Below are 72,089 nucleotides of genomic sequence, written 5' to 3' on the forward strand. Positions count from 1 at the left end.
TGTGATGCGAGCGCGAAGCGCAAGCTGATATTTTATTATCATTTTGACCTAGGATCGGGAGATTCTAGGCCAAAGGACATTTTGTCATCATATAGAAATGATGACTTACTTCATATTCCTCTTTTTAAGCGCGATATGAAACTTTCGATATCCCTTTCTGAAAAGGAAACAATTTAGTGTTTAAGAATTCCTAAAAATGTCGTTATCGTAATTTTATTAATCTAATGATAAGCCTAAATAATAATAATTAGCCCAAATGGAATTTGTTGCCATTGAGGCCTGAAAACTAGATTTTTAAGCACTTTGTAATCCTGAATAAGATTTAATAATGCGAGACCAAATCGCGAGCCGATTTTTTTTTTGTAAACTGTCATAAATGCGGGATTTTAATTAGTTTGTTATAGAATTAATAACTCACCAATCTAAATGAGAGCGCACAGGCTCATAAGCCTTCATTTTTTACAATCAGACACCTGGAAATTGAGAATCTTATGGAATACACAAAGACAATAGGTAGGCCTACTTGGCAAATTGAATAATGCAAGCGCACAGCGCAAGCTGCAAAATGTTGATATTCACACCTTAAAACAAACATTTTACAGAGCACTTTAAAAAATCAATTGGTAAATCAAACAAAATAATGAAAGCTTGATGTCCGAGCTGAAATATGTTTTGTATACTAACTTCAAAACTTAACATTTTAAGCTTTATACAAGCCTTTGAGAAAGTATTATGTATCTCATCAACCGGACAATATACGAGCGCGAAGCGCGAGTGAAAATTTCAAAATATAGTGACATGAAATATTTTAAAAATTTGTTTTATATACCTAGGTTTTAACCTGACTGCAAAGAAAAAAAAACGAATGCCTGTGAGCAAGCAACCAGGGGACCAACGGCTTAAGGTCATGTTCGAGGGACCTGGTAATGAGGATAAATGCCTTACCAAAGGGCACTGGCGCATAGTCTTGGGAATCGCACCTGGGTCACCGTAATCCGAAACCCCCGCTCTACCGACTGAGCTATCGCGCCTCCAACTCTTCCCCCGGTGGGGTCACTAACCCGCAGAGGGGGACGCGTATGACCGTTACCACAAATGCAAGTAACCCCCTATTGCAGTCAATTTCAAGGACATTTTGTGAAATTTACCCCCCTATTTTTACTTAAAACAAGGACAAAATTGCGGTAAAATGGTACCTTGAAACACCCCTAATTATAAGATTGTAAGGACACTTTTGCCCATTTCGCAAACTTACCCCTATTTACCATATTTCAAGGACAGGGCATTTATACCCTTTCCTCATTAGAGGAAACTGCAACACAGGCACGAGAGTGCTCAGTCCTTAAAGATGACCAATTCATACTGATACAATAATCCAAAAGAACTTTTAACTTTCTTGAAAATGAAGAAAAGTAGAATTTCTTTGTAAAAATAAGTTGTCCACATAAAGATACAGAGCATGATCAGTTAGAAGGAGCATTTTGTCAGACCATGATTTTACTTCGGACTTCCCGTGATCGTGTTTCTTCCCCTTTTCCTGACCCCTATTTCCATCAGATCGAGGACGGTGAGCACCCCTATTTTCACTACTTCGAGGAGTGGTCTGTCCGCGGACGTTCCATGAAATTGACCCCTTTTTCCGCGATTTTGGTAACGGTCATGCGGTCCCCAAGTCATATTGAGTGACCCCACCGGGCTCTCCCCTGACCTAGTCACTCGTCTCACTCTCATTCCTCTTAGGTTTTCTCTTTTTTCCTCCTTTCTTTCCTCTTCTTATTTCCTTTCTCCCTTTTTTCCCCATTTTTTTGCTCCGCCAATATGGGGGGGGGGGGGGAGGGACCCTTCGGGCCCCCTGGATCCGCATATGCAGATGACAACACTTTAAATTCAGTAGAAATGCGATTATTCCTGTAGAAATAACCAGTAATCATTATTTCAGTAAAAACAGTTTAGTATTTCGTTCCAATAATAATTAGTATTAACATATTGATCCCCAAAATTAGTCTTTCGCCCCCAAAAATGATGAAGGAAAAAATAGATGTGTTTATTTATTCCTTTTTTTTAATTATCACGACTCGATAAAAGGAGAAAGGTTATGAAACGTTATAGTCTGCATGAACCTAAATTTGCGTCGACAGATTTATATGAACAATTCAAATATTCTTAAGCCATAGGTTTATCCAATTCAATCGTGTGCACGTGTAACAGAATTCACAAACCTCCAAATAATTTTTATTTTAGGGGCAAGTGTCCCTTTAATGCCCCCCCCCCGGCCTCCATACAGGGGAGCGTTTTCAAACATTTCCATCCGACAAGGTGTCAGATCTGACATCTTTCCCTGATTTTTAATAGACTGAGGGGCATTGTTTGTATGGTAACTGTCTGTTAAAATGAGATTTGTCGGATAAAATGTCCGACAGGTCCTTTCATGAAACCTCCCCCCTCCCCCCTCCTCCCTTCCTTTGGGACTCTGTTCCAGGTGCATGCACACGATCCGCATTCAATGCAACTACACAGCTTGCATGCTCAGGGGATGGCCTTATTCATCGCCGAGCAACGCATTCTCTTACATCACCAGTAACCAATCAGAGACGAGGAGTGTGAGACAACAGACCAATCAGATTACTTCCGCGTGTTTTCAAGCTCGCTGCTCGATAAATAACCTCGACAATAATATTGCACGTATTGCATGCATCTCGCGAGTTCATTCATTCTGAAACAGAAAGCTGAAGCTGAAAATAACTTGGACAGCACCTTCTCTAGACGTTTATACTATAGCCATTGACTATTCCGAAGAATTTGGCAGTTGAACTTGCAGTTGAATCTACTGAATGATGGCTCATACCGCAAGAAATTCAAATGTAAGTTTTCAATGCCTGCAAAGTGCAAGTGCGAGTGCTACTGTCTGTACGGTACGGTACCGGTACTGAGTCTGAGACAGAGAGTGAGACGTGCATGCAAAAAAATAGGGCATTGCTTTTGGCTTTGGCAAGCAAGGCCATGCAATTATGCCATTGAATGTGTGCAGTGCGATACATGAATCAGTTTATCATGCTCATAAAATGAATGTGTTTCATGTTCAACTGGGCGTTGCGTTGTGGCGTGCGCCTGTAATCCATGTGTGGGGAAGTTACAAATTGATGCAGAGGTTCGAAGTTCGAGCCCAAGCCGGGCCCAGGGTTGGTATTAATCTGAGATCCATTTTATGGCAAGACTTCCATATGTCCCCTCCACTAAAATTGAAAAATAAAATATGGAGAAGGTTTAAGAATTATCTAACATAGGCCTAGGCCTATAAGAGATTTAAGAAGGAAAAGTCGGATACATACCAAAATATGGCTTTATTATTATCTGTCAAACATTCGACTCGAGTGTGTCACTATGTGTAATGTGTGTAATTCCCAAGGCATCGGTTTATTTAGTCAGAAAAATAAATACCCAGTAGACTAGTCGTAATATGGGTTGATAACCGTTACGAAACCCATGCCATGGCTTTCAACAATTCCTGCTAAGTGCTAGCTCAGTAAAGGCGACAGACTGGAGATGCTTTGTTCTGCAGCAATGGAGGCGCACAGCCAATATTGGAGACTGTCTCCAATGTGGGAGATTATCTCCAAAAAAGAGTCCAATATCAGAGACTTTTGTAAAGAATTTGGGTATCCAATTTCAGAGACAGTCTCCAGTTTGGGAGACCAATTTCCTTTGTATACATTTGCTGCAAAAGGATTACCTTGGCAGCAAATAAAAATGTGATAAGCAGATTCCTCATAAAAAATTACCCCTTTTCACCGTCTACTTTAAAGAATTCACCGTCTACTTTTGTTTTGATAAGGATTTTTGTTGTCAATCACACACAAAACAAATGGGCTTCTGTCTTCTGACCTCAGTGAGACAAAATTTTGGGTGGAAAAAATCATGCTTTTGTTTCTTTTGCAAAGCAAGTCTCCAATGTGGGAGATTGTCTCCCCTATTGGAGAGAGTCTCCCATATTGGCCTTGCGCCTCTACTGTGCAGCGAGAGGTTCGAATCCAATTTCCCACCGGAAGTAAGAAAAAAAAGAAGAAAGAAAAAGACAGAAGGGGGTTTTGGAGACGTATTTTTAAAATTTAGTGGAGGGGACATACAAAGGGACATACAAAGGGACATACAAAGTCTTTCCCCATTTTATCTTAGAGACTCGGATGAAATAACATTTTATCTCTTAAATTCAGTGAGATAAAACTTGTAAAATAACCTTAAAATCTCTCTGAATTGGTATGATGGTGGGCCCTAAGTCTGCGCACCTAACAATTTGACTTAAAGGGGAATCCAGCCTTGGCCATAAAATGTTGTGTTGGGAAGGCGAAAAATAAATTAAATAGAATGGCGAAAGTTTGAAAGAAATCGGACAAGCAATAAGAAAGTTATAGCTGCTTTAAAATTGAGATCACTAATAGAATGTAGATTTCAAATTGGCAACTGGGTAAGTAAATTATGACAAGGGGCAAGGACAACTTTCCCATAGGCCATGTACTTTATTATCAGGGATTTGTGGTTTTCTCCTAAGTACCCATTCCCCTGGGGCAGAAATCTAAATATAATCCAGGCAGTATATTGTTTTATGTCCTCATTAACGAAAAATACAATTTAAAATAAAACTTTTTGGAAAAATGACATTTTAGCCATAATATGTATTGGAGTACATGGAAGAGTAGTCCTTGCCTTACATCACTATGACATCCCATATGCGGCCAATTTGAAGTCTCCATGGGTATAGTGATTACCAATATTTACAACATTTAAAAATTCATAACTTTTTTGTTGTTTGTCCAATATAGATCAAACTTTCACCTATCGACTTGTCTGATTTTTCTTTTTCTTATAAAAGCAAGTTTTTATTTGGGTTGGATTCCCCTTTAAGATTTAACATGAATTTCTTATTTCACAAAATCTTTCAGTTGATAATGTTCCTGATATTAAGGGAAAGTGCACCAAATTTCTCATTAAACAATGAAAGAAAATATAGGATTTTCTTGAAAAAACTCTGGGCAGCCATTTTCAGATTGAAAAAAAATGGTACCCCATGTCTGCTCACTCATTCACTTTGCACACAAATCATGGATCTTGATGAGAAAGGCTGTATTTTGAGGCCGTCACATGAAATACCCTATATTCATTATGTTTCCACTATTTTGAGTCAGATTTTTTTATGAATACCGGTCTATGTATTGCATGTGTAAAGTTCCTGCTTGTTGCGTATCTTTTACTAGAATCATGCAGATACGCATGTGCGCAGACAAGGGGGACTGCGCAGACTTGGGAACTTGCCATATGGTATTCTGAGAACACTTTTAATTTCATTTTATCTCTGTAACTAGACACACCTATTTTTTTATCAATATCCAATTAGAAACGCAATAGCTCTCTCATACTAGTCATATCACTCAACCAATGGAAATCCATTCGGCTAGGTGTGGCGAAGGAGTGAGATTGCGTCAATTTATTGACTTTTACTATGTTTATAGAGATTTCTTTTTAACAAATTTTCAATCTTTTTTTCGAAGTCTATATCGCATCTTTTCAAGCATTATTTCAAAGACAATGTTAATCAAGAAAAGTCTTATGAAATGCTTCCTGATTGTACAGAAATAACTTTAAGGTGTTCTCAAATCTCAATGAATATATAATTTTTCTTAGTTTTCATGCCAACATTTGGAGTTAATTCACCTGGAATTGACAAAATCAATGTCGTGGAGATAAAATAGCCCCTAGCCTACCCCCTTTTAAGTTTATCATTTTTAAACAGCCATTTGGAAAAGTTAACAAGCAAAGACAAAAGTTACAAATTTTAATGTTTAAAGAACAAAATAGAAGATTACAGCTATTGAAATCATATTTGTTATGTAGACCTAATCCAAAGACAAAATGGCTTCAAAATGTTAGTGACTGAAAAAATGTGATTTTGCTATTTAAATTTTAAAATATTGACCGTGCTTAGTTTGTGTGCTTTTTATTTGCAGACTAAAAGTAAACCAAATTCTACAGAGTTATTCAACAGTTTATAACAATTCTCTTTTTTCCTTGCTTTTTGACAGATGAATACTCTTGGTTTTAAAAAGCTGCAGAATCTTGACAATGAGAACGCTGGTGCAAGGCTTGGTGCAAAGAGCATGGCTGTTCAAAAGCCTGCACAGAGGGCTGCTCTGGGTAACATCAGTAACACAATGCGAACCACACAGGTTGCTGGTAAAAAGGTAAAAAAACTGTATTCATTATTGTAAACCTAGGGACATTGCTAAGGAGTGTTTCAGGTAGCAGATGCTGAAAACATTTGTTTCTGGAAAGAAAATAAAGGCTTTCCTGATATACAAACATGTCTTGAGATTTAAAAAATCAAAATTCATTGAATCAAATCTGTGACATGCATATTCCTGATGGAAAAGCAGTTACAAATAAGGGTGCCTTCTTGATTTATCATCCTTTACCTGATATCAATTTGTATTGCAGTCCGAGAGGGGACACAATTTCGGATCTTTGTTTAATGTACCTAATTTTCAGTACAGTTGTGCATATTCTCCAAGTGGGTTCTAGGATTTTCTATCCACATTATCACAGATGTAAAGGAGTGTATATTTTTGTTAATTTGAATGAAGTTGTTTGTTTACATGCCCATCCCACTGTTAAAATTCAATTTATTATGCAGGTTGTGAAGAAAGATGCAAGGACAAAAACGATGGTAAAATCCAAGGCTACGTCATCACTTCAATCTGTAGCTAGTTTACCTGTTCCTGTAGACAACTCCAAGCCAGATATCTGCAGGTCACCATTGCCACAAGTAGTTGACAAAATGGAGGTAGATTCTGTGGAATCGGCGATTGAAGCATTTTCTCAACAACTGATCGATGTAAGTTCTTCACTTTCACGTGTAATTTCTTGTATGAGGAGCTGTTATCATGCATTTATAAATTTTGGTCATTGTCCACATTTGTCACCACATTGATCAAGGATTAAATTGATGTTGACAAGTTGAATAATTTTAGCTCTACCACCATCTGATGTTGACCTTTGAAATTTTATAAGACCAATTATGTTACACATTGGTCTCAATTCAAAGGTCAACATCAAATGGTATAGTGAAGCTCATTTACTAGCAGGTCCATATCTGCTATATAGCGGGACAATGATAACACTTCGCGCAGAGCGTCGCAAAAGTTTATGACTTACTTTGACATTGTCATCCTGAAAATGGCTAATTTTTATACTTTGTGTACGAAGTCTATAGGAGATGAAATTCATAAAGGGTGATTATTTTTAGTTGGTCTGTAATAATTTCCATTGAAAAAAAAACAATGAAAAACAAAAGATGAAGAAAAAAGAAATAACAAGGAAAATGTTGGATTTCGCAATTTCTTCGTGGAAACTTTTAAATTAGATTACAAAGAAGACATCTGCAAAAAGAAAAGTATGAAGTGAAATGATGTTTTTCATGTGTAAATTTGCATATTTTATTCATAACAAATATTTTCAGAACAATTTTTTTTGGTAGTTTACGGGTAAAAAATTGCGTGCCAAATTTTGGCGCGGTTGCGCGAACGGTGGTAGAGAATAGAGATCAGAAGGGGGGTATCATCACTATCATGTACATGTACCGCTCAAATAGCCCAGTCCTTTTTGGGTTACGTCCTGATACATGGTACATACCAGTATACTTCCAGAGATACCAAGTTCAAAGACCAGCTATGCATGAGATTTTCTGTGAATCTGAGTAAGATCAGACATTGTGTACTATGTATATGGGCAAATGCTTGAGACTCCTGCATAATGCGCGAGACTTGGTAGCTCTGTACTTCGTATGTTCTTGAGTATTAATTTTTTTTTTCATTTGTTTACTCTTTAGCTGCAAGTAGAAGACATCGACAAAGACGACAGTGACAACCCTCAGCTGTGTAGTGAATATGTCAAAGAGATCTACCTGTACATGAGGAGCTTAGAGAAGAGAATGGCCGTGCCCGCTGCCTATCTAGATAGGGAAGGTCAGCTGACGGGTCGTATGCGTCACATCCTTGTCGACTGGTTAGTTCAAGTTCATCTGAGATTTCATCTTCTCCAAGAGACACTCTTCCTCACAGTACAACTCATTGACAGATTCCTGGTTGTAAGTTGCATCTTTTATTACATTTATGTGAAATTCAATGGGAATCATTTACATATGATTTAGTCAGTAATCAGAGGCAAATCTTTACTTGATTTTCACCCAATAATAAAAATCAGTCACATATTTTGGGCTTGGATGAATTGAAAGGGAAATTGCTTTAGCTCTGTAAATGTATTACAAGTTGTAAGTAAATGTTTCTGATCATGTATTAGTTCCAGCAATATTTGTTCCCTCTATGGAGCAAAAGGATCAAACATGTAAAAGTAAATTTAGGATTTGATTATACTCTATTAAATATGCACAAAACAGAGGGGAAAGGCTTACTCAAACGTGATTGTGTACAGTGGCATTCACTTGATTGATAGAAAGAGCTCTCCAGTCTCATAATCAAGACTTTATTTTATGAAATAGTATTTCATAGTAAATTTGTGTGTTCTCCATTTATGCTCACTATCTACCAGGATCACACGGTCTCAAAAGGAAAGCTTCAGCTTGTTGGTGTTACAGCGATGTTCATTGCCAGCAAGTATGAAGAGATGTACCCTCCTGAAATCAATGACTTTGTTTACATCACTGACCAAGCATACACCAAGTCACAGATCAGACAGATGGAGATTGTCATGTTGAAGGGGCTAGGCTACAATCTAGGCAAACCTCTGTGCCTTCACTTCCTCCGACGCAACTCAAAGGCAGCTATGGTAGGCAATTGTTTTTATTAGCAACGGAAATTGTACATTCTCGCTAATACTTCTGGACGAAATATTGTTCCCTATTTTTCCCATCGTTGTATTAACCCTAACTAGGCCAGGCTTTTTTTTGGCTGCTCTGTGGGGGGGGCGATCAACCCTTCCCCTCTTGGGATCTCAGCCGTTAAGTGAACAATCACCACGAAAATTGGCACACAGGTTATTTGAGGAATAATTTACTCATTTATAAAAAAAATTTAAACAAAAAATTGAAATTTTTATATTGTGCTAATTTATGCATGAAATTGTGGTTTTGCTCTAAATCCAAAAATAAGCTCAAAAAAAAAATATTCTTTGTAGCATTCGTTTTGATAAACTTGAGAAAAAAATAGTTTCAACACCTATTTCTTATGTTTTTCATGCCATTGTTTTGTAATTTTCTTACATATTTGTTTTTGTGTATGTTTTATATCTCATTCCCCCCCACTTGTTTTCTCACTATAAATCGTGCTGGGGCTACCCTAGCAATATACTTGAATAAAAATTATTGGTAACATTTATTTCTGATATTTTTATTGTTTTGTTAATTTCTTATGTATTTCTTTGTTTTTTTCCAATGTTTTGAATCTTTCATTTTTTCCTGTTTTCTCACTAATAAAACATGCTGGGGCTGCCCAATTTTGTATGAATGTAATAATGGGCACTTGTTCGGTAAACATCTGGCATGCAAACATGATCCATACACAATTCATCCCATGTTATACTGTATGCCTTTCCATACATGTATTATGATATAGAAAATTTCAGTTTTTGGGCGTGCACACGATCATAAAATGGCGCGCTGCACGAGAACAGTAGGTCTAATTTATTTTTTTGAAAGGTGCATAAGGGGCTCGAAAGTTGTGAAAGGCCGGGGTGAGATCTTTTTCGGTTTTAGAATTATCGCGTAAAAACCATAGGCCATTTTAGGGTTAAATTGGAAAGTGGAATTAATTAATACTACAGTGTACACTACACTTGTAAGTTTTATGAAGATGGTTATTTTGTGCAATATTGCAAGCATTTAATGAAGTATGTTTATAAATACTGGTGAAGGGCAGACAAAAGTGTTGATTACATGGGCATGCATCAAATCCAATCATAAATTATTTTTGTGCACATGAGGCACTCAATGAGCTGCATAAACCTGTGTTATAAATATTTATGTTCACCTACATATATTGCAGATGCATTTTTTCAGACCACTCACCAATGTCTAAAACCAATTTGATTAGATTTTTGTGGTCTGAATATAACTGGTTTAGCTAGACTCGTATGTTCTAACAACAAGCTATGATTTCATATTTTTCTTTCTGTATGTGTATTCCAGGTTGACCCACAGAAGCATACTCTAGCGAAGTTCCTGATGGAGATTACTCTACCAGAATACAGCATGGTGCAATATGATCCATCTGAGATTGCTGCAGCAGCCCTCTACATGTCCATGAGATTATTAGGTTCAGAAGAAGACGGCTGGGGAGCTAAGATGACACATTACAGTATGTACAATGAAGATCACATCAGACCCATCGTTAGAAAGATGGCACAGGCTGTTATCAGGAATGATGCCATGACAGAAAAGTATCATGTGAGTTCCTTGAATTACAGTTCAGATGTAGTGCAGAGCTGCCAAGTAGTACTGATTTTCAGTATTTAGTACTGAAAAGTGAGAAAAATACTGAGTTTAATGTAAAATGCTGATTTCTAAAGTTTCAGCTATGGTATTTTGTGAAAATACTGATTTCCCCACCGAAATACTGATTTTCAACTTTAAAAATACTGAAATGTTCTTTTTCAGCTTGGCAGCTCTGGTAGTGTGAAATGAGATCTGTCATGGGGGAATTTCGCATTTTAGTACATTTCTCAACATCCCTCCCCCCCACTAACCCATCTAGTGTGGAAAGAATGTTAACTCCTTGCCTATAGTTATGAAGCTTTAATTCTATTTTTGCTGGCAGACGGTTCTAAAACCTTATGTCATAGAATGCTTGAAAATGATTGACGGGTTTATCAATGTTTCAGAGATGTACATGTACTACAGTCATTACCAGTGCTCAACTTATTTCATCTTGTTGAAATTGGCATAACCCATTTTTCCCATCATTAACCTGATTATACATGTCAATCTCATTTGATACTAATTTCGTCTCTTTTTTGGTTCATTTTGCAGGCTGTAAAGACAAAATACCGCAGCAGTCGATTCATGAACATCAGTACTCTCCCAGAGCTGGAATCCGATCTTATCAAATCATTAGCAGAAGACGGTGAAGAACGTATGTGAGAGATCAGTAGGATCAAAGACTTGAAAGACACATTTGACTATGAAACTCGTCTGCAGAAATGGACTGCTCCTTGATTCAGTGTCTTGCTTTCATTCAGAATCAATGAATGCCATGTGCAATGCGTCCCAGTTGAAATTTGAATTCCCGAGCTCGAGCGTACGTGGAACATCCTTGATCTGAGATAATCCCTGCATTGCATCTTTTGGAGAAATTCACCAATGGTGCCATTGCATTTTCTCGCAGGTTCATTTCATTATCTTTAGACTGCCAAAGGGATTTTTCCTATCGCGTTATGTGGATTACATCCATCGGGCGAATTAAAGTTGTCGAGTGTACAAGTTTCGCTAACTCCAAGTTGGGTCAGAAAGGCCAGGGCCCGTAACACCATGGTTAGCGATTAATCGTACGCTGGATTTTCATCACTGATTGTGTTGTAGTCTATGCAATCAATTGTAGAATGTTTTCCGATCATTGCTAACCTTTGTGTTACGGGCCCCAGGTCTGTCAAAGGTAAAACATGCAAGATGAACAGATGAAATGTAAATACACTGTAGGGCCGATGCTAGTATTGGATAAAACAGGATTGCTTAAATAGCCTTGCCTTCATAACCTTGCTCTCGGAATAATGATGGGTTGAAAATAGAAATGTATTGTCGCAAGTTATGTACATGTACTTAGTTAGCATGCGTGGCTAATGGGGTCGTGAGATAGAAGTTCAGATTTTAATCATTTTATAATTTAACAAAATTAGATCTCTTCCTAAAAAGAAAATCATTTGAATTTAAGTGTAATATTGGTATGAAATTAGCTCACATTTTTAATGTAAATAATGTTATGTATTCATTAATTTAAATCCTGCACAGCATGCACTTTTTTTAGCCAACTTTTGAAATATTTGCACCCAAAATATCAAAAGCCACTTTACATGTTCACAAGATATTTGTTGACATTTTTAAAACATCCTCAGAACTAACACTATTACTGCTGCTGATATTGTGAAGGTATGCAATATTTTTACTAGGAAATCACAAAATTTCAGCCGCAGAAAGATCAATATCAATTTCAACATGATGCAACTGGTCTCATCAATGTAAACTTAAGCTTTGGTTCTTCCGGGGGGGGGGGGGGGGGGGGCAAATCTCCCTACTCATATATTCCATGAAAGTATGGTAGAAAACAAGTTTAAAGGGGAATGAAACCTTTGGAACAAATAGGCTCGTGTAGAAACAGAAATCAAAGAATAAGAATAAAGAAAGTTTGAGAAAAATCGGACAAATAATGAGAAAGTTATGAGCATTTGAATATTGCAATCACTAATGCCATGGAGATCCTCCCATTGGCAATGGGACAAGGATTTGTGATGTCACTGATGAACAACTTTTCTTTGGACTATAAAATAACCTCAAACAGTCTCTTTTTGCTTTTTCTTATGATGATACAAATTCTCTATCCATGATGTATTCTAAAAAATATGTATTACATGCCCTCATGTAGAAAGAACACATGATCTATGGATAGATGTGATAAAAGGGGCAATTCAAGTGAAATGTATGCTAAAGTAATGGGAGAGTTGTTTACAGGTGACATCACACATCTTTTTCGCATTGCCAATTTGATGTCTCCATAGCATTAGTGATCGCAATATTGAAATGCTCATAACTTTCTCATTATTTGTCCGATTTTTCTCAAACTTTTTTTGATCTGTTTCTGTGATTTTTCTGTTTTCAAGCTATCTTGTTCCAATGGTTTCATTCTCCTTTAAGAAAATGATTGAGCAAGAAAGTGTGAGCCTTTGAATGTGTTGATCACCTTTGTTATGGACATCTTCCCATTAATAATATGACCAATATTTGTAATGTCACTCTCGTGGGAGTCCCCAATTTTTTTCTACATAATGTACTTTTATCCAGTCTATCCATAGATTGGGGGGGGGGGGGGGGGTCATAAGAGGATATGCGATGTTCATGAATTACACCATGGACAATGGGTTTGTGTTGTCAGAATAAAAAAAAGACGTTTTGGAATATTTTCAGTGTCCAAAGGCGAGACGTTTGTGTGTGATATCACAAGTCTTGGTGGAATTGCCAATGGGACATTATCCATACATAGCATTGGTGATTTTGACATTAAAATGCTCGTAACTTTCTATAATTGCTCAGGCAGGCTAAATCAAATTGTAACTTATTTTTTCATGCTTCAGTGGCCAAGTCCATACCAACAATTCAATTTGAATATCAATCACAAAACTGAAAAATATAAAGTTCTGGTAGTTCCTTTTGTATAGGTCTCTTACATGTATCTTCCATTAACAATACCTATTGACATGTATCTCCCATTTTGATTTGAATTTCTGGTGTAATCTATTCTCAAACATTGTTGGGGTTGACTTGACCTTAAAATGTTCCAACAGCAAAAGTACTGTACTAAATTGTGTGTTTTAAATGGATAGAACTTCATTGACATTAAAATTGTAATTATACCAGTACCTGATGCAACCTGGTCCTAATGGAAAATTAGATCTCACTAGAGTTTTGTATATCATAAGCTTTGATTAAACTTATCTTGCTGTGACATGAATTATGCAGAGTACGAAAAATCATGGATGTGCAATGCTGTTGCACCCCATAAAATAAATGAAAGATTTCTAAGCATACTACCCCGCCCCATAAAAAAGGGTAAACGCCAATATAATTAAGTGGCAGTAACTATCAATCAAAAAGTATGTATGAATCTTTAATTCAAATATGTATCCAATCTGCAAAATAAAATTTTCCATATTACAATGCACTATGTATTCATCAGGGCTGCCACTTTTTAGAATGAAGTCTGAATCTAACATATTCTACCATAGAAAACCATTGGGTAGTAGTAAAGGGTCATTCTCTATTTTCAGACTGATATCAAGCTCAAGTGGCATCCCTTTTTTATATGACAGGTAATACCTGTAGATGGGTTGCACATTTCAACTTAAGTTAATCATGTTATTTGTGGTCTTATTTGCAAAGTGGAAAATACATGTAGTGGCTTTTAATTGTATACAGTACCATAATAAAGATTTATTGAGATTATACACGGTTCTGGAATCTTTGTGAATTTGTTATGCTTGATACAATTACTTTCTTTACATTGGAATTTTGAACCCTTGCAAAACTAAACGTATTTGAATTAAAAAAAAGTTAGTTAAATATTCAAAATTGGTTAATATCTTGCTACTTTATGCATTCAATTTTTAGGTACATGTTGTGGATACAAGTTCACACCATCGGTGCAAATTTTGATGAAATAAGAGAATTTCACTAATTTTATGAATATTTTTGGATTTAGCTCCTTTTGGAATATCTAAAAGGGGAAGTTCACCCTGAAGAAAACTGTTGTAAAAATAGCAGAAAAAATAGTAAAAAATATTGGTGAAGGTTTGAGGAAAATCCGTTAAAGAATAAGAAAGCTATTGGAGTTCAAAGTTTTGGATTTGTGACGTCATAAACGAGCTGCTTCATGTGTTATGTAATATAAAATGCATGAATTTCAAATTTTTTTATGGTTCCTGATGACTTAATCATGTTTTCTATTCATGATCGGGTTTGAAATGATTTGTCTATTGATATACAATAGGTACAGTGAAAACCATTTTTAATTTTCTGAGAAAATGACATTTCATTGATTTTTTACCATTCGCTATGTACATGTAGGAATGCTGCTCGCATATGACGTCACAAATCAAATAATTGAAATTCTAATAACTTTAATTATTTGAATTTTTCTCAAACCTTCGTCAATATTTTCTATTATTTTTTCTGCTATTTTTACAATAAACCTTTTGTCAGGGTGAACTTCCCCTTTAAAGTCACCATCCTTAGAAAAAAAATCCTCTTTGTAATTTTCAACGGAAATACATCAGAAATGATTGTATTGTACTCTTGCTAGCGATATTTGTTTCATGTTCAATTCCAAATATCTAACATGTTTTAACTTGGCAAAAAGGGACATTCTAAGGTTTTATTCCAAAAGGAGCTAAATCCATTATAAAACAAAACTTGATGAATAATAGATTTTTGAAACGTGATCTAGTTAAGATGAGAGCGCTATCGTATATATCGAAATAGAATATCGGTGGGAATGGGAAAGTGGTGAATTGAAAAAACCCTGATTTACAGAAAAATGCCCAAGTGGATTTCTCTTTTTGGAATAAAAGTAATTTTTCTTGCCGTATGACCTTTCCCTTCCTCATTCTGTTAAAGACTCCATCCTGAAGATGACTCTTCATTATATATAAAATTCATGCCCATCGCCTGCACTCTTCAAATGCTAACTAATGAGCTACATGTAGATTTCATCCCAGTGCATGATCATCTTTTGAATGCGATTTATCGCTAATCTCCAAAGAGCGGAGGATCAAATCAGAAAGAGAGATATATATATATATATAGGCCTATATACTGATTGGGCAATGCGAGAGTAGCCCACGCATGTAGTAAGAGAAGTGTCACCTTGACTATCAAAATCCCCCATGATAATCAAATAAAATTGATAAAAATTGAATGAACGGATTAATAAAAAATAGATATATGATTTTTCGAATACATGTATATTAATGAAGAAGATAACTGAATACCATTTTATTAGAAGTACAGGATGGTACATAATATCATACCCGACATTTGTATGGGCACAGAATATTTCTTAAGATTGTGACTGTGATTTCAATAAAAGGTCTATACGAACTTTGTACCAATGATCCCTCCCCCCCAAAAAAAAAAGTTCCTACAAGCAAAAAGAAAAAAAGTCAAATTCTGTTTCGAAAATGGACAGGCCGCTAAAAAAGGTGACGGTGTTCATGGACATGCGGTAATTAAGCATTGTCAAGTTTTATATGTCTTGCTTGAAAGAACATCCGCCCCCCAAAAAAGGGGGTGGGAAACGGACTGAAAAATTAGCTGACAAGTAGTCTATTGGTTTATACCTAAAAAACGATAAAAGAAAAAAAAATAAAAAAATAAACAAAATATTGATATAATAAAGGCCAACTATTAGCACTTCGTAGAGAAAAATGACGTATGGAGAGCCATTCGTCATTATTTACAACTACGATGGCATCCCCGCCAAGAGTGGGTTTAGATTATTGTCAAAAGCTGCCTAAAATCGTGAGTAAATTGGATGGATTTCGATCCTGAAATAAAATTATATATATGATTTCCGAAAAACTTCGCAATGAATAACCTTTTAGTGTTTAACAACTGTATAACAACTGACATTTGTACCTAATATAACATCAGTGAACTTACCTTAGTCCCACCTGTTGATATCCATGTGCTTTGGGGGTGAGGAGTCAAATTATTAACTTAATAAGGTTGGTTGGCAATGTTTGGTGGCATTATCGTGATATAGGGAACCACCGTTCACTTCATACAGCAGCGCTTTATTCAGTCACACGCACGGTTCCCTATTTCCACCTCCATTCACTTTGAACACAAGTGCGCGTACACAAATCTACGAGTGGTTCCCAAAACCACGATTTGGCCTGTTTGGTTATTTTTTTTCCTGTTCTTAGGGATAACTGCTTGATTTTTTTTCACTCTGTCCGTTCATATCAGGTATAGGTGTAGGCAAGAGTTCCATTAGACCAAAGCCTTCAGTCGAGCCTCTGTCTGACTCTGAGACTGAGTCTGTATTTTGATTGTTCCGATGAACTGCGTTGGCTCCAACTTAGTCCAATCACCAATACATAGACTGAAGAGTTGTTGGCCCGTAGGTACACACAACCTGTTAGCAGTAAAGTTAGATCTAAATTCAGCGGAAACCCAATTTTCGGATCATTTTTTTTGTAGGCCCTACATATAAAAAATAAATTACATCCACATGATCCAAATTCCAAGCTTACGAAAAATATAAAATTCAGAAATATCGTAGTTACCTCAGACCTAGTCTTGAGGACGCAATGATGATGACTTAGAATCGTGACATATACTCCTTCATCATTGACGTCTTGACACTCTTCCCATAGTCGCAAAAGGGAATGACCAAAACAAAGATGGATTTCCCTAGCCTAGGAAATCCATCTAAATCACGTAAAGTTTATGAATTTTATTGATTTTTACACCTTCCTAATGCGTAGGAAGGTTAAAAAAAATGTTGGATAGCAATGTAAAAAAATAAAGGTGTCTTACCTAACTGATGCCGCGTAGACCCCTCGATCCACATGTAAACAACGGAAATACAATAGCGTCAACCCTTGAACCGCTTATGTATGACGTACTTCTGGCTAGCAATGCTGTTTTGACGAACAATTTATAGATAAAAATTATTATTTCACAAATACTAACATTTATTACGTAATAATGAATAATTGGTTTAATATTAACAATTATTTATAATCACATAAATTTTAGTAGTTGTAAAATAATAATTTTTATCTATAAATTGTTCTTGCTGTGTAATTGGGATCAGTTCACTCCTTCAAGATTTTAGTACTTTGATCATCATTTTTACATATTCCTTTATGCCTTAGGAGTTACATGCTCACATCAATGGAAGCATTAGTCCTTCAACACTTGAAAAACTTGCAGAAAATTCCTTGTCATCGTCAGATAAAAACATAAAGGAAACCTTCAATGAAATACACAGATGGAGAACCTTGGTGGAAAGACGTGAAAGGCAGACATTGAGTGGGTGAGTGAAAGAATATCATAGCTGTTTAGAAACACAAACGGGTGTGTGTTACACTGACCAGGAGTTGATCAAGTAGAAGTGGGAGGGGGGCATAGGGTTTTGAGGATAAATTTTTCAGAAATTACTTCCAATAATGGTTGACCACCTTTTATATGTTTCTATTTTGCTTTCAAGAATATTTTTATAACACTGTGTGGTAACTCTTGGATCTACTCCTGATCATAAATGTAAGGAAACACTATTGATTGCGATATACAATGCAATCTCTAATGACAGCATACACTTGGGCCTTTTTGGAAATGCTACTACAGTAGCAAGTGAACATCATTTTGATTTGATTTTATGTAGTATTATTCAACAAAGACAATAAATTTCAATTCAACAATTACAACACATAGAATAGTAATCCTATGTTGTCACAGTTTTAGTTATAAAGAAAGTTGGTTAATTTTTTGGTGATGATATAAATTTATGTAAATGTGTCAGGGTACAGGTTGAGGAGAATTTTCCTCTGCTTTTATGAGTGGAAATGATTTAAAAAATAAAAGGTTTATTATTTTGCCTATGCAAATTTGATGTCTAAACTGTGAAAAATGTTAATTTCATTCATAGTGCAGCACTTCTAATGATTCCTTTAAGTATTAAGAAAAAATTGATTCCAGTCACGTGTTTGTCTTATAAGGAGTACATGTAGTAATAATTTATGTTCAATTCTTCAATTTTTTTTTATTTGTTTAAATTTGATGACAAAAATCTTGATGGAAAAAGTTTTGAATAATACTGTACCTGTGAATCACCATTTAAGCATTTTCCTTTAATCTCTCTTTATCTTCATATCAGATGTTTCCAAACATTTAAACTAATCCACAAATTGGCTAAAGATGTCAAGGCTGTTTCCATGGTAACTTCTGATGTCATAAAGGAATTTGCCAGCGATGGTGTAAAGTATGTTGAACTCCGGAGCACACCTAGAGATGATCCTGCAAATGGTAAATATCATGAAGACATGAATGCAGGGGAAGCATTAGATGGAGCAAGGCAGGGGGGGGGATGCTCCATCTGATTTTTCAAGTAGTAAACAAAAGAAGAAAAAGTACAACTTAGGAAGGAATAGGAAGAACAGAAAAATTTGCACTTTCTCTTTGCTCAGTTAGTCAACTTTCCATTTTGTTTTATCCCACTAGGACTAATCATGATTTGTTTGTAACCAGTTTGTCTAGTACACTTGATCTAATTGCCATGTAGTCCATGTACTACTGTGTCTTATTATCCGTTTGGTCACACAGATTTCGGTCTAACATCCACTTAGTATATACAATTAAATGAAATTTTTATGTATCAAATTCTCATTTGGCAGTTGGACTGTTATCGATAACGTCTTTATCGCTAGTCTTGTCGATAATCACTTGTTTTTTTCCACATAGCGATATTGATAAACTTTCTCTCATCGATAATATGCGCTATTATGTAGGAACACGGTGATTTTTCGCGATTTCACAGAATTCACAAATACGGCCCTTTCAAAGTGGCTTTTCAAACGGAAAATCGCGGAAAACAAATTTTTCCTCAAACTGCACAGAACAGCAACAGAAATTACTCCAAAATCTCAACAAAATACAAATACTTACAAACCACCAAACACGATCTCACCCCCACTTTGCTTTAATCATGACAATCAAAACATTGTGACTGCACTCGACTCCATTGGATCGAATCGAAAACATAACAAGTGCAAGCTCAATTTTAGTGAAATTTCAACTCATGTAGAAGGCAGCACATGACTGTGTTGCTGCCTCTATTTCGAAGATCAGCAGCACGATATCAAAATGACGGATAGGCGAAAGATGTTGACTACTCAGAACGATGTCCAAAAAGCCCCAAAACTATTGATAAAACTTCATCCCACCCTAAAATAATGCTAATAACGTGAAAGGTGGGGATGTATTTATGCTAAATATGTTTGTTAAAAGATGTTATGTAATCATTTACATCTGATGAACGCGGATTTTAAAGTGTTCTTGGTACAGTGGCAGATACAATTTTTGACCAACGCGAGTATGTGACATTGCTATAATGCATAAAAAAGGCGTATTGATTATGTTTTTTGTCGATAGTTATAGATATCGTTAAGATATTTTAAGCGATATATCGACAGAGAATTTTCTAAGCGATTACAGCCCTAATTGGCCGTGTGGGGAAATGTAAATAGAAGCAGTGGAAATTTGACCATTTGGGCCTTGTGGGCAATAAGAATAAATGGTGTTTGGTCAAAGTGGATATAGATGAAGCAATGGTTGGACTTTAACAAAGCTGCCAAGTAGTACTGATTTTCAGTATTTAGTACTGAAAAGTGAGAAAAATACTGACAGTTTAATGTAAAATACTGATTTCTAAAGTTTCAGCTTTATGTGTTGTCCTATGGTATTTTTTGAAAATACTGATTTCCTCACCAAAATACTGATTTTCAACTTTAAAAATACTGAAATGTTCTTTTTCTGGTTGGCAGCTCTGGACTTAATGACAAATTAATAGTAAACCAAGAAGGTTCAGCTCTGCTAGCAGTCCAAAAAGAAGTTACCCTGGTACCACCCTTACATGTACACATTCTAGAGGATAACAAACTTTAAATAAGATAAATAACTAGCTTTAAATATATGAATATTTTCATATTGAATACCTGATTGCCTACACGGTTTAACTGGGTACAATATCATGATATATTCAAACCTGATCACTTGATAGAACAATTGTGTGGTATAATGTCATTTTTATATGTATGATACCTGAGGTATGGACTGGGATGTTGACAAACTTGGAATGCTCTATAGCTCATAAGGTTCCAGTAAGGTGTTTCATGGCATAGTAGCTGATTTGTTAAGGGGGAACATTACAGACGTTATACATGGAGCAGGGGAAGAGAATGGACTGATTCAGAAATTTTCCATTTGATAAAATTTGTTGATTTGTATTTGTTTTGAAAAATATTTTCCCCTTTTTTCAGGATTGACCAAAAAGCTGTACATTGACGCTGTACTGAATGGAATAGAGAAATGTGAAAGAGACAGGATTGATACAATAGTGAAGTAAGTTTCTCAACATGATGCTAAATGTAGTGTGATGGTCAGTTAAAGTTTAGATATCCTGTCTATTTTTATGTTTTATACAAAGAAAATGATTGTCAAATGATTCAGTGATTATTGAATCATTTTAAATTTATTTTCTTTAGAAGTGATGTATTGAAATTCAGACAAAGCCATTAATCCAACCATTGTTAAGAAAGAGTCATGTTCTATTCTCAGATCAGTGTGCATTTTATGATCCTCCTATCCAATGAAGGGTCTTAGGTTGATTGAATAATCAAGGAATAGCTAAATGTATGCCCAGTTGACTGGTCTTGACACTCTTCTTGTTGGCCTTGGTTTTTTTTCTTATATTCCCGTTGGTGCAGTAATATGGAAATGTGTCCAATGCAAAAGTGGCCAAGTCCTGAAAATAGTGAAATTCATGACCTAGGATAATGTATGAAATTAGTAGCACTGAAACATTTTGAGTAGACACCATGGCGGGGGGGGGGGGTTCATATTGTTTGAACATTCTCAGCACGCAACAGCTCTCCCTCCTGAGGTTTTGTTTAGCCAGATTTCTGGCACCATTGTAATTAAATACGTTCATCTTCAAGTAGAAACCAAGAAATGAAATGAAATGTAAGGAGGTTCCAGAGTTAAAGTGAAATCCATGTCATTTTTCAACACACTTTGCACATAGATACTTCAGAACCTGAATGTTTGAAATATGCAAAAGTTAACATGGTCCATGTGCTTGATATTTTGCTATTGAGCTTCAATGTTCACCCAATTGGATGTTCTTAAGAATTGCGCATTCAAAAGAATTTGGCATTTTTAGACCTCAAGAGATCACTACAATGAGTTTAGACCTCTATTACTCAGTCAAAAAATCTATTTATAGTGCTACTTGTTTGCTCTTCTAAGTCTAACACCACTGTCAGTTCTTAAAAATGGCGTAAAAGATAACAAATACACAATCTCAAAAATGTGAAATTTCAATCACAAACTATATAGAAAAGTACAACAAAATGCTGCACTTTATTCAAAATCCTTATCATTTTCACCAAACTTTGCAAAATTTTAGAGGAAAGTAGGCCGATAATAAGAGGTGCAAACATTAAAAATAGGGTTCATGTGCTTGTTTTGTAACTATCAGCACTTTTATTAGAGAAAATATGCTTTTTAAAACACCCAAAATGCACCAAATACTCTGTATTAATGTGAAGAAAACTTAAACCCACTCTACCATTTATTCAAACTCGCAGTCATATTCGTCATACCTTGCAGCACTGCAGAGTAAAATATTTTGAAATTGTTGTAGGAAATTTGCCCTAATTTTTTTTTTTTTTCCTTTGACTCAATTTATATAGCTAGTATCTAATGATAATTTTTCGGTAAATGTATAGATTTTTTCAATTTCTAACAAAAATCTAGAAAAGCATTGCCAAAAACTTATTAATTTCCTATGTATCTTATGGTTTTTAAAATTCTTATGTATTTCTTTGTTTTTTTCAATCCTTTGTCAGTGACCCTTCTTTAATCATAGGTATCATAGAATAAATCCATCTAAACTGACAAATGTAAAAATAATCATACATTTAGGATTTTTGGTTGAAAACTTGCCATTACTTTGTACACGTAATCACATCTTTGAGCAATTTTAATAATTACTCTTACAAAATATTGCGTAATTTCGGAACGGCATATCCGGGTGTCGCGAATTTGGTCTCAAAAGATGCGCAAGACTTGGAAGTAAAAAGTCAGCAAGCGGCGCGGCAGTGTAGCAGCGAAATTTGTCAAGGGGGTCAAATTGACCCCCCCCCTGTTTATTAAAGGGAAATGAAACCTTTTTGAATGAGTAGGCTTTTGTCGAAACAGAAAAATCAAATAATTAGAACAAATAAAATTTGAGAAAAATCAGAAAAATAGTGAAAAAGTTATGACCATTTAATATTGCAATCATTAATGACAAGTGAATATTGCAATCACTAATGCTATGGAGATCCTCCCATTGGCAATGCGACAAGGATGTGTGATGTCACATGTGAACAACTATCCCTTTGATGGACTATAAAATACCCTCAAAATGTCTCTTTCTGCTTTTTCTTGTGGTGATACAAACTCTTTATCCATGATGTATTCTTTGAAAATCTGTATTACATGCCCTCCTATAGAAAGAACACATGATCTACTGATAGATGTGATAAAAGAGGCAATTTTAGTGAAATATATACTAAAGTAATGGGAAGAGTTGTTCACAAGTGACATCACACATCTTTGTCACATTGCCAATTTGAGGTGTTTTGAGCAATATTCAAATGCTCATAACTTTCTCATTACTTGTCCGATTTTTCTCAAACTTTTGTTGATCTGTTTCTTTGATTTTCTGTTTTCACACAAGCTATCTTGTTCCAAAGGTTTCATTCTCCTTTAAGGATTAAGAAGTGTCTGAAAATTTACCCATTCCAAGTTCTGTACAGTTTCTATACAATCATTGCTAATGTTTTCTTTTTATACTCCCTATTTATGTTTTTTTTGGTTTAATGGGCTTTGTATCTCATGAAAAGATGATACATATGAATGAAATGTATCAATTTTCAGGTTTCTACCATCCATTGATAGAAGGATGAGCTTAGAGGATGCGGGAGAGGTTGTTAATCTTGCATTGGAATATCATTCCTCAACAGACAAGTGTGTTGGATTAGATCTCAGTGGTGATCCAAAGGTTCGTATTCCAGAGGTTATTCAGTTGAAAAATGTAAAAAAAGTATAATGACAAAAATTGAAAGAAGTTTGCTTTAGATTTTGTTTACCAATTTTTGAAGTTAGATTAGTGAACAAATTACTCTGAGAAAGTAATTCCTTTCTCTTGTTTTAAGTGTTTCTGGTCAAAAAGTTTAATATGAAATTGATCGTAAATGGTGATTAAGTAGTCAAAAAGTTATCAATGTATTATGATAAATACACTGCCTCATGAACTTTAGATTTATTAAATACTTGAGTAAGATTTTTTATTTTCATGAGAGTTTATATTTCTTCCTTTAAACATGTATCATTTAAGAATTAATTTCGTTTGTTTTGTTTTTATTTTGATGAAGACGTAAGGTTGTCATAGATTTCTATTTCTTTTGTTAATACATATTTTAGTATGGTGATGTCAAGGCACTAGTCCCACTGCTCCAGAGGGCCAGAAATCATGGCTTAAAACTTGCAATTCATACTGCCGAGGTAAGTTAAGTTGGAAGAACTTTAAAAGGTCTTAGGTAGTCAGTCACACAGTTGATGGTACATATGCTGTTTGTATGAAGAGATCATAGCATAATTTGTTATGATATGAGTGGTGTTGTATTTTTTAACCTGATTGCTAAGAAATAATATTGATGATACATGTAATAAAGGTGTTGTTTTATTGAGCGCCCACACCGTCAAAGAAGTTCATGATACTCGCCCAGCAACAGTTTCCTTGTATATACAAGTATGTATGACCGAAGGCCTATGGTCTTTTCTGGGAGGATAAATAGTTTACCTAAGGTTATTGTACAATGCATACTTAGCTCATGACAGATACATGGTGTACTGTGAAACCTACTATCTTATTCTTTGCCATGGAAACCAGAAGTTACGCCTACTTAAAAGGGAAGGCTGAATGAGCAACATTCGCTCGCTATTGTATACTTGTGTTTAAAATGGAAATCAAATCGGATTGTGAAACCACCTCTACTACATGTATCATGCTATAATCATTGTGTCAGAGTTGCGATAGTCAGGGTTAGCCTTGAAGAGGTAAAAAAAAGTTGTTTGGGTATTCAATTACCTGCCCCCCTGTTGGTTTAGGGTTAAACATGTCCATATTATTATAGCCCCTGTCAATGGATGTGATCAGTCTTTTCATTATGTTGACATCTTCCGCTCCTGGCGAGTTTTCCAGCCAGCCAGCCGATGTGGGGTTCTTACAATGGTGATCAATTACTTTTGTATTCTACCGGATATGCCTTTCAATCTCACCCCTGGCTGTCCATTGGATCAAGACATCATTGTGAGCAGCTCCCTTGCTAACAAACGTTCTGAGCATTCAACCTGTTTCTGCACCCTGATAACTTTTCTGCATGCAGTTATGGGTTGATTTGCAAAGTTACATACAAACCAAATCATTTTAAGGGTTATTTGTGCTTGAAGACATACCTGCACTGCAAAAACAGCAGTGTTAATTTAACACCAGCTTGGTATCTATATCGAAAAAAAACTAGGAAAGTGTAGAAAATAACACCAGTTAAGAATCAAACTGATTTGGTTTAACCATGGGTTCATAGTTTAACTCTGATTATTGTTGTTTAAATGCCTATCTGCTGTTAAAATCTAATGAGCTAGTGCTAAATAAACACTGGTATTTTTGCAGTGTGTAGGTTCTCTCCTTTCCATTGTATTTTTTTCTTTCTCTCTTTTCCTTCATTTCTTCTACTATTCCCCTTTTCCTTTGCCTTCTCACTCTTTTCCTGTTTACTTTTCTCCCTTCTCCCTTTCTTTCCTTGTCATTTGAGTCCACTTTTCTTTCCTCTCTCATTTCTTTTTTGCTTTGTCTTCTCTGTTTCCTTTATTTTTCTCTCCCTTCTCCATTTTCCTTCTCTTCTATCTTTTCACTTAATTTCTTTCTTCTCTCCTTTTCTGTTTTTATTCCTCATTTTCTGTTTTCTGTCTTACCTCATTCCCATTCTCACCTTTTCCTTCCTTTTCTCACTTTTTCCTTCTTCTGTTCCTCTCATCCTCTATCGCTTGCTTCCTTCCTCTTTCGATTAATTTTCTTGCATTTTCTCCCGTTCCCCTTCTTTTGCATATCTTTTTCCTTTATCTTTTTCCGACCTCATTTCCTCTTTCATTTCCCCCTTCTTATCCATTATGTTTTGTCTGCCCGCTTCTTTATCTTTCCCATCATCCTTTCCCTTCTATCCCCCTCTCACATTATAATAATAGTGTCATATATCGACAAGGGATTGGAGCAGCCTTGGGTAGTCCTTTGTCTCCCATTTTGACATCAAATCCAGACTCTAGAAACGTTACTTAAGATGACGTCCTTGCCATTGGATGACAAGTATCATATATGGGCAGATTACCATTTTATCTTCTCTCTAGTGGATGACACGGGTAGTAATTCACATGCGAAGTTGTAAATCAAAATATCGATACTCAAATTTGTAACGAAACGGACGGCCACTTTCCTTTCTTTCCTGCTCTTTTTTTATTTTCTTCCTTCCATTTCCTTTCCGTTGCCTTTAGCTTCTTCTCCTTCCTTTCTTCACTCTTTTCCATCCCTTTAATCACTCTACCCTTTCTTCCCGTTTTCTTTCTTTCTTCCCTTCTTCCCGTTTTCTATCTCCTTCCCTTCTTCCCGTTTTCTATCTCCTCCCCGTTTCTTTTATTTCTGCTCTGAAGGGGGAGGGGGCATTGTCCCCGCTAAGTATACGGTTTATGGGCAATAAACCCTAAGAAATGAGTGCCTATGATAAATAGCTGAACTATGTTAACAACATTAGGAGTGGGCTATACATGGGTCGAAATATTTGTTTTTTTCATTTTGATAAGGGAACGGTCAGCTGCGGTCCTCCCCCCTCCCCCCGCCCCATTGGCACCCCAAATAAAAAAGAAAAGGGCAAAAGAAGGAAGAAAGAAAAGGGAAGGAAAGAGAGGAGGAAAAGTGATAAGAGGTGGAAAGAAAAGCGAAGATATAAAGGTGATGTGAAAGGGATGGTCCAGGCTGGAAATATTCATATCTCAAGAAATAGAGTAAAATTCCCAAAGCAAAATGCTGACAATTTGATCAAAATTGGATAACGAATAGCAAAGTTATTAAATGTTAAAGATTTGCATTATTCCAATGAAAAAGTTCTAGGCATGTCTATGAATATTCATTAGGTGGGCTGATGTCATATCCCCACTTTTTTTGTATTTAATCATATGAAATTAAATTTATTCAAAATATTTCTACCTAGGAACTAAAATAATTGGATTGATAACTGATTAAGAACATTAGTTGTTTATTGCCGCAACTCATTTCATCATAATGAAAACACATCATTTACACATGTATGAAAAAAATGAAACATTTATTTCATGTAATATAAGGAAAGTGGGGATGTGACATCATCAGCCCATCTAATGAATATTAATGAAGATGTGCATATAACTGTTTTCACAAAATATTGATAAACTTTAAAACTCGTTTATTTGTTGTCCGATTTTGATGAAATTTTCGGCATTTTGCTCTGTGAATTTTACTGTTTATTTAGATATAACTATTTTCAGCACAGACCATCCCTAAAGCCAGGGTAATTCTGCATTTATTGTCGAGCGCTTTTCTGATAAAGAGGTATTAGTAATATTACTACTAATACTACTACTACTGCTGCTGCTGCTGTTTCTGCTACTACTACTACTACTACTACTACTACTACTACTACTACTACTACTACTACTACTACTACTACTGCTGCTGCTGCTGCTGCTGCTACTACTACTACTACTACTACTACTACTACTACTACTACTACTACTATTACTACTACTACTACTACTACGACTACTATCACCACCACCACCACTACCATTACCACAACCACCGCTACCACTTCTACTACTACTGCTGCTACAACCACTGCTATTGCTGCTGCTACTACTACTACTACTACATGCAGTTCTACTGCTACTACTACTACCACTACTTCTACCACTACTTCTACCACTACCACTTGTACTACTACCACTACAACTGCTGCCAGAACCACCACTACTATTACTACTACTACTACTACTACTTCTACTACTACTACTTCTACTACTACTACTACTACTACTACTACTTCTGCTACTACTTCTACTACTACTCCTGCTACTGCTGCTACTACTATTATTATTATTATTATTACTTATTATTTGTAATGCGCTTTTCCCATTAGGCCCAAAGCGCTTGCAATGAATAAGATGTAATATTTTATTTTTTACTACTACTACTGTTACTAGACTACTGTAATTCAACTGCTACTGTTTCTCTTCATAATTACATTTGTGCATCCTATGTTGTCAGCCGAGGCTAAATCGTAATTATATTAATAAGTGTTTCTTTGGTTTCTTAGAAATGAAATAAGAGATTCTTCACATTGCCTCACCAGGATTTGATCGGAGTGCTCTATCCTTTCTTTTTGAAGGGAAAGGGAGAGGTATCCTCTGTCATGCCGCAAGTTTTCCTATGTTAAAAGGGAACGTACAAAGGAATCGCCTTTAAAAATATATCGATTTTTCCCTCGTTCAACCCTCAAATTAGCTGCCAAAGTCCCACCTTAAAATCTGCCAAATTAGAGTAATACGACACCATCGCCATATCCATGAGCATTTTTTGTCTGTCTATTCCATCATTCTAATTGATTTTGCCTCCCTTATCATCACCGCTACGTATCACTTTCTTAACTACGCATTGTTATCTCCCTCAAGGCGCTGTCCTTTTATTGAGGTGCCCCCACAGTCTTTTAAAATTCCTTTTAGTCATGCCGAGTTCCGATCCGTCTTTTTTTCTGCCACGAGATATGTCACATGAAGCCCAGTTAATTTTAGTTATCTTCAAATCAGGTTTGGGTATCACATGTCTTACTCTACTTTGCGTTGTATTAAGATATTAAAAGGGAAAGGAAACCAAAGCCGTTCGTCTTTTTATATTAAGCCAGGGTTGTACCGGAACTGATTTCTTCCGAATAAATTAGGACCAATTTTGCCGGAATATGGCCTGATTCGGATGGATTCGCTGGATTCGGGGAGCTCCGCGAATTAGAGACGAGTAGGTCCCGATTCAGCGTAGAATCGCCAAGAATTGACCCTAATTAATTTTGGCCATCCCGAATAAAGGCGAATGCCACCCGAATAGTGGCAAAACTTGAGGCAAAAGTCGCCAGAATTGAGCCAAGTGTGGCCCGATTGCTCCGATTACAGCCGAATGAAGACCCAAATGTTGACCTGAATCGGATCGAATATTACTGAATGCGCAGAGTTCGGACAGCACTCCGCGGATGATACGAATAGGTCCGAAACTGCCCAGAATACTCCATATGCCCCCCACCTAATCCAGCCGAATGTCATTCGAATGTGGCCCGAATGAAATTTGTTCGTCGCCACATTCGGGAGTATGGGGAGGGGTATTCGGCTGTTTTTTAACATTTCAGTGAGAACAGAATACTCCCGAATTCTACTGAATTCGGATTCGGATATTCGGACGGATTCGCAGCTGATTCGGCTCAGGGCTTTAAACGATAGAGGCGACAACCCAACATAATTATATCGTGAGGCCTTCTCACAAACTACCTAAATCTAGGGTTACACCGAAAACGGAATCAGATGCGAATCCATCCGAATACTCGTAGTGTATGGTATCGGGAGTATTACACAGCAAAAACTGTGGTGTTAACCGGTGTACATTGAGGACCACACCAGTTATTTTACACCAGTGTTAAATTGGTGTTGTTAATTTTACACCTATAGGTGTTATTACAACACCTTTGGTTGTTACATTTACACTCTTTGGTGTTATGTTCAATCTTTAGGGTGTAATTTTAACACTTCAGGGTGTGGTCCTCTATTAACACCGATTGGTGTCAGTTTTAAAACCAAAGTTTTTACAGTGTATGTTCTCCCTCCACGAATGCGAGAAAATTCGGGAGGGATTCGGGAACATTCGCGGAGCAAGGGCGCCGGAAGCGGGGGGGCAGGGGGGGGGGGGCACTTGCCCCCCAAATAAAATTTTGGGGGGGCAAAACGAGATTTTGCCCCCCCCAATGTGCCCCCCTAAAAGTAGAAAAATGATATTATTTAAGGACAAAAGTAAACGATGAAGGCACTTTTCTGCCTAAGAATTGTCATTTCTTTTGTCAAAAATGAAAAAAATTTCGCCCCTTACGGGGCAATTACACATCATAGTAAGCCTTGCGTCTTTTGACGAACATGTCCCTCACTGTGAAACATACCTTTGATAAGCCCATTTTCCATCTTATTACAGTGTGATAAACCCCCATTCCACAGAGAACAAGACCGCTGAAAGACCTTTGAAAGACCATGAATTTGGTTGATCTTTCAGAGGTCTCTCAATGAACCTACAATGGCCTTTGAGGTCTTACACGAGTCCTGACCAATCTTTCAGTGGTCTTCGTGGTCTTCATGGGCTCCAAAACTTTTTGAAACGGTTCAAAACAGTCTTACAACGGTCTTACAGGAAAATCGTCTTTCAGTGGTCTTTCAGCAGTCTTTCAGCGGTCTTTCGATGAACTTTCAAAGGTCTTCATAGTCTTTCATTGATCTTTCAGCAGTCTCTCAAGATTTTTGCGGAGATCACTGTAAGACTCATGAGAGATCATTGAAAGATCATTGAAAGACCAGGCAAAGTCCATGGAAAGAATTCTGAAAGATCACTTATTGCATAAAAGATCTCTGAAAGACCATTGAAAGATCTCGAGAGGACTAGTCTAAGACCAGTACGACAAGAAATATCCAACAGTCTTTCAGAGTTCTTTGAGGGGTCTTTCTGAGCCATTCCACAGAGACGACAAATTTCATTGATCTTGAAGACCGCTGTAAGACCTCACCAATTTTAAGTCTTTCAGTGGTCTTTCAATGGTCTCCGTTCTGTGGAATGGGGGCCTATTAGTATTAATGAATACATTTCAGACTAAAACCGAATGGCAAATTTGCATGCTGGCTGTGTCGGCTAACAAACGCGCGGTCGCCCAGAAACGCTCAGACCGGGGTGGTGTTTCATCAATATTTTCGTCCGACAAGTTGTAAGATCTGACAACTTTCCTGTATTCTAATTGGTTGAGAAGCATTGTTACCATAGTAACTGTCGGATAAAACGTCCTACAAGTCCTTTCATGAAACGCTCCCCGGACCTGGGGAGTGTTTCATCAACATTTTCATCCGACAAGTTGTCAGATCTGACATCTTTCTCAGACGTTGATTGGCTGAGAGGTACTGTTACTATGGTAACTGTCGGATGAAATGGGACTTTTCGGATAAAACGTCCGACAAGTCCTTTCATGAACCCCCCCCCCGATATCACCAACGCGCGTGAACGCTTACTCGAGCAACATATGGAATCTGAAAATAGCTGCAAAACCGAAAAGTTTAAAGAGTTATAGAGGATTGAGTATAAATGAGAAGATGCTAGCTTGATTCGGCGAATGGAGTGCAGAGCAGGAGTACTCATCTATCAACTAATCAAGCGTCTTCTTCAACCTTTTCTGGTTTACTGTCTTTATCAGGACTACGCTCATTTGAACAAAACATTACTCGACTATCAACTGTCTACTTCCTCCTATCAATTTCACTTCTTCCTCTATCCACTTTTTTTTCGAAAACTCCAAATGGTGTACCGTCAACCACATCCGCTGTTGGAATGCAATTGTTTTCTTCTAAATAATGTTACATAATGTACATTACGAACTGCCGTAGTTTGTTAGTTCATGATTATTTACAAATGAATATTTCCAGGAATTTGATATTCATCATTTCCTAGTTATGGTCACATTTTCCCCAGAAAGTATGTAAAGAAAAAAGAAGATTTTGAAGGGGTCATCCAAAAGTGCTTCCCAGCCATACAAAACATGCCAAAGGAAACACATAAATCGAGTAATGTTTTAAATTTTCAGAAAAGTTTTAAATTGTTAGACAATAATTAAGCAGGTCATATTTCTTTTTCCTCCAGTTACAAAATATGAAACATTTTGCCTATGTATGGATAATCAGGGACTCGCTCCAATGCTGAGGTCAGAAATGATTTAAATAGAATGGGTATTTAAGCGCTTATCGTCGTCTGCCACGTCAGAACAGCATGACATTTTGAATTTAAAAAGACATTCATTATGTATTTCGTTTCTGTTGTTACGCTTCTTCTGCTTAATACATTCCTTGAAACTTATAATTGTGCTCTCTCGCGTCGTCCGTGTATGTAAATGTACATAAATAAATATTTCTGAAAGGATATTGCATGAAAAATGTAATTTCTGGTATTTTGAGTCAATATAAGCGTATTACGTAATTTAATTGATCAGACACGAAAACCACATTCCGAATTAAGCGATCGTTTTGCGCGTAGATTTCATAGGTTCTCATAAACTCCGAGTATAGTCTCGTAGTGAATTCTATGTTTAATTCTCAAGAAATTTATTTTTGAATTCTCTTAGAAACGTAACTTTTAAACTCCATTTTTACACAAAGTCCTTACCGGGGGGGGGGGGGGGGTCCCACGCCCTCTCCCGCTCGATCGCTTCGGTATCTCACGCTGTCAAAAATATTGTGCCCCCTTCGGGATTTTGCCCCCCCCCAAAAAAACTGAAAGTGTTCCGGCGCGCCTGTCGCGGAGGAATTCGGTTTGTTTTGATATGTTCAAAACAAGCTGAATATCGTCCAAAATACATCCGAATGTGACCACGACAAATTTCATTCTGGCATCATTTTGGATGTATTCGGATGGCATTTGGTTGGATTTGGGGAGGTGTTCGGAGTATTCTGGGCAGATTCGGACCTACATTTTACATCAATCGGAGCCGTAACGGTCTGAGCTCGGCGCATTTGGCCATATTCGTTCCGATTTTGGTCAACATTCGGGTCATCATTCGGCTGTCATCGGGGCAGTCGGGACACATTCGGCTCAATTCTGGCCACTATTCGGGATGACCAAAATCGATTCGTGTAAATTCTTGGCTATTCTGCGCTGAATTGGGACCTATTCAGGACCCATTCGTCTCTATTCGGGGAGCTCCCCGAATCAGAGACGAATGGGTTCCGAAACCACGTCCGAACCCACCCGATTCAGGGCCACATTCGGGCAGAATCGGTTCGAATTCATTTTTAAGAATTCGGTTTTGGTGTAACCCCAGCTTAACATTCACGGGGAAAAAATTATTGAACATGCATGTACGCATATAGTGTGTTGGCGTGCCCTGCTGACAATGCAATTAAATTAGAGAGACTGATGAGTAGTCTCTCTACTACTCACCATCTCTACTCGCCGACTCAAGCCAACATCTCCTCATCAGCTCTACTACTCAAGCTGTTCTCACTCAACACTCCTTCTGGTTTACAGTCCTTTTCAGGACTATTTTCAAGAAAGAATACTCTATTCTCAAATCTCCACTTTCTCACCTATCCACTTCTTCTCTTCTTCTATCCACTGTTTCTATAACACTCCACATGGTGTACCGTAAACCACATCAGCAATTGTCAAATAGTTCGAATTATCATAAGATCTTGAAAATCATCATTAACCATGTTAACATAACTTTTTAATACATGCGAGTGGTCTTTAAGCGGGTGAAATGAAATATAAATTGAGTTATAGTATTTTGATTAAAAATGACTGACTTACCACTTTACACATTATACATCAGAAAATGTACAACATTCTGGAACGAAAGAAATATGAATTGATAGATTTCGTCAGATTTTGATAAAATTTAGTATCACAATCATGTTCTAGTGCTGATTCCATCCCAAGTCTTTTGAGTGGACTTGACCTTAAAAAGTAATATATTATGATGAAACTCAATCCCAAAACCAGGGTTTATTCATTAGGGGGTTCGAATCTTTCTCTTTCTTGCTGAAACCTTTAACCAAAAAGGCCCTTCATCAAAATTACTGGTCATTTCGTCCCCGGAACGTTTTTGTCTCACCTGCATAGGCAGAGTGAGACAATAGGCGCCGCTTTTCCGACGGCGACGGCGGCGGCGGCGTCAACATCAAATGTTAACCTGAGGTTAAGTTTTTGAAATGACATAACTTAGAAAGTATATGGACCTAGTTAATAAAACTTGGCCATGAGGTTAATCAAGTATTACTGAACATCCTTTTAGAGTTTCATGTCACATGACCAAGGTCAAAGGTCATTTAGGGTCAATGAACTTAGACCATTTTGGGGGAATCAACATCAAAATCTTAACATGAGGTTAAGTTTTTGAAATGTCATCATAACTTAGAAAATATATGGACCTAGTTCATTAAACTTGGACATAAGGTCAATCATGTATCACCAAACATCCTGCGTGAGTTTCATGTCACATGACCAAGTTCACAGGTCATTTAGGGTCAATGAACTTTGGCCGATTTGGGGGTATCTGCATGAATTACAATCAAAACTTTAAAAGTTTTTGGATCTGATTCATGAAACTTGGACATAATAGTAATCAAGTATCACTGAACATCCTGTGCAAGTTTCAGGTCACATGATCAAGGTCAAAGGTCATGTGAGGTCAATGAATTTTGGCCACATTGGGGGTGTTTGTTGAATTACCATCCTATCTCTGTAAGTGTATTGGTCTAGTTCATAAAACGTGGAAATAAGAGTAACCAAGTGTCACTGAACATCTTGTGCGAGTTATAGTAGTTTTCAAAGTCAGCAATGCTGCTATGTTGAATCGCGTGATGCAGGTGAGACGGCCAGAGGCATTCCACTTGTTTCTTCCCTATTTTTCTTGCTTAGGAAAAATCTAGGGGGTTCGATGGAACCCCATCCCCTCCCTAAAACCTCCCCTTGGCTACGGGCTTTCATTTTCTGGAATGTAGGAATTTCCTAGTATCATTTATATGAGTTAAGTAAAACATAACCTGATGTATTGCCATATGTTTGTTAAACGTATCAGTGTATGAAGAATGGGCTAAAAGCTACGCTCACTATTTATTCATCGGAGATTTAAAACAATAAAGAAATGCAATGCTATACATAATCGAGTACGTTTTTATTTTAGGTCTCAAGAAAGAATCATCTTTAGGGTTAAAAGTGTTCTGTCAATCAAATACAACTGTAAGTGTAACTATATATTGTCTGGCGCATTTAGCATTGTTTTGTTTTGTTTTTATAAAGAAAACGTAATAAAGGATAACTTACATGCCTCCACACTTTTCCCTCGAGAAACTTCAGCCGTGAATGATGGAATGTTGTAAATATGTTTTCAGTTCTAGATCAGTAAAGAACCAAATTACATAATTCTTATCAATTACAATGGAAGTTCATATTATTTCATGTGTGGCATACTTTTATTGTAAATTTTACTGCGTCTCGTGCTTTCATTTTTTTCAAAATTTCTTTTCACATTTACTGGCAAAACAAAACTCTATTTTCTGCAATGGGTTGATTTCTTGATCTCTGTTTAATATCTCAGCTATCTGATATCTCCTTGTAGCGTTCATATTGCCCTGAAAATGAGGGAATAATATTCATCACAGGTATTACGTTATCTTCTTGAAAGGAATATTCTATTGAGAACCGGTAATTAAATCTGTATATGCGTTGACGCTAGAGGCCTACACGCCAATTCGAGGAATTAGCCATATCGTATGATCAGGTTTTAAAGATCAACTTCTGGAAGATGAAGCTACATCTATACTGGGAAAAGTGTGATTGTCTGTGGTTATCCATACGACTAAATATATTGGTTCATGCCTTACAAAATTTACTATTTTGATAACTGTATTCAAACAAAATTAGTTTTGTTGTTAAATCATTAAATGCATACTGCAAAGTACATTGGATATTTATTTTCCCCTTGGCATGCTTGGTAACACTTATATAGATAGGTATAGGAATTATATCAAATATCAAGGGAGGCGTGAACAAAATTAATGTGCGGTAAACTGTTAGGTGAATGCGTTCATGTTACATTTTCTTACAAAATCTCTTTCTTACAACAAAGCTTAATTTTCCCGAATGATTCGGACTGATTCTGCCCGAATATGGCATGATTCGAATGAATTAGGTGGATTGGGAACATATTCGTCGCTGATTCGGCGAACTTCCCGCATAGAGACGAATGGGTCCCAAATAGGTCCCAATTCAGCGCAGAATCTCCAAGAATTGATCCGAATCAATTTTGGCAATCCCGAATAAAGCCATATGCCATCCGAATAGTGGCAAGAATCGGGACAAAGGTGGCGCGAATGTGGCCCAATTGCTCCGATTACAGCCGAATGACGACCCGAATGTTGACACAAATCGGAACGAATATGGCTAAATGCGCCAGACCGTTACTCCGCGAATGATATAATACAGTGAAACCTGTCTATAGTGACCACCCGAGGAAAACACAAAATGTGGCCTTTATAGACAGGTGGCTACTATAGACAGGTTCTTATACACACAATCTGCCTCCATGGGAAGCGTTTTAGTGGTCACTATAGGCAGGTGGCCACTATAGACAGGTGGCCACTAACATAGGTTTGACTGTATAGGTTTTCCCGTCCAATATCGTCAAAATTTCAACCGATTTAATGATGTAATAGTTCAATTTGCAACTAATTCGAATGACCTATGAGATAAACATTTAAATACCCAAATACTTTATTTGATTTAATCATATTGGCACGCGATTTCATGGTTATTTCATTTAAACAAGTATAAAGATCGAGCAAATTCAAATAGCCGAAGAGATGTTTTCAAATTCGCAACGGTACCCTCCTTGCGAAGGTTTAGGAATTCAAAATCATTAATATGCGATCACTTATAGGATATGCACAGTGTTTTTCGTTTTTATTTTTTTTTTTACTTCATTTGAATGATTATGGAAATGGTTTTACTTCTTAATTGGATGTTTACCATTATACTGAAATGTATCATCCATCTGAAAAACCATCATTGGAACAACAACTCGTTTTTCCACTTTCATTTAACTATAGAACGTGGTCAATACCATCCCTTCCCCACAACGATATAATTTACAATTATGTGAAATAAAAAAAGAACAAGATGATGAAAAAAAATACCCACCATTGGCATAGGTCATCCACCCACTCACTGGCGGATCCGGGGGGGGGGGGCACACACGGCTCGTGTCCGTGCCCCCCCCCCCTTTGAGAGCCACAATTTAAAAAAAAATCGTGGACCGTCCCTTATTTTTTGGTTAAAAACCTTCGGTTTTGCTCGTCAAATTCCAAGGGAAAATGCCCCCTTTTTTGGAAATCCTTGATCCGCCCGTGCACCCACTCATTAATCACTAAAAGAATAACCGTTCACAACCATATCCTATATCCTATAAGTGTTACATGAATTACGTCTTTATCAAACATAATGGAATAAAATTATTCTAACTGAAAGATCAGAAAAAAGGTAGGGTAAAGTTTGGAGAAAAAAATTGTATAACGTTATAAAAGAAAAATGAACACAGAAACATGTTATCTGAATTTAAAGTGCAAATATGTGTGCCGATTAATGAAATTGAAAATGGTATTTTGGGTGAAATTAAACGATCAGTTCGTCGTTGCGAAATTAAATGAAGACTTTTGGCCATTAATTCGAACGAATTTCTCCCTAAAATTAAATTTCTACCAAATTCAAAGGAATAATATAGAACGGAATTAAATGATGAATAAATGAAAATGAACCATGTGTGCAGAGGGTTGACAAAATATTTCGAATTTGAAAGTCCTTTCATTAATTTAAATGCAACCCTGATGAAATTGGACGGGAAAACCTATAGTAGAGGTCTGAATCATCATACTCCGAAGGTCTCCCCTAACCCAACCGATCCGAATACATCCCGAATGAAATTACCTGTGGCCACATTCGGGGGTATTTTCGAGGGTATTAAAGGTATTGTTTAACTTTGTGAGCAGCCGATTTAAAAAATTCTCAAACCAAGATGAAACATGCATGTGTACAAGTGCATGTATTAGAACTAATAAACCCTGAAAACAACCATTATTGAGAATGAAAAGCTAAAACTACAAGGCAAACCCCGATTTTGTAAATGGGCATCTTATAGACACCTAAATAGTACACATAAGTGTATGGGATGAAATTAAGATGGTGTTTCCGGTCACTTTATATTTCAATTTTTGATGCACTAAATAATTATTTTCGAACGCAATTTTTTCTGGGCTTCATTTTTGTAACATATACCAGACACAGGTGACAAGTATGACCTTCTAGCTCAGATTTTTTAAAAGTCAACCAATGTTAACCAATCACTTTAATCTGGTTTTGAACATTTTAAAACGAGCCGAATTCCTCCGCGAATTTTCCCGAATCTGGGAGAAGAGAATGCTGCCGAAACCACCTGATTACGTGTATTCAGTTGGTTTCGCAGCTGATTCGGTTCTGTTGTGTAGCTAAACCCAAATATATCGTAAACCTTCCTATTTGGGATGATTCGGGAGAAATTCCGTGGCTCTGAAATGTTCAAAACCAGCCGAATACCCACCAAAATACTTCCGAAGTGGCCACGAAGATTCTGGGAGGTGCCCGGGGGGTATTCTGGAGAGTCTATAGACCAGTTCGTAGTTACTTCATGGACAATTTTGGTCAAATGACCTTTCATTTCTTTCATTATGATAGGCACATTTGAAAGCAAGATATTACGTAAGCTTGCCTTACATAGCAGGATGAAGAAATTTAATAGACCAGGAATAGACTAGAAAAGCACACCAATGAACACTTTATGAAGGTATTTGGTGCATTCCTATTTTGAATGCATATCATAGCATGTTGCACAATGTACTTGGTAAACTGTGAAATACCAGTCTTCCGTGGACGCATTGTTGTTTTTTGTGGATGTAAATGAAAATCACTATTCAAAAGAATATATGAATAATCAACACATCAAACTTGGTGCTTATCTGATTAGATTTTAAATGACCTTCCTCTGATCATGCGTCGAATCTTTTGATCATGCGCAGAAAGGAACTACGAACTGGCTTATTCTTGGCGATTTTGCTCTGATTCGGGACCTACTCCGGACCTATTCGTGTCTGATTCGGGGAGCTCCCGGAATCAGAGACGAAATGGTTCCGAATCCATTGAATTTGTCCGAATCAGGCCATATTCAGGTAGGATCGAGCCGGATTTATTCGGGTGAATTCGGTTTTGGTGTAACTGTAGCTTGCAACAACCGTGTGGAATTACCTCAACCCTTGATCAAGGTTAATAGAACTATATTTTTCATTGAATATTTGGAATATTGGAAACACCAGTAGATTGTGCTTAGGTATCCAGTCCTGTTTAGTTCACTATCATATTTCACGTCATATAAATAGTGTATTGAATAACGGTTAGAAAAACAAAATATTTAAAGACTCTTACAAAGAGAAATAAAAGGAAAGAAAAAACCTGCGACAAAATACAGCATGAAAAACCCCTGTTTCTGAAGTTGAATTGTAAACATTTCTATAGCAGATCATTAAGTATAATTTTTTTCTTATTTTTCTTCATACGAAATGCCTTTAAGCATCCCTCAAAATACACCAAGAAAGAGAGAGAGAGAGAGAGAGAGAGAAGGGGAGGGGGCAAATTTAGGGGAAATGAGACAGCGGAAAGTGATAAAGCTAATATTGCCCCAAGGAATGTAATCTTTTTATCATTATGCCCAATGTGGTTTTGAAATATTGTTTGCGATTTTTATTGACTTGAAAATGATAGGATATCAATAAATAGAACAATATTAGATTAGGAGAAATAAGAAACCCCTATTACAGTGGTTTTGAAAGTGATATACGTCGAGTGATAACTCGATCATAATATCTCTACAATTCTAACGCCGGCGGACACCGTTTTGGCAAGGTGTATTCTTTTCTGTCGATCAAAAATTTGTGTACTCGTTGAAACGTTATACATTGGAGAGAAAATGAGTTCGTGAAAACGGTGATAAATCGAAATACCCATGTGATTCGCAGTTGAGGGGCATTGGAACATTTCTGGATCAATATGCGGAAAGTTATCCTTGTTTAACCTACTTCATAACATGTGAATCAGAGTTGATGAGACCATCTTAAGTGCATGGTCGTTAATGTAGACGCGGATTTTTTTTTTTACTCATGTGAACTTTTTAATCGAATTCAAATGAAAAAAAAAAGATGCCTCTATTTTCTCTAGTCACGTTATTGACTTTGCTGCTATCATTGAAAGCATTTCGAAGACTGACTGTAGTGAAGCGATACGATGGAGGAAGCGATAATAAATACTGTATTATTGAAAACGTTTCATCAGAACTCATCTCTTCTGTCTCCATCTTCCCCACCCTCTTTCCCTACTCTATTGTATTCCCCTTTCCCCTTATCTCTACACTCTGGTCACCCTTTCCTTAATCTGTCAAGTTACCCAAAGTATATTTTTATTTGTAGATAATATACTTAATAATACTTAATAATATAATGTTCGATTGCTATACCATATTATCATATTATTGTCATATTTTGTAAATCCAATGCAATTCAGTCTAAATGGCTGCGATATGTGGATATTCAAATAAAACCTTAAAAAACCTTACAAGAGCATTTGTGTGGTCTAATTGCAGGCTATGTTACAGTGGAAAACACTCCGTCCCTCTGATAGGACGTTAAATGGAGGCCCTGTGTAGAGGAGAATCACCACCTTTGCACGTTAAGAACCCACTGCACTATTCGAAGAGTTATCGGGAGGAGAGACCTGTGTGTCACAGTTCTGTGTGCTCGCCCTTCTAGGCGACCCAGATTGGCTGGCTCCTCCAATGCGCCTTTGAATGTCTTTGACAGATATATGGCGCTGTACAAATGCTGTGCATCGTCATCATTATCATCTAATTAAATATCTCACTTGGTAGCTTTTTTTAATCATAGAGCAATTAGTCAAATCGGAAAAATCCAGATGGAAAGATGGGTTCGCAAGTATGCGAATTTATATTCTTTTTTTTTCTGCAAAATGTTTTATTTAAAAAAAATCGTTAACGAAACGCGGATACAGCGCGTCCCCTAAAAATGTCCCTCTGACATATTTTGTGGCAGCATTCTCAATCAAATGTACAGGGGTAGACAGCTAACAGTGGTGTATTGCAGCCCATTCCAAGTTTGCAACACTGCTGTATTTCTTCATTGTCTTTAACATGTTAACCCCCACTTTACCATCCAGGATCTGAGCAGGAACATATCCATGCAGGTTCATCAAATCATGAACTTTCAAGTTTATTTAAAACCAAAAACATCACAAATCAAATCATATGTACATACAACTCAAATGAGTACGTAAACCATATAAACAGACATTAGTTAGATTATAGCATAGACGAATAGCATGTGCAGAAGGATTATAACCATACAAATTGCAGTTTTTATGATCGATAGGGGATCAGTGCTCTGACTTGAAGGAAAATATGAATTGATGGGTAATGATAAGCTGAACAATGAAGAACAAACCACAAGTGTATCACACTTTGCGAAAGCGAACGTTACTTGTGAAAATTGACTATTTATTCATTCAAAAAGGTACAATGAATTAATTTGAGCCCATTAACTTAATGATAAAACAGGAATGAAATAAAGAATGCATTATTGCTTGAATTAGGCATGAAACACGCATGACATTTTGTCTGTATCATTGTGCGTCTCCCCTTATCAAACTTGAAATGAATTGTCAAGTACCTTTGTTGCCCTTCTTAACATGTGCAAGGTTTGGGGCAAGGTTGTAATTTGATGAGCCTGGTTAGACCATGGAGAATTTCTGGTAAGCTCAGGGTAATTCCCTGATCAGATTCTGATTGGTCAGAGGGGGTTGATATGCTAGGCAGCCCTACTAGACAGTGCAGAACCTGCAGTGGTAGCAGTGCTGCATGTATGTAAACTTGGAATGGGCTGAAAAACACCATTGTTACGTAATAGACTGGGTATTCAAAACCACTGAAGCGAGACCAATGCATTTTTTAAAGAAGTTAGGGCTTGAGATGAGCTTCTTATTACAAATTCTTAATTAATTCAGCCGTAAATCAGAGGGACATTTTTGGGGGACCCGCTGTATATCTCATGTTTTCATCAATGAACTTTTCCTAATTGATTAGATTGAGAGGAATAATCGACTGCAAACATGGGACATAAAATGATGCATGGAAGAGGACACTTCCCGTCTTTCTCGCTCTAAGCACGGAAATCGATTTTATTGAACCAATATTCAAAGATTACTTCCATATGATAAGAGAACATGACTGTATATTAATAAGCTAAAAAGTGAGAAGTATCCCGTGGGTAGTGGTGGGCTGGTGACAGATGTTATATACTAGAAGCGCGGACATTTCCTATTATCAATTTGAAAGTGAAAACAAAATGACGTCGGCCCGATTCTACTCTGATTCCAAGCCCGAATGTATTTTTGTAATACTTGCCAGCAAGAAATATTTTGAAGTTTTCTAGCTGAGATTTGAGAAAACCGGATAGAAAAAAAGGTATGGACAGGTATTGGGAAAGTAGGGGCGAATCCAGTTTTTGCCAATAAAGGGGAGGGGGCTGGGTTGGAAAAGTTAAAGACTGTTTGCATTGCACTGGCGCTAACCTAACACCAGGGCTCCGTAACACAAATGTTTGCGATGAATAGCAAATATGAAAGAACACTTCTGATTGGTTCCTAGTCAGTATTTTGCGACAAATGCGCTTGTAACATTGATCTTGATTGGTCAGTTCATTTAGCGATTGATCGCTAATCTTTGTGTTACGGAGCCTAGCTTCGTTTCTTTTCAGGATTTTCTAAAAAAAAGTGACCGAAGTTAACAGTTCAGCAAGATCAGGCATATATGATTTTTATTGTATTTCATTTTACATAACTGGGTTCCTCATCAACTTTCATTTGACACCTTGCTTATGATTATTATCATGGGTCAAAGAGTTATGGTCCTTCGAAGGCAAAGGGTACAAAACCTACTTTTTCCAAGTTTTGGTTTTAATGTGATTGCAGGGAACACACTTTGTTGTAAGGTTTTGGTGTCATCAGAGTTTTTCTACCTGCAAATTTACGTGAAATGTTATCCCTTCTGCTAGTATTTCTACGAGTGAATAACTGGTGCCTGGCTGCAATTTTGGTTGAGCACATCTTTGGTGACAAGCAGGCAAATGTTTGGCATGAGATATATGTTCGCCATAATCGCATAATGGTTACAAGAGCAATGCAATAAATGCAACGTCTACTGTGACCTTACTGTTAAACGCTGAGCGTGTTAGAGCAAAAGGTAGGGATGACGGAAAAGAAGCTTGGCAGTTACTATGTAAATGCCAGTCACTCACAAAAAGTTAACAGAAGGGATGAAACCAAAATCTTACAACAAAGTTGGTTTCGTGTATGCGGTGCAGGTATGTACATTAAAACTAAAAACTTTGAAAAGGTAGGTTTTGTACCCTTTGCCTTCGAAGGACCACTGTCCATGGTAAACGCAAAAGCAAGGTGTCAAATTAAAGTTGATGATATACTCAGTTACGTACAATAGAAATCACAAGAATAAATTATATGTTCTTGATATATAGCTGACATTTGAACTTCGGTTACTTTTTTTTAGAAACACCCTGTATAGGAAAACACCACATGAAACAGCACCACTTCGGCTTGAGAGTAACACCAGATAGGTATTTAAACAACACTAATCAGTGTAAAACCAATATTGGTGTGATTCTAAACTGGTGTTGTTTCAACACTTTCCTGGTGATACCGGGCTGGTGTTAGATCAACACCGGTCATTTGAAGTAATGCGAGCATAAAGCTGAAAACTTTTCAGTTTACTTATTTTTTTGTTTTTGTGTTTGTTCTTTCGTACCGCCAATGGAGGGGGGTGGGGTGCTTCGGCCCCCTAGATCCGCCTATGGAATGGGAATATCAAGAGAAAGAGGGTGGTTAGGGGGAGAGAGAAAAAAAAGCACTTTGGGTTTTTATTCGGGGAAAAAGGGGCAAACCAACAAACATGACAAAGGTACCTTTCATCCTCTACCTATCATTTTTTTTTTTGGGGGGGGGGGTGTTGCGACCACATCTCCACACCCTGGCTAGACGGGAAGGTAGTTCTTTGCATGAGAAATAAGGAAAATTGGGAAATAAGACAAAGAATAAGGTTTTTTTCCTGCCCCTTTCCCTCAGTCTTAAAAATGTTAAAGATATCACACTGATTATGTATTGCTGAGTGCCTTCATAAAAGATAAATGGGATTTTATTTCCCCATTATAAGTTGTATTTGCATGTGCGTTATTTTACTTATAAAATGATAATAACACAATACGTATTTTTTCCAGGAGTTTAATTATTTTTTATCGTACCTCCTGTAACAAATGAAACAGTCTCTGTCATTCAGATGTTACAATGTGTTATGACATATAACGCACATTATACTAACATTTAATTTACAATGAGATACGCTCACTCTTTCGTGTTCATGTAAGGCAGATGAACTTCCTGGAAATTCTAGGTCTGGATGTATCTTTTGTTATTTTGTCGCCAAGTAATTTTTTCCCGGAAACTCACTTTGTTTGATTAAGAATGAGAAAAAGTGCGAATCCTAAGTGCCTGTGTTTGCATTACATAGCTTCTCTCACATAAATGGAAAATTTGATGTTTTCCGATCGTTTTCGATATTTTGGATTGAAAAAAAATGTCTTCATAGTCCTCGTTGTGTATTTCATTGTATTTGTATATGTAAAAATACAAATCTGAGATTTTCCAATAGTTTTCGATATTTTAGATTGAAAAAAAAAGTTTTCATAGTCCTTTTTGTGTATTTGAATGTCTACTTATGCAAATGGTATACTTCTGCTACCATTACGACGACTACTCTGCTATTACTACTACTGCAACAACAACATCAACAACAACAACAACAACTACTACTACTGCTACTACTACTACTACTACTACTACTACTACTACTACTACTACTACTACTACTACTACTACTACTACTACTACTACTACTACTACTACTACTACTACTACTACTACTACTACTACTACTACTACTACTACTGCTTCTACTACTTCTGCTACTACTACTTCTTCTTCTTCTTCTACTACTACTACTACTACTACTACTACTACTACTAGTACTACTACTTCTTCTTCTTCTTCTACTACTACTACTACTACTACTGCTACTACTACTAGTATCACTACTAATTCTACTACTACTACTACTACTACTACTACTACTACTACTACTACTACTACTACTAATAATAATAATAATACTACTACTTCTACTACTACTGCAACTACCATTACTACTACTAGGCTCGTCGTGGTCTAACGGTTCTGACTCTCGCCTTTGAAACAGAGGGTCGTGTGTTCGAATCGTAGCCATGGCGTAATTTCCTTCAGCAAGAAATTCATCCACACTCTATTTATACTACTACGACTAGTACTAGTATAGTATCACGACTACTACTACTTCTACTATAATACTACTACTACTACTACTACTTCTACTACTACTACTACTACTACTACTACTACTACTACTACTACTATATACTACTACTACTACTACTCCTACTCCTACTACTACTACTACCACTATACTACTACTACTTCTATACTACTACTACTACTACTACTACTACTACTACTACTACTACTACTACTACTACTACTACTACTAATACTCTTTCTACTACTTCTACTAGCAGTAGTACCACTAATACATCTACAGTGCGTATAAAAACGGGACAGTTTTGAAACGTCAATAAAAAAATTGTTTCAAATTATGATATCTATATTTTGATGTTAGTAGATGCTCTAAAATCTCATATTTGAAGTGGAATGAAAACAAATTGTAGCACACGATGAAAGGATTTGAAAAAAATACACGCTCTCCTATACTTCGGTTGAAAAAAAAATGTTTTTGCTTGAACGAATATTCAAAGCTGAAAGAGAACATATTAAAAAGAAATACATTCAAGCAAATGATAAGATTTTAAATGAATTTTGATCGCATAATTTGAAAATTGTGGCAAAGATAGTGAAAAGATTAAGAAGAAATCTGCTGATTAGCAAGAAGTTCGATCATCATATTTATCATTTCATGCCATTTTGGCGCAAGCCTCCTTTTTAACCCCAGGCAATAACCATGATAACATCTTGTGTTCGCTCAAGCATGAACGAAACTTATTATTTTTGATGGCATATGAAAATGAAAGATAAGACCTCAGAGCATCTATTAACACCAAAATATAGACATCGTAATTTGAAACAAAACATTTAGACTTTTCATATCTGTCCCATTGTTTGGATACGCACTGTAGAGCAACCAATACTACTATTTCTGCTACTAATACTACGACTAATTCTATTTCTTCTGTTACTACTACTGCTACAAATACTACGGCTACGGCTAGTAATGGTGAGGATTACATTAATGATATTCATTCTCTGCAAGCGTGGTAAGGGCGCGTTAAGTTTATAAGATAGATATTACATGCAAACGTACCACAAATTTGAGCTTCTGTCATGGATATGATATTCAGCTATATGCTGTAGATAATACTGGAAACTGTATTTAAAAAGGTAACTGAATGGGGCGGGTATTCGCGGAGGGGCTATTAATCACCTTCAGTGATAATATCTATTTATTATTATTATCGTCATCATCATTATTATTCTTCTTCTTCTTAGTATTATTATTATTATAATTCTTATTGGTATGGATTTCATCATCATCATCGTCGTCATCATTGCATTTGTAATTACATAATCAGCATAGCACAGTACAACAAATACGCAGAGAGCAAATAATTGTGCCAATGTCGTTAAACGATTATTTCTCTTCTTATACATACGTGTAGAAAGCGAAATGTAACTGCATCTCCTGATTGAAGCATTTGAAGGCCATAGGGGTTATGGGATGAAGAATGCATATCAATATTTCAACTACCTGAATGATGGTATGAAGTATCACCCTTCTTCATAGTCATACTCCCATTAGGTTATTAATTCCAAACCCAAAAGACACTCACTCCATTTATAGTGCAATGACGTGCCCCGGGAGATCAGAGTGCGTTGTGTCTGTTTTCCAAGAGGTTCACAATTGTAGACTTGTCTTATCTTCAACTTTTTTTTGTATAACAAGACAGCTGCATGTTTGAGAGGTGCCTGATTGGAAGTGCTTCGTCTGCCCTGACACGTGCTTAGAATACATCGTGAAATGACGGCAAAGAAGAGAAGTTTATACTACCCCCCCCCCACACACACACATCGGAATTTAAGTCCCATCGCAGGGCGAGGAATTATTTTTCCCACCGCAGTTCCAGACCCCAATATGAATATTCATGACTTGCGTCTTCAGAATAAGAGTACGCATGCGCGTGGACATCTTTACATAGTTGTGGTCATTTGCGTGAGTGAATGAATGATTTAGCACCCTCAAATTGCCAGTATTCTCTTGATCAGTAAAATGTAATAGATCAATGAGCATTTACTTTACAAATTATTAAGTTTTTATTTTCCCGTGCTATTGAACTAATGTTACCAAGCTCATTGGTAAGTAAACGTAAAGTGAGGAATCAACCAGGGGACCGTTTTATAAAGCTGTTTGTAAGCTAAGAGCGACTTTAAGAACGACTAGTGATCCTTTCTTGCGCGCAAAACCATCGCTAATTAATACCCCATTTGCCACAAGAAAGAATCGCCAGTCTTTCTGAAAGTCGCTCTTAACTTACGAACAGCTTTTTGAAACACCCACCAGTTGTAAGCCCACTTAGCTAACAATGGCAATATGCGGCTGCAAGATTTTATTAGACAGGTCCAGATTTGGGCTAGCCATAACCTAGCGTAGCACTTTGGCTTGTCACTTTTATACGGTGTTTAAGAATTGGATCTTGATAAAGATCTAAGCCTATGGCCTCTAAAAGGTTAACGGTAACGGGAATTTGAGGGAGCTGCACTGTTGATTCAGTCAATCAGTTAGTCATGGAAACGACCACAATTTTGTTCACGCGCATGCGTACTCTTATTCTGAGGACGCAAGACGCATGAATATTCATATTGGGGTCCGGATTCCGGAACTGCGATGGGAAAAGTAATTTCGCGTCCCGGGCCCCGTCTGACAAAGAGTTATGATTGATCCGATCAACCCCAAGTATATGGAAAGCCATCAACGTCAGAATTTTCAAGAAAACTGAATGTGGGCAGGTCCAAGCTATTGTCCCCTCTAAAGCCAAAATTAAATCTTTGCCTATATTTAACATATTATATTTCATTTTACAGCTCATACTGCGAAGTTTTTTGTCCTTATTTTTTTCTTCTGAAAACGTAAAGTTAATGAATGCCAAGGTAGCGATATTGATGTTGCTGGCTTTCCATAGTTGTGGTTGATTGGATCAGTCGTAACTCTTTGTAAAACGGGGCCCAGGACTAATACAATAATTTAAAGACTCATAGATATAAATTTTGTCTTGCGTATATCATTAAATTCAACCCCATCTTAAAATAACCCTGATTTTACTATATTATAACTTAATTCTGTTGAGATAATTGGTTGTATTCTTGTGGTAATCGTCATGACTGTTATTAATGCTAGGAGACCACTGGACCGTCGCAAGTTTGCGCCAGTTTGCGCCAGTTTGCGCCAATGCAATGATGTGAGATTAATGCAGGGGCGGCAATGCGAAGTTGAAAATGGGGAGGGGGGGGGGGGCACAGGGATAAATTATAGAGCACCTTTTCTTTCAAAACGGGCTATTATCTTACAACAAATAAAGAAAATAACGCGATAACTTCAGTTTGACTTAACCTAGGCTCATAATAAGCTTTGTATGGTACTAGCATGGATCCCAGGAAACCTATTAATTTTTAGGTCAAGGTCACAGTTACATATTTCTATCTTACCCTTCTGCAGTCCTTGTAAACGCGATAACTTCGATTTAACTTAACCAAGGCTCATATAATTGGGTGTTTATGTTACTAGAATGGATCACAAGAAGCCTAAAAGATGACGGAATGTCATCTTCCCTGACAGCGAGTGAGAAAATTACAAGTAATTCGGAACTTGCATAAAAAATATAGAGATATTGTGTAAGAGTTGCTGCGCTCAGCTCAGCTACATGTAGCTTGATTTGCACATGTGTTCGGATAGCGGAGGTTCGTTGCGATTTTATCAAGAAAATCCTTCGCCAGGGTTTAAAACGGAAACGCGCATGCGGGATTAAAGGGATGCACTTGCAGAAGGAAGCAGAACGCTAAATAAAGAAAATGGGTGCTCATCAGGCACGAAAAGAGTTTTTTTTTTAAACAACTTGTCTGATATCAAGAAGGGGCACCTCTGAGAAGGTAAATGGACACACGTTGACACATCAAACGCGTTCTTCTCAGGTGAGAGGGGTAAAGAAATTGTTCGTAAGGGGCACTTTTCTTGGTTAAAACGGGACACTGATAAGAGAAAAGGCACCTTTATGAGAAGGCAAAGGGCATTTGTTAACGGCATAAAATAGATCTTTTTTCAGGTATGGAAGGGACACAGAACACGTTTGTAAGGGGGCATTTTTTTGCGTGGAAAAAGACACTTCAGTGTTTCAAAAAAGTGTGTGTATTTGTGGGGGGGGGGACAATGCCCCCTACCCCTACTTAGGATCGCCGCCCCTGTTTTAATGTTTCATTTATTTATACATGATTTTATCCTTTTCTTCCAGGATCCCGCGGGAGACCATTTTAATGCTGAGTGGGCTACCCTGAGTAATCATATGGCAAATAAATAAAGATAAATACTTAAAGCGCTTAGAGTCGCAAAAAAAGAAGAAAAAAAAGAAAAAAAGTAGCGTGCAGTGGCTAAAACTTCCGTGCTCAAACTGCTTCCTAACTGGCGCATGATGGCGTGTGGTGGCGCGTGAAGGCACCAAAATGAATCTGGTGTGACGGATGTTTCGGTTTCAAACATTGGATTTTTTCACCGTTACGCGCCAACACGCGCCAGTTGGGAGGCAATTATGAACCACTGCGCTGCAGGCCACTAGGCACCCTTTTGGCGACTCAAAGCGCCACAGCCACTTTCCATTGGAGCGAACTGACGACGGCCCAGTTGATTTCTAGCGTAACAGCAACATACTGATTACGATTACTGAAGTTATTTGTCCTTTTTTATTTATTTTTTTCGAGAGGGGGTATATATTGATTGTAGATTTCTATTATTTTGTTTTTAAAGCACCCAGACAGTGTTGAAGAAAGTCGTATTCTTCTCGATGTACCTCCTGATCGTATCGGACATGGGACATACCTTCACCCCGAGGTTGGAGGCGACCAAAGCTTGGTGAACTCGGTTGTACGATCAAATATTCCCATAGGTATAGGATTCCCCATTATAAATTGGAGCATTTTAGCATTCACTTCGCAGACGCTCTCTGTAACCATGGTAATGTAGAGATTCTTTTGTCAAATACCGCAGCCTTTGTTGAAAATCGGTGAATTCAAACAGCAGTGTCATCCTGGACTTTGGACAAGCGACATATTTGCTATTTTTTTCCAGTCAGAATCTTAAGACGATGTGGTGTCCCGGTCGGTCCACCAAAAGTCGACAATGACCCCTTATCCGTCCGTTGTGATTTGACGGGCATTTTCATTAGATTCAGATTCGTCTGCGTAGTGGATGCTAAAGTAAGCTACTTTGGCTTCCCGGTTGTCGGTGAAAATAATCTGTAGTAGTTTTCCCTTATTACGATTCATATCAATTGTGTTAGATCGCAAGGATGGTGATGCGGTTTTGAAGTTAGCGGGAGGGTCTTTTGGAAAAGACGTGCGATGCTGTCAATCTTTATCCACTTTCTTGTAATTCAATGACAACTTACCTTTGAATTTGCATTAAAAATAAACAATGATTTAAAAACCGATAATCCTATTATAAGAACTAATGCAATTCTAATGATGTTTATATATAAGCGTACGGCCTTGTTTTTGTATTCGACATTGCAGAGATGTGCATGACATCAAATCTTATTGGTGGAGTTGTGGAGACGCCATCTTCTCATCATTTACAGTATTGGAGGAACAAAAATCATCCATGTGTTATATGCGTAAGTCAATTGGATTTATTTAAGAAAAAAAATCTTTGTTAAACGAGTCCCCTGTGTGGCATTACACGGAGGGAGGAAGGCGAGGGGGCTGTAACATATTCAAGGAATGGAAAGTAAGACAGACAAGAAAAGAGTGTGAAAAAGAAATGGTATGGTATAAGTTATACTGTGGCCACATTTTTTTAATTGAAATTTCTAACATACCCATTTTTCCCCTTCCTTCGAACTAAATACTCTGTCAAGCATCGCCTTTATAGTAGGAATTACCGACTGTAAGACTGGGTAACAGAATTGAATTAAGTAGAATGGTTTCCGATAGTTGACGATAGGGATTACTGGTTATGTTCAGTCATGTTTCCCATATAGTGGCTGAACGGCAATTAAAAAACCGCCGTTTTAAACATTTTTTTTTCGTACCAGCTACCTACAGGTGGTTTGAAAACCAGGGGGGCGTTTCACAAAGATTTAAGTATGACTTAAGTCGCACTTAAATGCCGACGCGTACATGATATGCAACGCGCGATCTTATTGATAGATACGCAATAGTGCGCGTCCTCATGACACGATCTGACCAATGCGGTCAAGCCTTTCATACCGTACGCAACTCGATATTTAAGTGCGACTCTAAGTCATACTTAAATCTTTGTGAAACACCCCCCTGATCAATAAAAGGGCTGTGTTCGACCCGCCGCCGTGCGGACACCGCATGAAAAATGTGACTGCACCATAAGGGAGTTAAAAAAACAAAAACTAAAGAAAGATAATCATCGATTTTAGATTATTCTCCTAGGGGAAAGCTAGAACGATTAGCCAACGATCTTGTCAGTGTTAGAAGAATGGCCGGTAATATTGGGGGAAAACCATAGTTTTGTTTGTTTAGAGCTGGGTCGGTTCGTTAGGATGATAACATCTGTCTTTTTTTTTTGGCTCTTTAAACATGTTAAAGATAAATTCAGAATCACAAATTATATCTAACCCTCATCCGTTCTAATGGGGGTGGGATTATTAGGATCTTTCCGTTTAAATCAGTTTATATAATAACTTAAACGCGGTAAAAGCTTCTCTTGAGTGAATATTGGACCCCGTGGAAGAACAGTACTGTCTATGGGCACAGCTGAACCGGGTGTCCTTCCGATTTCACACGTCTATTTCATATTGTTTTTTGTTTGTATATTTTGTTCGTACTTGCTATTTAAAAAAAAAAATATTTTTCTTGCTTTTATATGTTCCTTTGTACACTTATGTTTTTATTGTGAATTTCGGTAAATAAATAAATACAAATATATACAAATACAAATATTTCGTATTTCAAAAATTTGCGACAACCGGAAACGCTATTTCAACGCTGTATAAATTTTTTTTTTCATTTGGTGTTTGCATTAAAGGCAAATGTTGCTTTTATCGTTGAAGGACAAGTCCACCCCAACGAAAAGTTTATTTTGATAAAAAGAGAAAAATCCAACAAGCATAATACTGAAAATTTCATCAAAATCGGATGTAAAATAAGAAAGTTATGACATTTTAAAGTTGTGCTTAATTTCACAAAACAGTTATATGCACATCCTGACTGATATGCAAATGAGGAGTCTGTGATGTCATCCACTCACTATTTCTTTTGTATTTCATTATATGAAATATGAAATATTCTAATTTTTTCCTCATTGTCAAGTGAGACAACAATTAGTTTCTGACTGAACATGTGAAATTAGCATTGTTTAATACTATATTGCTCAGTCAAGTTGGTCCTTATTGTCGAATCTATAAAAATGAAATATTGTATAATTCAAACAATAAAGAAAACAAAAGAAATAGTGAGTGATGGACATCATCGACTGGCTCACTTAGTTGTGCTTATCACTGTTTTGTGAAAAATAACCGAAATTTTAAAATGTCAAAACTTTCTTATTTTACATCCAAATTTGATGAAATTTTCAGCACTATTATATGCTAGTTTGATTTTTCTCTATTCAAGTCAGCATTTTCCTGGGGTGGACTTGACCTCTAAGTAATCATGAATTTCACTGTCCTTTGTAAATAATCCGAGACCCCCTATGACCCTCCCGCCAAAAAAACCCTATAAACCAAGCAAAGAAATCTAGAATCGTAAAAGGATGCGTTAATCATATTTTTGTAATTTCGTTTGCAAGTCTAATCCAGAAATCATTTTTTTGAAGGCTTATGTACGAATTTGATAGCAAAAATCTTGTTACGTTTATACACCTGAACTACAAGTGTCACGTTAAAGGTTCTATGACACAAAGGCCATCTCATTCTAGATACATATCTATTATTAGGTAGTTTTACTTGAAAAATACGAAATTGCCATAGGGTCCTGTGTACGACGAACCGGTGTTGAGTTATTCCATTGAAAATGAACTTCAACGGGAACGCCCACTAAAATTTCGGAAAGAGTCGACCGATCGACCTGACAATCATAGTGACGTCATCGAAGGAAGGTTTTTCTAGCTCTGCAGCCGGACACCTAGTTATTGTACATATTCCTCGTGTAGTTGCTGTATCGACCGAGCTCATCCTTAACGGATTTTAAAAGATTTTTATGAGGTTTTTATCATGGCTGCAGCGTCGTCATCAGCTGCGTCTGATACTTTTTATTTTCCTTATCCAAAGATATAAAGGGTCAAGACAAGGTCAGGGAAAGACTATGAAGACATTTTATATGAAGGGGTCAAATGTGCTTATTTAGGAACAAAATAGATAAACAAATAGACGTACGTCGAATACATTCAGTGTAGTATCATGGTATTGCAGGAATACTTTGAAGCGACTTGACAAACCCTAATGCCCTTTAAAGTCGTATCATCTTAATGATGTTATAAGTGCAACAAGCTCTTTCCGAGTTTCTTGATTTAGAAATTCAATTCAAGTTCGATTCATTCTCAATTTACTAGTCTTTGATATGTAAAGATACATTTCATCCATTTGCTTTGTACATAATATTTTAATCAACAGAAAGTATGTAATGTATTGGGGTATATAATGTGCACTAAGTTAACAGACACATCGATTGATCAGTGCTCCCAGATGCCTAACATCGTATTTGGATTAACTTATGATTGCCGTGCATGCACAAAAAAGTTGGATGTCATGTGACGCGTATTGGTCAATCGCAATGCTTGAAATAATACACCTATTTTATTTTTTAATACTCCAATAATCGTGTATAATGCAACTGGCCAATGATTGATGAAAGTTATTTGAGATTTTGCCAGGGTCTGTGAATGTTACAAGCAAGTTCATAAGCAGTCTCCGTTGTTTCAAACCGGCAAACCCCTCGAACCCTCATGCGAACTTCGAAAACAGCTAATTGTTTTAGCACTCGCCGGTCATAAAAGGTTACAAGAAAGTTTACTAACAAGTTTGAATCTAGATTTTTATTCTCTATTGAGAATTGTATTAATTTTAAGAAATATCTAAATTATTTGAACATGATTTCGCTTATTTCAAGTGATTTTAAGGTGTCATTCTCGTTTAATTAAACATCATGAGATCGCAAATTTGACGAGCGTCTCGCATTCTCGGTATAGACGGATTCAATAAAGCAAGATTGGACTTACTCAACTTTTCTATCGTGATTTTCTTATACCCTATCACATTAAAGGCGGAATGCCGTCGGAATGAAAATTATTGGCACATTCCTGGATATTCGAAGTGAATTTTAAAAAATCTGACTCCATTCTGTGTGCATTCCAAATACAGTGAAACCTGTCTATAGCGACCACCCAAGGGAAACACAAAATGTGGTCTTTATAGACAGGTGACTGTTATAGACAGGTTCTTATACACACAATCTTCCTCCGTTGGAATCGGTTTTAGTGGTTGCTATAGACAGGTGTCCACTAACACAGGTTTGACTGTATTCGGGACCATTCTTGTGTCCGGCCCGAATGTTTTGCTCATGCTCAAAACTTTCGAGGTGTATTCGAACTGGAAAAATATCGAACGGCATTCAGAGTGCAGTCCAACAGCACTCTGAATGCATTTCAAATATTCTGACGACATTTGAACAACAATCGAAATATTCCGATCGCATTCATGGTAGAATCGAACAGCATAAAAACATGGCTAGCTGTTGTTGCAATGTCGGTCAGCACTGAGGAGTCACTGAGGAGCACTGAAGTCATCGAACGACATTTTTACAAATTTAGATCAATTTGAAATTCCTTCCCGAATGTGGCTGGAATCGGGTAAAATTTTCATTTCGGCTTGTTCTGTTTGATTCCTGCTGATTCCGAATAAGTGTGACGGGGGCTTTACAGACAGGCCATGAATGTGATACATAACGCAAGACGCTCCTTTCGCGTCGCTTTATGATCGTATTGCTTCGCTTCTTAAAGATAAATGTAGACGTTAGACATAATTTATTGCCTGTACATTATTTTAACGACTAAGTGCACCCCAATGACAATTGTTAAATACATACAGTATATAAATAATTAAATAAACAAGAAGACATGTGATGAACAAAATAAACCAAATAACATAAAACTAAAAACAAATAGAAAAGTAAACAAGGACTGAATGATTGAGAATAAATTAATGTATAAATGGCAACATAATGCGAATTGAAATGCAACAAAATGAAATAATATCACGTAAAAGGAAATGAACAAGAAAATTTAAATTGAGGTTAAAATTCAAATTTACGATAAGGTTGAACTCATAATCAAGATTAAGATTCGCAATCAAGTATAAAAATCATGATTACAATCGCATGTGACATAATTGAATAAATGTTTACTGTTTCTTTTTTTATTCAGACGGATGATAAAGGTGTTTTCTCAACAAGTCTTTCAGAGGAATACTTACTTGCTGCTAATACTTTCAATCTATCTCACCGAGATATCTGGGATATGTCTCAAAAGGCGATTGAGTTTATTTTTGGGGGAGAAGATTTGAAAAGACGCTTACGAACCACTTGGTCCAAAGAGAAAGATAAAATTGGATGTATTCAGACTGGAGCGCTCAACGGATCATGCCCTTGAGTTCATCTTGTTTAAAGATTAACGCAATTGAACAATCATTGTTAATGGAACAAAATGAAATGCTGTTTAAACTGAGTAAATCATGAGGTTAGATGGAATCTTGGTTAAGATGCTGCATGACGTCATACTGTATCATACAAAAAAGTGAGTAGAATCGTAGGTATTCTGTGGAATCAACCGCTTGATTTACCTTTTTTCTATTCTATTTAATAATGTAATTCATGTAATTCACCAATTGACTTAGTGTTAAACATCACTGCTATTATGCTAGTTTTGTTTGTTTTGTTCGTCAAGTTTTTCTCCCTATTTATTGGAGTGGGAGTGGTATAGCGAAGTGATGACTAAGTTGAATTTAATTAATATATAATAAAAACACAAACGAAACGCAAAAATATGTTAGGTCAACACCGATCCGTTTAATGAAGGGAGATTAGGGAATGGCGAATGCCAAATATCGTTTTTATTTCACCTTTTGAACTTTTGAAGAGGCATGCAGAAGGCTAGTAAAGAAATTTTTTATTATATTACTATACCTTTTGATATTTTTCAAGAGGATAATGGATTAAAGGACGACGAATTTGAATGCATTGAATCTATAAAATCATGATGAGGATGTATATCTGGGATTATATAGGACCGCGTAAGGTTTAATTAGATATGGGAATGATTGAATACCCGTCTTATTTTTAAATCCAGCGGACTTGGACGGGCGAATAAACCGCCCGAAAGTGACATGCCAAAGATTACTTATGATTTATGATGTTAAATGACAAATCCATCCTAACAAAAATGATTTGAATAAATAGAGAAAAATAAAACAAGCATAACACTGAAAAATCCAGCAGAATCGGATGTAAAATAAGAAAGTTACGACATTTTACAATTTTGCTTGATTTCATAAATCAGTTTTATGCACATCCTGGTCGGTATGCCGATGAGGAGACTGATGATGTCATTCTCTTTTTTTTCTTGTATGTATTATATTATATGAATATTCTAATTTTCTCATTATGTCCAATGAAGCCACATTAGTTCCTCCCTGAACATGTGGAATTAGTATTGATGAATACTAAATGGTACAGTCAAGATAGTCCTTAATGTAAAATCTGTGAAAATTGTATAATCAAACAATGAAAACAAAATGAATGGTGAGTGAGGGATATCATCGTCAGACATATTTGCTTAGCACCGAGTTGTTCATATCACTGTTTTGTGAAAAATAAGCGAAATTTTAAAATGTCATTCCTTTCTTATTTTACATCCGATTTTAATGAAATTTTCAGCATTATGCTAGTTCGATTTTTCTCTATTCAAATCAACAATTTTCTGGGGTGGACTTGACCTTTAATCATTTTGTGATGTATATATACCTTTTAACCGGTATCATTTGTTACTTATATCATAATGCTGCATTTATCAGTATTAGGTTACAATTTCTGCATTCTTATTTGCATTATGAAGTGACCACACCTCTTGGTGCTGTATGTGGATGGAAAAACCGCGCAATCAATTTTTTTCATAAAAAGTGTGCTAAACGTTCGACATCTATTAGTAAGATATTGGCGTAGATAGAATAAATATTGTTTGAAATCATCAAACCCAAATTTTCCGGCAACAGTTTATTTTTGTAGCGTAAGAAGGAAAATGGAATTTAAAAAAATGAAAAAGGAGGGGGCGGGGAAGGACGAGAAGAGAGCGATAGAGATTGAGAGAAATGGGAAAAGAAATGGCTTGGTCGTGCAATGGTGCGTTTAAACCTATGGAAGCTTAAAAGTGCCACCGAGATGTTGAGATAATTATCTCGGGAAGTCGACATTTTGATAGCAAAAGATAAGATGACGAGATCCCATATCTCATCATGTCGACATCTTTTAGAAGAGATGATGAGATGACAAGATCCCGAATCTCATCATGTCAACATCTTTTAGAAGAGATGATGACATGACAAGATCCCGGATCTCATCATGTCAACATCTTTAAGAAGAGATGATGAGATGACAAGATCCAGGATCTCATCATGTCAACATCTTTAAGAAGAGATGATTAGATGACAAGATCCCGGATCTCATCATGTTGACATCTTGTAGAAGAGATGATGAGATGACAAGATCCCGGATCTCGTCATCTCATCATGTTGACATCTTGTAGAAGAGATGATGAGATGACAAGATCCCGGATCTCGTCATGTCAACATCTCTTAGAAGAGATGATGAGATGACAAGATCCCGGAACTCATCATGTCAACATCTTGTAGAAGAGATGATGAGATGACAAGATCTCGGATCTCATCATGTTGACATCTTGTAGAAAAGATTATCAGATGTCATGATCTCGTAACTCGTCATGTCTACATCTTTAAGAAGAGATGATTAGATGACATGATCATGGATCGAAGATCTTGTCATCTGACCATTTCTTCTAAAAGATGTCGACATGACGAGATCCGGGATCTTGTCATCTGATCATCTCTTCTACAAGATGTTGACATGATGAGATCCTGGATCTTGTCATCTCATCATCTATTCTACAAGATGTTGACATGATGAGATCCGGGATCTTGTCATCTCATCATCTCTTCTAAAAGATGACGAGATCCGGGATCTTGTCATCTCATCATCTCTTCTAAAAGATGACGACATGACGAGATCCGGGATCTTGTCATCTCATCATCTCTTCTAAAAGATGTCAACATGATGAGATCCGGGATCTTGTCATCTCATCATCTCTTCTAAAAGATGTTGACATGATGAGATCCGGGATATTGTCATCTCAACATCTCTTCTAAAAGATGTCAACATGATGAGATCCGGGATCTTGTCATCTGATCTTTTGCTATCAAGATATCGACTTCCCAAGATAATTATCTCAACATCTCGGTGGCACTTTTAAGCTTCCATATAAACCTGCTGTAAGAATGTTTTATAAATATCATCTTTAAGAACGAGACGCAGTCGCTCGTAGTGCATGTTAAAGCAACGAACAGTGGTTTACAAAGATACAAGTGTATTAATCCACCTGATTAGTTGGTATTTAAATTAGTCACACGATACTTCTCACTCTGATCAGTCTTTGTGTTAGTGTTGTCACTGTCAGCATGCCGTTACGGGGGGAAAACAGCTTCTGCTTAATTTCAATATCATTATCCTTTTCTTGTTTTGGCGAAGGTGTATTTCATTTTGCATTAGTAGGCCTACATGTCTCCCACTGCCTCAAAGTGCAACCCTGCTTAAGGATGTTTTTTTACTTCCCTCTCAAATCAGCGCGATTAAAATGCCTACTTCAGTTGTCATGCTGACAAAAGTTGACGTTGTAATCTATCAAAATGTCTGCTAAACTTCCGGAACGACATTTACTTCCGATTCTGTTATCGATCACACAGAAATAGTGAATAATTATAAATACATGTTCATTTTAAAAATATTTCTTAAAATTGCGGCAACGGGAGACATATTGTGGTGTTCATAGAAGGAAGTTGAAGTGGTAGCTAGCTGAAATTTCGTTTTTAAGTTTTGTTGTCTATAGATATCATTGTTCCAACATTGCTTGTTGTCTCTCACGACTTGATGGAGATTTGGGTTGAACATTCCACGTTTAAGAACGTATGGAGATAACATTATACAGAGTGAGTCAGAAAAATGTCCCAATTTTGTAATGTTGAATTGTTTAAAATATGAATATTTAATCATTAGTTTCATGATATGTCTTGATAGAGGTATCCTCCAAGTACATTCAGGTACCATTTTCATTTGATCCCGTGCACGCATGACTGAACATCGGACAATCTTTAGAAGACTGTCAGATCTCACTTGCGCCAAGTTACAGGGTGGGAAATAAAACACTCTTTTGAACAAGGACAGTCCGACAGACTGAAACACACACACACACACACGCAAACACACAATTACTGCAAACGTCGGTGAATGAAAACACAAACAACTGCTGGGACACCGAACATCTGGGTAACGTCGGCGAAACCCTTGCAAAACAACTGCCACACTCTGAGTCCTTGCATATACTCGGTGACCATAAATGACCTATGTTGTGGTGTGAATTGAGGACGAACCATGATTCGTGTACTTTTGCTACTGTAAAAAGAGGCTCAAGTGACTGCTGCCAAATCAGACAAGCCCTTCTATAGGCAAGTGCAACAAAAGCACAGACATCCATTGTAAATTTTCATTGTTAACCAACAAAAGACATAAGCAGCATATTGGATTTATGTGCACTTGATGATGATGATGAAGATCAAGATCAAGATGATGACAATGAGGATGATATGATGGTGGTAGTGAATGTGTTTTAAGGGGAAAGATTGTCGGGAATTGCCACTTAAACATTCAGCGATCTTGCTAAAAAATCAATGCTTAATCAGAAAAGAGAAAGTTATGAACCAGTTATTACCATGCGTGTTGTGTGTGGGTGTGTGAGAGAGAGAGAGCATGCCAGTCTGTCTGTCTGACTGTCTTTGTCTAAAGCACTGTTTTATTCATCACCCAGTAACTTGGCGCAAGTGAGATCTGACAGTCTTCTAAAGATTGTCCGATGTTCAGTCATGCGTGCACGGGATCAAATGAAAATGGTACCTGAATGTACTTGGAGGATACCTCTATCAAGACATATTATGAAACTAATGATTAAATATTCATATTTTAAACAATTCAACTTTACAAAATTGGGACATTTTTTCTGACTCACTCTGTGTAGTAAACTCGCCTCTATATTCACTTCAATTATTCACAATATTCCTCATTGTTATCATCTTTTACTTTTCACGTTCAGTTTTAGGTACGACTATGTAAAACCTTAAAATGTTTCTCATACTAAGTTCCTTTGGTGTATTTGGTTCACACGTTTTTTACCCGACTGGGTTTGTATTTGTATTTATTAAGACCATATTTGTGTGCTAATGGTAATAAATGTGCGATATAAATTATGTTTGAAACTTGTGAGTAGAAAGACAGAAGAAAAGCTAGCATGAATGTGTTTTCCTTCACCAAGAAATTTACCCAAATTCTGCTGCGCTTATCCCAGGTGATGTGAATAGGTATAGACACGCGGTATATAATCCACACAATGCAAACAAAGCGTGATCCATTTACGTGACATGTTATGCCAAAAGTACAGATTCTATTCTTTTGGCTTCTTCATTTTTTTCCAGCTCTGAAGTTTTACTGTTTTCCTTAACTGATTCAAGAGATCTAAACTATTTGTTTTCTTATCATCCCATAACGTTCATACATGATGTGTTTATTTCGAGTAACACTGGCAGAGGTCTTCAAGGAAATTGGGAAACTTTCCTCACAAACCACGTCCCGGACCACGTCATGTATAATTTTACCCCCAAAAGTAATAAAATAACAGGAATAGATCTGCATGAGTCTGTTATTTGAAGAAATAAATACAAATCAATTACAACAGCATGAAAAACAACAAAAAAACCTATCTTGATTCTAGGTGTACGTATTTATACGTAGATCTTTGTTAAATTCAACCCATTTCTCCTCGTACATTTACGACATTGTGATACAGAATTGCCCCAGATGTTTAGTGACAATATACAGTATAATGCAATCAAAATACATAATTCACCATAATCTAGAACTCCCTTACAAGGATAATTGCAAATTCAATGAAGTCAAGTCTTTGGGAAAATCCATGAGCATTTGAATGCATGAACCAATATCGGTTCGTGATTATTTGTTAATCTAAACATTTCAGCAATTAATGTCTGTATTTTGGGTTTTTTATTTTGATAACTATAGTTATTTAAAGTGTATTATCTGCTGGCTATTATTGTTGAATATTTGGTTGTCATAGGTCTGTATGAATGGAAATGTAAACGATTAAAGGGAAAGATGAGATAACGGGTAAGATAAGGTTCAGCGAAAAACACTCGGCAAGCTATTGAGAATAGTGTGGCAAATGATGTACTAGATATCGTCCTCAGTTATATGATGTCACATTTGTAGCGGTGTGACAGTTATGTAGATAGATTAGTATTTAGTATCATCCCTCAAGGGTGTGATTGGTTGTTCTACTTTAGTCAAATTGTAATTAGAAGACCGAAGGGATTCATTGGCCACTCTTATTCGACAATTGAACGTTATAATAGTGAAAGGGTGAGAGGAGAGGGTCGGTGCAACGTTGAAAGGAGGGCGGGGTCAATGAGATAATAGGTCTACTTGTTATAAACGACGTGAATAAAGCGTCAAGGGATCCGAGTTCTAAGAAAATTAATGCAGTGGTAATACACTTACAAACACCAAATGTATTATTAACATATGACGGTGATGAAGTAACTATGTAAATTATAATGTTTCCCCAACCAGACGTGATTGCTGTGTTAATAATTTATAAGAGCATACACGAATTTTGATGTTAAACAGGAGATCTGGCGAGAGTTATAAACATGTTTGCAAGCGCTGCCATTGGTTTTCATTAATACAAGTTATTTGTCGTATATGGCATAGAAACATCCTATTATGGTATTTCTAAATGTTTTCTCGTGATTTCAACCTTATAAACGATTAATACCCCTATGGAAGTACAGCTTATCAAGGATTTTTCATAGTCTTATTGAAATCGAGACAAATTTTGGGGATAAGGAACCCATACCTTTTAAATCAGCGTTGTGAAAATCTCGGGAATATACTATCATTACTCGCATTTTTGCTTTAAATTAATATTCAGAACATGCATTTTTTTTTATTCTGATTTTCGTTTTTTTCGTTTTGACACTTTTAAAACGCCAGGCGTATATCCCGTTTCAAACGTTCTGCAAGGTCCAGTTTATGTACCTCATTTCGCAATGTTGTTGGGTAGTGCGTTGGAAATAATCTCCTACCGTACAACAACCAGTGATTTCCAGTAAATGATTTCGTATCAAGAACTACTGATACCCATCTTTAGAGTAAAAGAAAAAAAAAGGGAGGGTGGGGGTGACCATCAACGGACATAATTTTGATTTCTTATTTTTAATGCCAAGTTGCTATGAATCTCGTGAGAACTTTTCCCAATGTGACGCTAATCATTGAGCTCCTTTTTAGGTTTATAAAAACCTTGAAGAAGTACTCTCCCCCAAAGCGTAGGCCATCCTGGAGAGGATTGTGATGTATCAGGTGCTGGCATTGCTTCATCTGATGCAGTGATCCAGTGATGGTATCTTAGCATGCTTAGGGACTCTCTCTCTCTCTCTTTATATACAGACGTTGCTGAATGATAGTGTTTGCTTGTTTTCATGTTGCTCTTGATCTCTATCAATATCTTTCCTCATTTTGCTGTCCGTGCTGACGGGCAAAGTTGTCCCTCATTATTGTGCTAACATTGCTATACGTCCTCATTAGCAGTTTGTGTGTATGTGTGTGTGTGTGCGTGTTCCTCAAAATTGGTCTTGGCTGATGTCGATGATTATTCGTTATGCGGTTTCCGTGATATTCTGGTGGTTTCAAACCAAGGAGTAAATTCTTCGAATTAGCAGTTTCTGTGTTATTTTTAGAAGCCAAGTAGAACTTAAACGAGATTATTGATCGGATGGTATTCAGGTGGTGAAATCTATCCTTATGGGTCAAACGAATATGAAATGTCTTCGGATGCTGATCACTCTTGACCTCCATCCAGTAGTTCTTCTTGTTCTTTAGTTTCTTTGAGTACTGCGACAACGGCGACATCCGTTAAACATTCCACGTGCCGTACAACTTCCGATATATCTCCTAGATTTCCCTTTCCCCCTCTTCCTTTTTTTCGTAGTACCGTTTTAAACTTTTTTGACGTACGCCTGTTCCTAATACCATATCAGGTCGATACATTTGTTTTCTTTCGGGAAGATTGCTGTAAGGATTCTTGTCAAGATTATTCTCCTCATCCAATCCCTTAATCTCTGTAATACTTCTCTTACTAGAACACCAAGTCATTGGCATTAGGGAGCTCTACTTGCCGATATCTCAACAGAATCTCAAATTGCTTCCTAGATTTCAAAGAAGTTCCTGGCCAAAATGGTACCTATTTACTTTTTAATCTCAAAGAAAATCTTGTTTCCTATACTCTCTGTGGTATTTCACATTTTCCTTGGGACTGCAGATGGTTTGCGCGACTTCCAATCGACTATACACCTCTCCGTTGAAGTTGTCTGTCGACTGGTCCTATGAATTCTCATTGCATGTTTTTTCTCCGTTCTTCCGTGCTGCGCAAAAGCCTTTTTGTTGTTCCGTCAAAGAGGAAATAAGAGTACGAAATGATTGTTACTTTGTACCTGTAGTCCTATCCTTTCAGCATGCATGTTTATGGACACCCTGACGTGGGGATATGCTGTTTCTAAATTAACATGGTTAAGGTCGATGATTCGATGGTATTAATGTGATTTGCAAGGATCTCATTTCACCTTTATCAATTCGACACCGTTTCTTTTATCTGCTACCAGTTCGATCTGTTTCGTCAGCCTAGTCTATTTTTCAATTTCTCTTTACCACGTCACATGCAGTCGTTGATGGCCCTTATATTCTTGTTAGTACCGCTTCTATTCTCGAATGGAAGTTTACCTTGTGTCTACGGTACTGCTGTACATTTCAATGTACTTGATTTATTTTTTAAACTATTCTTGAACCAGACTGAGAAGCGCATTACTGTTCTTTAATGAATACTTGAAGGGAATGAAATTGGAATACCTCTCTCCACATTTTTTTATCCATGTGATGGCTTGGTATGTCCACACTATATTCAAACAACATTATTCATTACTATCATTAGGTATGGAAATATTTAAATTTGAATTATCCAAGCTCAACGAGAAAATCAATAAGTATAAAAACTCGAACAATGTTACAATTAAAAAAAAACAGTATTACGCTGACAACTTTTTGTGAAGGTATATTATATCATTGTAAAATAACTTGAAAGTTACAGAATTAACGATATTTGATTCAATTTTTTTTTGGGGGGGTAAACATATACTTAACATTCCTTAGAAATATAATAGAAATAAAGTTTAATTAGAAAAATTAACTTTGTAAATGCCCGAATCCTGATATTTACTGAGCACAATGGTGGTGATAATTTGTGGTTTTACACTCATATTCATTAATGATTGCACGGAAGAAAATAAAGTTAATATCAATTTTCCAAGAGCTGTATGTAATACATACACACACACTCATACATATATATATATATATATATGTATATATATATATATATATATATATATATATATATATAAAATAAATAAAGTTACACAGATAACGTGTGGTTCATCAGTACTTTATTGATTTGCTACTCGGAGTTTCACGCAGATGCGATCTTCAGGCAACATGCGATCTTCAGTGTGAATATAATAATATATATATATATGTAGGGGAAGGCGCGGTAAGTTGAGCATAGGGGCAAGTTGAGCCACCAGCCCCAGGCCAATAATGAATGAGTCAGACATTGTGGTGGTGTCATGTATTGATGACCCATAGCATAACCCCTTACCCCACCACATTGTTTCCAACTTTGAAACAAAAAACTAGTTTTTTAGAGGGAAAAATATGAATTTCAGCCAAAAAAGTAAAAAAGAGTGTGAAATAGATAAGTGCTTTATAAACACACACGTCTTTAAATATAATAAAGACATGATAACAACATTATTAGTCCAGGTATGGATCTTCATTCTTGTCATAGTCTTTTATATGATGGATGCATAATAAATGTGTGGATACAAAATTTTCGCACTAAGTTCGGACTGGGGTAAGTTGAGCCATGGTAATTCCTATGGTAATGTATCTTAAAAAACAAACAAACCATAAAAATCGATTGAAATGCTGGCTGAAAGGAGCAAATTTACATGACTGCTCTTTTCCTTTTACAGGATGTTAGTATTTATAGAGAATTAGCAAGTGAAAAGACTTTAAACAAAAAATTGACATGCTGGTTCTCCCCCATACATTTTGTACATAGTTTTTGTGGCTCAACTTACCCCAGAAGGTGGCTCAAACTTACCCCATATATGGGGCAAGTTGAGCCATTTGACATCGTTTTTTTCAAAGGTCACGATGACTTTCAGTGTGGGAATAGAAAGTTATATAAAGGTGGAAAATATTTCAGAAGAATTAAATTTCAAGGCAAGGTACTTATTTCGACAAGATTATTAATCATATCAATTCTAACATGCAAAAAGCAAAAACTGTCACAACTTACCCCGCCTTCCCCTATATATGTGTGTGTGGTTTATGACGGGAGTAACGGTCTCTCGGAAATACATATCATGCAACTTATGTTTTCTTCAGAGTGATCCTTAGCGAGATTATTGATTGGATCAGGGAATATTCGGTGAAGAAAATGCAATCTCGCAATTGGATTTAATGACATCTGAATCTAAATATGCGCTCACTGCAGTGTTCTCCAGTGAGTTGATTTATATGTGCCTGTATCAACTGTCCAATTCTTGATGAGTTCCTTTAATACATCTTCATTTATTCTTTATATTGCTACGATGTGCTAAAGGTAACGATTGGTAACCCTTTATAAATGGGTAATGGGTACTCAAAAGCTACCTAATTGACCGAAATTCGCATAGTTTATTGCGTATTCGAAACAATTATTCGATGCTGTATTATCCATATTACGGTGTCGCATATTAGTCGACAGAACGTTAAGTCATCAAAGTGTCTGAGGCTAATGTTCCAATGTATGAATATTGGCGTTTGGATAAAGGTATTTTAGAGAGATTTTATTTTTGCACTTGAGCTGTTGATAAATCAACAATGTTGTTAGGCATCTCGTTTTGTCATGTGCCAGAAGGCTCTCTTGTAATATGATGTATTATTAATGAATAAATGTATCAACAATGATATATCTAGAATAAGATTGCAGTAATTATTGTGTAAATTTTGTTTTGATTAATGAATAAATGTATCAACAATGATATGTCTAAAATAGGATTGCTAAATTATTGTGGTAATTTGTTTTGATTAATGAATAAATGTATCAGCAATGGTATTTCTAAAATAAGACTGCTTTAATTGTCATTTTATTTTGTTTTGGAACGAATTTGACGATTAGGACCTCCTTGCCTGAAGCACAACATGTTAAAATAAGGGAATTCCACATGTTCAGGGAGGAATGAAACTTCATTTCACATGACAATGACGAGAAATAAAAATACATCATATTTCATATAATAAAATACAAAAGAAATAGTGAGTGAGTGATGTCATCAGCTCCTCATTTACATACCGACCGAGATGTGCATACATGTATAACTGTTTTGTGAAATTAAGCGAAACTTTGAAATGTCATAACTTTCTTATTTTACATCCGATTTTGATGAAATGTTCAGTGTTATGCTTGTTGAATTTTTCTCTTTTTATTCAAATCAAGTTTTTGTTTGGGGTGGACTTGTGCTTTAAATAAAGATAAGACTCATCTGTGATCGAAGTACAGGGCGGTATAGTGGTCCAGAGTATGAAAGAATGGAGAGAAAATGAATTGAACGAGAGAGCATTAGAAAGAAAGAGGGAGGGAGAGGGGATTATTGGCGGGCAGTAAGAAGGAGCATGGACGGTCACAGAGATGGAATTTATTGGTTACTTAAAGGACGAATACACCCAAGAAAAATGTTGATTTTAATAAATAGAGAAATATCAAACAAGCATAACGCTGAAAATTTCGTCAAAATCGGATGTAAAATTAGAAAGTTAAGACATTTCAAAGTTTCGCTTAATTTCACAAAACAGTTATATGCACATCTTGGTCGATATGTTAATGAGGAGCTGATGACATCACTCACTCACTATTTCTTTTGTATTTTATTATATGAAATTTCACTTATTTTTCACAAAACAGTGGCATGCGCAACTCAGTGTCATGCAAAGGAGACAGTCGATGATGTCCCTCACTATTTCTTTTTTTTTTGATTGTGTGAATTATACAATATTTCTTCTTTTTTTTTTACAGATTTGACGATAAGGACCCTTGGCTGAACTATATAGTATTAAACAATGCTAATTCCACATGTGCTGAATAACGGTTAATCGTTGGTTCACTTGATAATGAGAAGAACTTTAGAAAATTTCACATTTCATATAATAAAATACAAAAAAATAGAGAGTGGATGATGTCATCAGTCTCCTCATTTGCATACTGACCAAAATAATTGTTTTGTGGAATTAAGTGAAACTTCAAAATGTCACAACTTTCTTATTTTACATACGATTTTGATGAAATTTTCAGTGTGATGCTTGTTGGATTTTTCTATTCAAATCAAATTTTTGTAGGGGTGGACTTGTCCTTTCATAAACTTTCAAACTTATAACTGTCATTGTCATCAGAACAAAATGTTCATATTAGTCTACCACCGTAAATTAGGCCATGCATGGGTTGAGAAAAGCAGTCTGGTTTAGTTCCATGTGTTTCATTTTAGAAAGATGTATGCTTATTTCAAGATAGAGCTTTGAATTATTTATCATGTATATTCCCTTTTTGTTCAGGTTTTCTCTTTATATTCCAGAGAACTATGTAGACATTGTGTATCTCTCAGTGCTGTTGAGGTTATAAAAAAAAAATAAAATGAAATAATAAAATAATACATGTGGAAATATGGAGGTCGCCAGTTTGCGCCAGTTGGTACCAGGTGACCAGTTCGCGCCAATGGAAAGCTGCTGTGGCGCCTAGTGTCGATAAAAACGTGCCTAGTGGCTACTGAAACCTGAAACCCATGCAAGGTAAATGATTACCCTTATGCCCGGGTTTAATGAAGCAGGCCTTTATCTTTTATGATATATCAAAACTTCACCATGTTCAAATATTTCAGACTTCAATGGTGACGTTGTGTTTTGCAGGCGAGAAAAAAGACAAAGGATCGTACGATTTTAAATTGCTTCCATACCTGCTCTTACATGATTTAGTCACGATCTAATGTGTATTACATATTACATGGATATTCTTATTATATGTATGTATGTATGTGCTTATATGTGTATGTGTGTATATGTGTATAAAAATATGTTTGTGTATATATGTATGTGTGTATATATATATGTGTGTGTGTGTGTGTGTATGTGTGTATATATATATCTATATGTGCATTGTGTATATGTGTATATATTTGTATATATATATATATATTAAATAGTGGTAGTAAAATACGAGCTGTGATTGGCTGGATTTGTACCACGTGACCTCCCTTCAAAAAGTTATATTGTACATATGTACAATATAACTTTCGATTTTTGGATGGCAAAATCCATGATGGGGGGCTTAGATTAAGGGATCTATTTACTATAATAAATAGTGAACGCTCTATCATACAATATTTCTGGACTATATGAACTCCAAATATAAAATTATCCCTCGTGCAAGCCTATTTCACCTCGGCCTTCGGCCTCGGTGAAATAAACCTGCACTCGGGATAATTTTATATTTGTCGTACATATAATCCGGTATATTGTACAATAGATTGTACACTATTTATATAATATATACACTTGGTGAATGCTATCCTTGTAAAGAAGAGTGCTCGATGTCTGTGATGAGGCAGAGCATGAAATAAAATAAATAAAGTTACACAGATAACGTGTGGTTCATCAGTACTTTATTGATTTGCTACTCGGAGTTTCACGCAGATGCGATCTTCAGGCAACAATAAAGGCTAGTGGCAATACCATTTGAACATTAACAATTCACTGAAAAAGCGCGCAGAGCGCGCAACCCCATTTCACGCATATGGAGCGCAAGGTACCATGGTAATTTAGCGCGCTGGGATGGTTCCACTGAGAAGAAAGAGAGAGAGAAAGAAAGAGCATTAGAGAGAGAAAGAAAGAGAAAGAAAAAGAAAGAGAGAGGGGGGGGGGGGAGAAGAGAGGAAGAGAGAGAGCACATATAGATATGTATATATATATCTATATGTGCATTGATGTGTATGTATGTGTAGACATAATATATATGCAGCAGATTAGCTTTGCATCCCTCTCCCTATCTCTATTTTTCTTTCTAAATTCTAGGCATTTGTCATCGTACTATTGTCCCCCTCCACCTCATGTTCCTGTGTTGTGTTGTTTCGTGTTATTTATTATTATTATTATTATTTGCCCTTTTCGTTATCTTCATGTATTCCTTTACGTATATTACAATATTCCTTGTATCTACTTTTTTAGGGGTCCACATTCTACAAGCTTTGCTTTTCAGTGGACCCCTCCATTCTTCATATGATATATATTTGTATTGATTTAATTATATTTAATGATATTGATTATATTGATTTAAACTTGACATGTATGTTAATTTATATTTAAATCACTTATCGAATATGTTTATCCTTTGTTTTTCAATATTGAATTTTGTTCATGCTTTTATTTAAAGTGAATCAATCTTTCTTGTACTTATTTGTTTATGTTGAAGAATGAAAAATAAATTTAATTGAATTGAATATCCCCCTTTTTCATGAAATGATGGTATCCACTTTCATTTAATAAACCTTCTTATTGTCATAAATTTTTAAGCCCATCCCCCTTTTTGGTTTCTCCGTTTGAACTTGCATATCAACTTAAGACCCATTAAACCAAGTTTGAAGAGAAACTCTTTGATTAAACAAAATATTATATCCACCTCCGCCGAGCAATATAAAGTCGTTCTATACATCTGAAATCGATGTGCGCTTTATGCAATAATTGCTAAGCTTTGCAATCTTACTAAGCATGCTAAAATGAAAAGTATGGGTCAACGAGGATATAGGTTCGGTTTGTCGTTTCCCCCATCGGCCATGAGAGGAACCGAGGCAAATCTCACACGATGTTTAAAACCCATAGACTTATTAGGTAGAATTATCATTTGTTTAAAATTGATGACCCTGTCAATGGTTTCTATTCATCATTGTAGACTGTCAATAGAATTAGGAGAACGCTTTTGCGTAATGTTCATATCTTTAGAATAAGATGAAACAAAAGGTTTGTAACTTACGATCTACCTAAGATTTCACTCTTCTATTTTTTCCATATATCCACATTTTGATTTTCCCCTCCTTTTTATTCACCACTCTCTCTCATAATTAGATTATGATGGTGTGACGGAAATTTATATCGACTGATTTTGCAATCCGAGTCTGGTAATACTAAGCCTACATTTTAATAAGAAGAATTTGAAAAAGGTATTCATTAAAAATCACATGGCAGCCTAAAGCTGAATTTGGTGGAATCTACGTCACCTAATGAAATACTTTTATTAGCTTTTTTTTTTTTAGCTATCAATGATTACACATAAATTATTTGTTAAGGGCCTATCCACAACAAGCTTTTGCTTTACTTTAGGTCCATCCACTTAGAATCTGCTTTTATATTGTAATTATGCATACTATTTCGGAATGAGTTGTATGTTTTTCTTTGTATTTTGATTGATTTGTGGAAAATAAATGAAATGAAATGAAATATATATGAAATAATCATTGATCTCCAAATCATGATCAAGGAATGATAAGAGAGAAAGAAATGAAATTAGAAGGATTTAGAAGGAATAAATGACAGGTATAACAGCACAGGGGGGGGGGGGGTATAGGCAGGTTAAGCAGATGAAGAAGATGTTGGGATGTATCATGTAGTACTACGAAAGCCGGAGATACAGGAGGGATGAAATGGAAAGTGAAACATAAAAAAAGACATAATAATCATACATCGTATGTAAATACATTTTTAAATTAAAATGCATGTCTGAATAGAACATGGTAAACTCAAACTTCATCAGAATTTAGAAAAACACACTGATTATTAATGAAATGGAATGTAATGTGGAAAAAGAAGCATAAGACATGAGAGATTACAGTTTATATCATCAGGTGCGATAGCTCAGTTGGTAGAGCGGGGGATTCGTATTTCGGTGACCCGGGTTCGATTCCCACTAGGTGCGCTAGTGCCCTTTGGTAAGGCATTAATCCTCAGTACCAGGTCCTTCGGAGAGGACCTTAAGCCGTCGGTCCTCTGGTTGCTTGCTTACAAGCATTCATGCTTTCTTAGCAATCAGGTAAAAAATCACCACCAATCTCAATATCGTAAATAATAAAATATTAATTCATGGAATTGGAGAAATTTCAAAAATATTTAATGGTAAATCTGAAGTTTGAGTTAAAATGGAATATTTTAGTGCTTCATAGCTTTACCTCTGAAGAGTTGGGGGTATCTAGAATTCATACAAGCATGGAAAGCTCAGAAGTATGAGCGGGCCACTCCTTTGTTGAAGCATTTGCACTGGTTACCAGTTGACAAAAGAATATCTTACAAAGTTGCAGTTAGTTTTTAAGTGTATGCATAAAATGGCACCCGAATACCTCTATAGTTTACTTAGATCCCCACACCGGCCACATTATAGACTTCGCTCTTGTGAAGACACTACAATTTTACAAATTCCTAGAGTTGTCTCAAAAGGGGTGAAGCTAGTTTTGATTTTTGCGGTCCCAAATTATGGATTAGTTTACCATT

At 36.5% G+C, this 72,089-nt stretch overlaps 2 protein-coding genes across 2 annotated transcripts; both read left to right on the forward strand.

Annotated features, from left to right (window-relative positions):
• The first annotated feature begins 2,680 nt into the window (after positions 1 to 2,680).
• LOC447797 (cyclin B) lies at positions 2,681 to 12,575 on the forward strand. Its single transcript, XM_041609756.1, has 7 exons — positions 2,681 to 2,861; positions 6,075 to 6,233; positions 6,683 to 6,883; positions 7,877 to 8,134; positions 8,596 to 8,832; positions 10,190 to 10,447; positions 11,030 to 12,575. The coding sequence occupies exons 1-7, from the start codon at positions 2,832 to 2,834 to the stop codon at positions 11,138 to 11,140; spliced, it is 1,254 nt and encodes a 417-aa protein (XP_041465690.1). The 5' UTR covers positions 2,681 to 2,831; the 3' UTR covers positions 11,141 to 12,575.
• A 3,591-nt stretch (positions 12,576 to 16,166) lies between these two features.
• On the forward strand, positions 16,167 to 55,834 carry LOC121416246 (adenosine deaminase-like protein). Its single transcript, XM_041609757.1, has 9 exons — positions 16,167 to 16,282; positions 17,647 to 17,807; positions 18,648 to 18,796; positions 20,809 to 20,890; positions 23,474 to 23,597; positions 24,020 to 24,100; positions 49,786 to 49,924; positions 50,550 to 50,650; positions 55,429 to 55,834. Exons 1-9 carry the CDS (start codon positions 16,196 to 16,198, stop codon positions 55,651 to 55,653), a joined length of 1,149 nt encoding a protein of 382 aa, XP_041465691.1. The 5' UTR covers positions 16,167 to 16,195; the 3' UTR covers positions 55,654 to 55,834.
• Positions 55,835 to 72,089: the final 16,255 nt, after the last annotated feature.

The sequence above is a fragment of the Lytechinus variegatus genome, chromosome 5 (genome assembly GCF_018143015.1).
Source record: "Lytechinus variegatus isolate NC3 chromosome 5, Lvar_3.0, whole genome shotgun sequence".
Taxonomy (NCBI): Eukaryota; Metazoa; Echinodermata; class Echinoidea; order Temnopleuroida; family Toxopneustidae; genus Lytechinus; species Lytechinus variegatus.

Coding starts and splice junctions, on each gene's coding strand:
- LOC121416246 (XM_041609757.1), top strand. CDS start 16,196: ATGGAGAGCCATTCGTCATTATTTACAACTACGATGGCATCCCCGCCA. Junction 16,283..17,646: donor GTCAAAAGCTGCCTAAAATC/GTGAGTAAATTG, acceptor TTTATGCCTTAG/GAGTTACATGCTCACATCAA. Junction 24,101..49,785: donor TTGCAATTCATACTGCCGAG/GTAAGTTAAGTT, acceptor TTGTTTTTAAAG/CACCCAGACAGTGTTGAAGA.
- LOC447797 (XM_041609756.1), top strand. CDS start 2,832: ATGATGGCTCATACCGCAAGAAATTCAAAT. Junction 8,833..10,189: donor GCAACTCAAAGGCAGCTATG/GTAGGCAATTGT, acceptor TGTGTATTCCAG/GTTGACCCACAGAAGCATAC. Junction 10,448..11,029: donor CCATGACAGAAAAGTATCAT/GTGAGTTCCTTG, acceptor TTCATTTTGCAG/GCTGTAAAGACAAAATACCG.